General features: G+C 40.7%; 2 protein-coding genes across 2 annotated transcripts; one reads left to right on the top strand and one right to left on the bottom strand.

The window, feature by feature from the left end:
- Nucleotides 1-38410: 38410 nt before the first annotated feature.
- Nucleotides 38411-43019, bottom strand: LOC132351142 (protein pitchfork-like). Its single transcript, XM_059901045.1, has 6 exons — nt 43001-43019; nt 42621-42763; nt 41893-41991; nt 41031-41161; nt 39513-39630; nt 38411-38479 (listed from the first exon to the last, which is right to left on the bottom strand). The coding sequence occupies exons 1-6, from the start codon at nt 43017-43019 to the stop codon at nt 38411-38413; spliced, it is 579 nt and encodes a 192-aa protein (XP_059757028.1).
- Nucleotides 43020-43770: 751 nt separating this feature from the next.
- On the top strand, nt 43771-64947 carry LOC132362915 (oviduct-specific glycoprotein-like). The gene is given in 13 exon segments (XM_059918136.1): nt 43771-43777; nt 44353-44478; nt 45334-45405; nt 45962-46070; nt 57822-57987; nt 58446-58570; nt 59934-60042; nt 60143-60173; nt 60176-60286; nt 60289-60326; nt 61960-62076; nt 63329-63459; nt 64443-64947. Coding segments are annotated over 13 exon segments (1647 nt in total).
- Nucleotides 64948-72089: the final 7142 nt, after the last annotated feature.

Raw genomic sequence — 72089 nt, 5'->3', positions numbered from 1 at the left:
ATCAAAGAAACAAACACCCCAATCCAAAAATGGGCAGAAGGCCTAAATAGACATTTCTCCAAAGAAGACATACAGACGGCCACGAAGCACATGAAAAGATGCTCAACATCACTAATTATTAGAGAAATGCAAATCAAAACTACAATGAGGTATCACCTCACTCCTGTTAGAATGGGCATCATCAGAAAATCTACAAACAACAAATGCTGGAGAGGGTGTGGAGAAAAGGGAACCCTCTTGCACTGTTGGTGGGAATGTAAATTGATACAGCCACTATGGAGAACAATATGGAGGTTCCTTAAAAAACTAAAAATAGAATTACCATATGACCCAGCAATCCCACTACTGGGCATATACCCAGAGAAAACCATAATTCAAAAAGACACATGCACCCGAATGTTCATTGCAGCACTATTTACAATAGCCAGGTCATGGAAGCAACCTAAATGCCCATCAACAAACGAATGGATAAAGAAGATGTGGTACATATATACAATGGAATATTACTCAGCCATAAAAAGGAACGAAATTGAGTCATTTTTTGAGAAGTGGTTGGATCTAGAGACTGTCATACAGAGTGAAGTGAGTCAGAAAGAGAAAAACAAATATTGTATATTAATGCATGTATGTGGAACCTAAAAAAATGGTACAGATGAGCCAGTTTGCAGGGCAGAAGTTGAGACACAGATGTAGAGAATGGACATATGGACACCAAGGGGGGAAAACTGCAGTGAGGTGGGGATGGTGGTGTGCTGAATTGGGCGATTGGGATTGACATGTATACACTGATGTGTATAAAATTGATGCCTAATAAGAACCTGCAGTATAAAAAAACAAACAAAACAACTAATACTAAACTTTCATTGGGTTATTTGTATGGAAATATGTTAATATAAATGTTTCAGACATTACATGAAATTTCTAAAAATCTTATATTTGTATTTGTATGGAAATATGTATGGAAATATGTTAATATAAATGTTTCAGACATTACATGAAATTTCTAAAAATCTTATATTTGTATTTGTACGGAAATATGTATGGAAATATGTTAATATAAATGTTTCAGACATTACATGAAATTTCTTAAAATCTTATATGTTCTGGTATAATGTTATAAGTAATAATCCTAGTTATTACTTTAAAATGTATATCTCAGAAATAAATAATTTTCTTGTCAACTGCATTATTATGAACTTTCATCAAATCTTTAACCGTGGTCATTTTTAAGTCTTTTGTCATTTACAGACAGTTCTGGGTGTACTCTGATGCTTTTGCAAATATGTTCCTATAAAAGGGTTTCATCTTCAAGAAATTCATGGAAAAGACTCTGACAAGTACAGGTTTCTGGTAACTGACTGTACTGCTGAACTGAATGAATAAGCATTTTCAGAACTCTAATGAAAAACTGATGAACTCATAAAAGTGCTAACAAAAGATCAAGATAAAAAAAAAATGAATTACATGGGACTGAGTGAACTGATGAGGATGAGTATAATTTTTGTGACTTTCTGTCTGAATTAAAAAAAAAAAAATCCCACAAGGACTCAGAGGCAAAGAATATACAAATCAATTTTCACTGCAAAGTAAAGGAGCTGTTACAGTGGAGGATTACTGGACTGAATGTCAATATTATGACATAGTATGAGTGTGTTTCATGTTTGGTAATTGCAATCATTGTTGCTTTTGTTGTGGTCATCCATGTACAATGCTTGGTGTCAGTCTATTTATCTCTTGTAAAAATAAAATACAGTGTGTGTGTGTGAAAAAAAAAAAAAAAAAAAACCTCTGCTCAACAACAGACAAATATATGTTATAGGCTTAAAGAAAATAGTTGTATCTTTCAAGGAGCTTGTATCCAGAATATATTTTTTTAAAAAAAGCTCCTACAACTTGATTTTTTTTAAAAAAGACAACTCAATTTTAAAATGCACAAAGAACTTGACCAAATATTACACAGAAGAAGATACACAAATGACAAAAAAAGTTATTAAAAAGATTGCCAACGGCAGGCATTATCAAGAATGTGGGGCTTCCCTGGTGGCAGTGGTTAAGAAACCACCTGCCAGTGCAGGGACACGGGTTCAAGCCCTGGCCCGGGAAGGTCCCACATGCCACTGAGCAAGTAAGCCCATTCACCACAACTACTGAGCCTACACTCTATAGCCCGTGAGCCACAACTACTGAGCCCGTGTGCCACAACTACTGAAGCCCACATGCCTAGAGCCCGTACTCTGCAACAAGAGAAGCCACCGCAATGAGAAGACTGCGCACTGCAATGAGGAGTAGCCCCCGCTCCGCAATGAAGACCTACGGCAGCCAGAAAAAAAAAAAAAAGAAGAAGAAGGTGGAGCAACTCCTGTATATTTCTTGTGGGATTGTAAAATGGTACAAATAATCTGGAAAGGTATTTTGCAGTTTCTGAAAAAGTTATACATACATCTATTCAAAGACCCAATAATTCCATTTCTAGGTATTTACCTAAGAGAAATTAAAACATATATCCACAAAAAGAAACACAAAAATGGTCATAGCAGCTTTATTCATAATAGCTCAAAGATGTACAGGTGTCCATCAGTAGGTGAATGAATATACAAATTATTATGGTATGTTCATTAAAAGGAGTAGTACTCAGAAAAAAATGAACTACTTATATACATATCAATGTAGATGAATCTCAAAAACATTATGTTAAGTAAAAGAAGCCAGACACAAAAGAATACTTACTATACGAACCCACTTATATGATATACCAAAATAATTTATCTATAGTGATAGAAATCAGCTTAATGCCTGTCTGTAAGGGTGTACATTTTAACTGGAAAACAGCAGAAGGGAACTTTTGGGGTTGGTAAATATATTCTCTGTCTTGATTACAGTATTAGTTATACAGGTTTATACATTCTTAAATGTATCAAATTATGTAGTTAAAATATATGTATTTCATTATATGTAAATCTTACCTCATTAAAAAATTTCCTACTATATTTCTATTTCTTAGATACATTTAAAGAAGTGATCTACCACCAGTTTTGTTTTCAAAACATCAAAATTTACAGTACTCAGGGCTTCCCTGGTGGCGCAGTGGTTGGGAATCTGCCTGCCAATGCAGGGGACACGGGTTCGAGCCCTGGTCTGGGAAGATCCCACATGCCGCGGAGCAGCTGGGCCCGTGAGCCACAATTACTGAGCCTGCGCGTCTGGAGCCTGTGCTCCGCAACAAGAGAGGCCGCGATAATGAGAGGCCCACGCACCGCGATGAGGAGTGGCCCCCGCTTGCCACAACTAGAGAAAGCCCTCGCACAGAAACGAAGACCCAACACAGCCATAAATAAATAAATAAATAAATAAATAAATAAATAAATAAATAAATAAATAAATAAATTTACAGTACTCAGTAAAACTTTAATCTTATAACTCTAATTATGGGATGAAAAGTTTATATAAATGATAAAAATTTTAAAACATTAACCTAATATGAGATAAGAAACATAGTTTTTCAATATTCTTAGATGTAAGTAACCAAAAAGGTTTACATCCATTTGTCACACATGCAGTTTTGTAACCTAATTTTTTGATGTAGGCATATAGACGATCACTTTTGACTTGAAGGATCAAGAAAGATTTCATAAAGGAGTTTGCCCTAATCCATACTTGAAAGCTGGGAATTGAAATTGAAAAGTTGAATTAGATAATCTCTCAAATCCTTCAAAATATTTTGTGAATCTATGAGGTGGGATTTGTAGCAATAAGAGTATATAATTAAATTAGGGAGAGGTAATAAAAGCTAGAACCTGGAAAGTATAAATGGCAATGGAAAGGGGGGTTTGATTATGAGAGAATAATTCAATGAGGGAACAACGGAGAGGAAAGAGCCAAAGGTAAGTGTCTACACCTTTTTCTTTGGGGTTCCTGGTCTGGACTCTTGCTACTCACATGTTTAGTGCTGAAAACTATATAAAAATGTCTTCTGATCAGTGATAACTCAGTCTAGATATTGCATTTAGAAATAATAACATCATTCGATTTTTAAAATTATTTGAGCTTGACTAAAAGTGATCATTTTAAAATATCTTTTGTAAAGTATAAAATCTTTATTTCAAAACAACACCATGTTTTTTAAAAAAAGTTTTTTAGTGTTTTAGTATATAATGTATTAAATACCTTTTAAAACAGGAAGCTGACGACAAGCTGCAAGTTTTGGCTGAAATATATTTTCCATTATAACTCGTTCCATAAAAAAATAAGTCCTGTTGGAACTTATCAGATTTCAATACTGCCTCTGAGTTGTCTTCTTCTTCATCATGGACTTTAGCCAGAATTATATTTTCAATATCCATTAGAGAACTACCTTCACTAACTGTAAAATACAAATATGATGCAATGCTAAAATAACTCAAATAATATTAGCTGGTTTGTACATTCTAAAGATTTAAGAAATGACATTTTGACATCACTATTTGTTTTCCTCCAGTATTTAACAACTTCAATAGACATTTATTGAATGCCTTTTACAAACCAAGCACATACAAGATATACATAAATTATCTCATATTGGAATTCTTAACCACTCAAAAATGTCTGTTTTCCAGAAAATAAGCAATGATAACTCATAATTTGTATCTCTATATATTTTTATTCAAATTGAAATAAAATTATTATCAGTCTTCAAAAAAAAAAAAAAAAGAATAGGAACGGGACCTGCACCACTGGGAGGGAGCTGTGAAGGAGGAAAACTTTCCACACACTAGGAAGCCCCTTCACTGGCGGACACGGCAGGTGGCTGGGGGGAAGCTTCGGAGCCACGGAGGAAAGTGCAGCAACAGAGGTGCAGAGGGCAAAGTGGAGAGATTCCTGAACAGATGATCAGTGCCGACCAGCACTCACCAGCCTGAGAAGCTTGTCTGCTCACCCACCAGGGCTTGTGGGGGCTGGGAGCTGAGGCTCTGGCTTCAGAAGTCAGATCCCAGGGAGAGGACTGAGGTTGGCTGCGTGAGGACAGCCTGAAGGGGGCTAGTGCACCACTGCTAGCTGGGAGGGAGTCCGGGAAAAAGTCTGGACCTGCCTAAGAGGCAAGAGACCATTGTTTCGGGGTGCGTGAGGAGAGGGGATTCAGAGCACCGCCTAAACGAGCTTCAGAGACGGACACGAGCTGCGGGTATCAGCACGGACACTAGAGACAAACATGAAACGCTAAGGCTGCTACTGCAGCCACCAAGAAGCCTGTGTGCAAGCACAGGTCATGATCCACACCTCCCCTCCCAGGAGCCTGTGCAGCCTGCCACAGCCAGGGTCCGGTGATCCAGGGACTACTTCCCCAGGAAACACACAGCGCACCTCAGGCTGTTGCAATGACATGCTGGCCTCTGCTGCCACAGGCTTGCCCCGCATTCCATAACCGTCCCTACCCCCAGCCTGAGTGAGCCAGAGCCCCCTAATCAGCTGCTACTTTAACCCATCCTGTCTGAGTGAAGAACAGATGCCCTCAGGTGACCTACACGCAGAGGCAGGGTCAAAGCCAAGGCTGAACCCCGGAAGATGTGCAAACAAAAAAGAGAAAGGGAAATCTCTCCCAGCAGCCTCAGAAGCAGAGGATTAAATCTCCATAATCAACTTGATGTACCCTGCATCTGTGGAATAGCTGAATAGACGAGTCATCCCAAAATTGAGGCGGTGGACTTTGGGAGCAACGATATATATATATATATTATTCCTTTTTCTCTTTTTGTGAGTGTGTATGTGCATGCTTCTTTGTGTGATTTTGTCTGTATAGCTTTGCTTTTACCATTTGTCCTAAGGTTCTGTCTGTCCTTTTTTTTTTTTTAGTATAGTTTTTAGCGCTTGTTATCATTGGTGGATTTGTTTCTTGGTTTGGTTGCTCTCTTCTTTCTTTCTTTTTTAAATTACTCTTTAATTTTTTTAATTTTTAATAACTATTTTTTATTTTAATAACTTTATTTTATTTTATTTTTTCATTCTTTTTTTCTTTTTTTCTCCCTTTTCTTCTGAGCTGTTTGGCTGACAGTGTCCTGGTGCTCCGGCTGGGTATCAGGCCTGTGCCTCTGAGGTGGGAGAGCCAAGTTCAAGACACTGGTCCACCAGAGAACTCCCGGCTCCATCTAATATCAAATGGTGAAGGCTCTCCCAGAGATCTCCATCTCAACGCTAAGTCCCAGCTCCACAAAATAACCAACAAACTACAGTGCTGGACACCCTATGCCAAACAACTAGCAAGTCAGAAACACAACCCCACTCATTAGCAGAGAGGCCGCCTAAAATCATAAGGTCACAGACATCCCAAAGCACACCACCAGACATGGTCCTGCCCACCAGAAAGACAAGATCTAGCCTCATACACCAGAACACAGGCACTAGTCCCCTCCACCAGGAAACCTACACAACCCACTGAACCAACCTTAGCCACTGTGGGCAGACACTAAAAACAACAGGAACTACGAACATGCAGCCTGCAAAAAAGAGACCCCAAATACAGTAAGTTAACCAAAATGAGAAGACAGAGAAACACACAGAAGATGAAGGAACAAGGTAAAAAGCCACCAGAACAAACATATGAAAAGGAAATAGGCAGTCTACCTGAAAAAGAATTCAGAGTAATGATAGTAAAGATGATCCAAAATCTTGGAAATAGAATGGAGAAAATAAAAGAAACGTTTAACAAGGACCTAGAAGAACTAAAGAGGAAACAAACAATGATGAACAATACAATAAATGAACTTTAAAAATCTCTAGAAGGAATCAGTAGCAGAATAACTGAGGCAGAAGAATGGATAAGTGACCTGGAAGATAAAATAGGGGAAATAACTACCACAGAGCAGAATAAAGAAAACACAATGAAAAGAATTGACGACGGTCTCAGGGACCTCTGGGAAAACATTAAACTCACCAACATTTGAATTATAGGGGTCCCAGAAGAAGAAGAGAAAAAGAAAGGGACTGAGAAAATATTTGAAGAGATTATAGTTGAAAACTTCCTTAAGATGGGAAAGGAAATAGTCAATCAAGTTCAGGAAATGCAGAGAGTCCCATACAGGATAAATCCAAGGAGAAACACACCAAGACACATATTAATCAAACTATCAAAAATTAAATACAAACAAAAAAATATTAAAAGCAGCAAGGGAAAAACAAGAAATAACATACAAGGGAATTCCCATAAGGCTAACAGCTGATCTTTCAGCAGAAATTCTTCAAGCCAGAAGGGAGTGGCAGGACATATTTAAAGTGATGAAAGGGAAAAACCTACAACCAAGATTACTCTACCCAGCAAGGATCTCATTCAGATTTAACGGAGAAATTAAAACCTTTACAGACAAGCAAAAGCTAAGGGAATACAGCACCACCAAACTTGCTTTACAACAAATGCTAAAGGGACTTCCTTAGGCAGGAAACACAAGAGAAGGAAAACACCTACAATAACAAACCCAAAACAATTAAGAAAATGGGAATAGGAACATGTATAATGATAATTGCCTTAAACGTAAATGGATTAAATGCTCCAACCAAAAGACATAGACTGGCTGAATGGATACAAAAACAAGATGCATATATATGCTGTCTACAAGAGACCAACTTCAGACCTGGGGACACATACAGACTGAAAGTGAGGGAATGGAAAAAGATATTCCATGCAAATGGAAATCAAAAGAAAGCTGGAGTAGCAATTCTCATATCAGACAAAATAGACTATAAAATAAAGACAATTACAAGAGACAAAGAAGAAAACTACATAATAATCAAGGATCAATCTAAGAAGAAGATATAACAATTGTAAATATTTATGCACCCAACATAGGAGCTCCTCAACACATAATGCAAATCCTAACAGCCATAAAAGGGGAAATTGACAGTAACACAATCATAGTAGGCGACTTTAACTTCACACTTTCACCAATGGACAGATCATCCAAAATGAAAATAAATAAGGAAACACAAGCTTTAAATGATACATTAAACAAGATGAACTTAATTGATACTTATAGGATATTCCATCCAAAAACAACAAAATACACTTTCTTCTCAAGTGCTAATAGAATATTCTCCAGGATAGATCATATCTTCAGTCACAAATCAAGCCTTGTTAAATTTAAGAGAATTGAAATTGTATCAAGTATCTTTTCTGACCACAATGCTATGAGACTAGATATCAATTACAGGAAAATAATCTGTAAAAAATACAAACACATGGAGACTAAACAATACACTACTTAATAACCAAGAGATCACTGAAGAAATCAAAGAGGAAATCAAAAAATACCTAGAAACAAATGACAATGAAAACACAATGAACCAAAACCTATGGGATGCAGCAAAAGTAGCTCTAAGAGGGAAGTTTATAGCAATATTTTCCTACTTCAAGAAAGAAGAAACATCTCAAATAAACAACCGAACCTTACACCTAAAGTAATTAGAGAAAGAAGAAAAAACCCCCAAAGTTAGCAGAAGGAAAGGAATCATAAAGATCAGATCAGAAATAAATGAAAAAGAAATGAAAGAAACAGTAGCAAAGATCAATAAAACTAGAAGCTGGTTCTTTGAGAAGATAAAATTGATAAACCATTAGCCAGACTCATCAAGAAAAAAGGGAGAAGACTCAACTCAATAGAATTAGAAATGAAAAAGGAGAAGTAACAACTGAAACTGCAGAAATACGAAGGATCATGAGAGATTAACACAAGCAACCCTATGCCAATAAAATTGACAACCTGGAAGAAATGGACAAATTCTTAGAAAAGCAAAACCTTCTGAGACTGAACCAGGAAGAAATAGAAAATATAAACAGACCAATCACAGGCACTGAAATTGAGACTGTGATTAAAAATCTTCCAACAAACAAAAGCCTAGGACCAGATGGCTTCATAGGCAACTTCTATCAAACATTTAGAGAAGAGCTAACACCTATCCTTCTCAAACTCTTCCAAAATATAGCAGAGGGAGGAACACTACCAACCTCATTCTACGAGGCCACTGTCACCCTGATACCAAAACCAGACAAAGATGTCACAAAGAAAGAAAACTACAAGCCAATATCACTGATAAACATAGATGCAAAATGCCTCAACAAAACACTAGCAAACAGAATCCAACAGCACATTAAAAGGAACATACACCATGATCAAGTGGGGTTTATCCCAGGAATGCTAAGATTCTTCAATATATGCAAATTAGTCAACGTGATACACCATAGTAACAAATTGAAGGATAAAAACCATATTGATCATCTCAATAGATGCAGAAAACGCTTTCAACAAAATTCAACACCCATTTATGATAAAACCACTCCAGAAAGTAGGCACAGCGAGAACTTACCTCAATATAATAAAGGCCATATATGACAAACCCACAGCCAACATCATCCTCAATGGTGAAAAACGGAAACCATTTCCACTAAGATGAGGAACAAGACAAGGTTACCCACTCTCACCACTATTATTCAACATAGTTTTGGAAGTTTTAGCCAGGGCAATCAGAGAAGAAAAAGAAATAAAAGGAATCCAAATTGGAAAAGAGGACATAAAACTGTCACTGTTTGCAGATGACATGATAGTATATGTAGAGAATCCTAAAGATGCTACCAGAAAACTACTAGAGCTAATCAATGAATTTGGTAAAGTTGCAGGATACAAAATTAATGAACAGAAATCTCTTGCATTCCTATATACTAATGATGGAAAATCTGAAAGAGAAATTAAGGAAACAATTGCATTTACCATTGCAACAAAAAGAATAAAATACCTAGGAATAAACCTACCTAGGGAGACAAAAGACCTGTATGCAGAAAACTATAATACACTGATGAAAGTAATTAAAGATGATACAAAAAGATGGAGAGATATACCATGTTCATGGATTGGAAGAATCAACATTGTGAAAATGATTATACTACCCAAAGCAATCTACAGATTCAATGCAATCCCTATCAAACTACCAATGGCATTTTTCATAGAACTAGAACAAAAAATTTCACAAATTGTTAGGAAACATAAAAGCCCCCGAATAGCAAAAGCAATCTTGACAAAGAAAAACGGAGCTGGAGGAATCAGGCTCCCTGACTTCAGACTATACTACAAAGCTACAGTAATCAAGACAGTATGGTACTGGCCAAAAACAGAAATATAGATCAATGCAACAGGATAGAAACCCCAGAGATAAACCCACGGACATATGGTCACCTTATCTTTGATAAAGTGGGCAAGAATATACAGTGGAGAAAAGACAGCCTCTTCAATAAGTGGTGCTGGGAAAACTGGACTAAAAGAATGAAATTAGATCACTCCTTAACACCATACAGAAAAATAAACTCAAAATGGATTAAAGAGCTAAATGTAAGGCCAGACATTATAAAACTCTTAGAGGAAAACATAGGCAGAACACTCTATGACAAAAATCACAGCAAGATCCTTTTTGACCCACCTCCTAGAGAAATGGAAATAAAAACAAGAATAAACAAATGGGACCTAATGAAACTTCAAAGCTTTTGCACAGCAAAGGAAACCATAAACAAGACTAAAAGACAACCCTCAGAATGGGAGAAAATATTTTCAATGAAGCAACTGACAAAAGATTAATCTCTAACATTTACAAGCAGCTCATGCAGCTCAATAACAAAAAAACAAACAACCCAATCCAAAAATGGGCAGAAGACTTAAATAGACATTTCTCCAAAGAAAATATACAGATTTCCAGCAAACACATGAAAGAATGCTCAACATCATTAATCATTAGAGAAATGCAAATCAAAACTACAATATGATATCATCTCACACCGGTCAGAATAGCCATCATCAAAAATCCTACAATCAATAAATGCTGGAGAGGGTGTGGAGGAAAGGGAACCCTCTTGTACTGTTGGTGGGAATGTAAATTGATACAGCCACTATGGAGAACATTATGGAGGTTCCTTAGAAAACTAAAAATAGAACTACCATACGACCCAGCAATCCCACTACTGGGCATATACTCTGAGAATACCACTATTCAAAAGTGTCATGTACCACAATATTCATTGCAGCACTATTTACAATAGCCAGGACATGGAAGCAACCTAAGTGTCCATCGAGAGATGAATGGATAAAGAAGATGTGGCACATATATACAGTGGAATATTACTCAGCCATAAAAGGATACAAAATTGAGTTTTTTGTAGTGAGGTAGATGGAACTAGAGCCTGTCATACAGAGTGAAGTAAATCAGAGAGAGAAAAACAAATACCGTATATGCTAACACATACCTATGGAATCTAAAAAAAAAAACAAAGTTCTGAAGAACCTAGGGGCAGGACAGGAATAAAGACACAGACATAGAGAATGGACTTGAGGTCACAGGGAGGGGGAAGGGTAAGCTGGAACGAAATGAGAGAGTGGCATGGACATATATACACTACCAGATATAAAATAGATAGCTAGTGGGAAGCAGATGCATAGCACAGGGAGATCAGCTTGGTGCTTTGTGACCACCTAGAGGGGTGGGATATGGAGAGTGAGAGGGAGAGGCAAGAGAGAGGAGATATGGTGATATATGTATATGTATAGCTGATTCACTTTGTTATATAGCAGAAACTAACACACCCTTGTAAAGCAATTATACTCCAATAAAGATGTTAAGAAAAAAAAGCAACACACATTTATTTGATTCTCACTATAATGTCACTTCTGTAATGTTAGATAATGTCATTTCAGTTATCTAATCCTCACAGTATTTTTTCTTTTAATTTTATTTATTTATTTTTGGCTGCGTTGGGTCTTCGTTTCTGTGCGAGGGCTTTCTCTAGTTGTGGCAAGCGGGGGCCACTCTTCATCGCGGTTCGCGGGCCTCTCACTATCGCGGCCTCTCTTGTTGCGGAGCACAGGCTCCAGACGCGCAGGCTCAGCAATTGTGGCTCACGGCCCAGTTGCTCCGCGGCATGTAGGATTTTCCCAGACCAGGGCTCGAACCCGTGTCCCCTGCATTAGCAGGCAGACTCTCAACCACTGCGCCACCAGGGAAGCCCCTCACAGTATATTTTGAAGTGGGTTTTAATCTCCCCATTTCTGTCAGTAAGCAAATTGATATTAGGAGTCGTGTGACAAGGTATCCATCATCCTGCAGCTGGAAGGAGAAGAGCCAGGCTTCAAGCACAGCAGTATCTGCTCAGATCCCATGCTCTTTCCACTCACCACTCACTAGGTGGTGGGGAACCCAGCTCCAGGACCCCCTCCTCCCCAGGGTGGCTTAGGCACATGTTGTGAAGAAGAAGATCTGTGCAGGACTCACCAGTAGCTGACTGTTCATTGTTAGTTACCCAGCAGGGCAACAGGTCTGTACCTTCCCCGGGAAGCCCCGAGCTGAGTCATGTATTTCTTTATTGCCTTTTTACAGGTCTGGCTGTGTTGCTGCAGCTGCAGCTTGGTAAGCATCATGAGTGTCTTTCCTTTTGACAGAGGAGTTTCCACCATCGGCAAACTTACATATTTGAAAATCTGAGAGAGCTGGAATCTCCACCTCCTATAAGACACTTAAAATTGTTACAAAAAAGAACGAGAGAAAGGAAAGAAGGAAGGAAGGAAGGAAGGAAGGAAGAAAAAAAGAGAGAGCTTCCTCAACTCTACCTCCTACACCCCCGTATCCACATTTCTTTGGACTAGAGATGGGAATGAGAGTGCTGAGGATCACGGTGACCCTTGTCAGGGTAAAGAATTAAGATAGCAGTACAATGGGTTAGAGTGGACCAGTCTTTAACTCCATAGAAATTAGAACTCTTCAGGAAAGGTGGTCCACTTTATCCTGTATTTGCTCTGACTCCATTCCCAGGTCTCTGAGAGGGGAATTTTAGCTTGCAGTCTTACCTCAGCAATCTGAGCCTTTGTCATGTCTTCCTCACATCCCCAGTGTACAGAGCTCATCTATGTCTTCACCACTATGGGGTTGGGGCCCAGGGCAGGCCACCCCAAAACATGCCTCAATGGCATATTGACTATTTTGAATTAAATTTTCTTAAGAAATAGCTGCTGCAAGAGGAACACTTTGACCCTCCTTTCTGTCTCCCTGAAAGCAGGAAATAAATCTCTCATGTGAAAGGGGCACTCCCTGCATCTGGAGGTAGAAGGACAACCTTATCCCCAGAGACAGGGAATTCATGACCAAGAAGTCTGCATAAACAAATTTTGTTACTTCTTCATTAGTCTGCTACCCCAAGGGCTCACCCCTTTGTTTTGTTAAATCTTCACAAGTAAATGTTTCTTTGTTTAAAAATGATATATAAACAGTCTGATTTGGTCACTTTGGGGATCTGATTTCTTTGAAACCTCCATGTTTATGAATTAAATTTCTTTTTTTACTCCTGTTAATCTGTAGTGTGTTAATTTAATTATTAGACCAGCCAAAAGAATTCAAGAGGGGTAAAGGGGAAATTTCCCTTCTCCAAGAATGGTTCAAGATCAAGATGGCTCCCAGTGGAGTGATGATGCCATTTACCCCGGGTTCCAGGCCCTCAAGTAGCAGTGAGTACCTTGTCCTGGAATATCTGGGAGAGTCGTGGGACAGACGCTCTGGGTGGACTTGAAACTGAAAGCTAGTTTTGGGAGCTATCTCCCAACTCAGGGCTAAAGTACTCAATATGGAGAGGGTGGCTCTGGAGGAGACAGGAATGAAAATGACAAACCACCGTGACACAAATTAAAATGACTTCCCTTTCCTCAGCAGTAATTTTGCATGCTACAATAACTGGCTTCATTGCTCTAATCTTCTCTTTCCCTTTCCTTAACCTTACTTCTGTGAAAATTAATAAAGAGAAACTTCTTTTAAAATGGAATTGAGATGCCAGAAGGGGGAGTTCTCACACAGTACCCCTTAAGGTCAATAACAGGAAGGACAGTCGCTTAGAGACCCCAACAGGAAGAATCATCATCAGGAAAGAATCATCAGTTACAGGCCTCAACAGGAAAGATGTACTTGTATCTCCTACAGGAAATGGACTACCCCAGCTACTAGGCCTATGAGAAACCATCATCTCTCTGAACTCCCACTTTCCGCCTTTTGGTCAAAACAACCCCTCCCAACTTCCTTCTTTTTACTCTGTAAAATAACTTTCCTCTCCTTTGTTTGTTAGATTTCCCTTGGCTTTTGCTATAGCCTGCATGTCCAAAATTGTAATTCTTTGCTGTTCCTGAATAAACCCATTTTGCTTGAAAAGTAACTGGCTGTTTTATTTTTTAAGTTCACACTTGTAAATTGGAAGGCCCTATAGTGCTCCATCACATGTCCCTTTGAAGCTACTTAGCTGAAAGCAGTGAGCAAGGGAAAGTCCAGAATTTCCAGAGGAAATTAAAAGGAAAGTAATCTCAGAGACTGACTGAAATTAGCCTCAGTTAAAGAACTTTCTAGGTGAATTACCTTCCTACTGACATCAGGATGAGAGGAGTCAACCCAGTTTGGAAGATCCCCATTTTTTTCTGTTTTCAAATTGGTGAAGCAATTGATAATTTTGTGTGGTGATGTGGTGGTGGTGAGGATAACCTCTAGAGTCTCAGGGGTGCCTTTGCATAAATAGAGTTTATCCAGATCTAGGATAATAGGATGAAGAAAGGCAGAGAACTAGAGAAAGAGAACCAGCATGAGGGGTTACTCTGTGGAAGGAATCTGTCATATGACCTACATATAGTGTACGATAAGTTTATTTGCAGTGCTTCCATTTATTTCAGTAAGTATTTACTGAGTCCATTATTATGTGCTAAGTACCATGGTAGGTACTAAGGATAAGACAGATGCAAGATATACAAGGAAGAAGGAGCTATAAGAGAAGAGATCTTAATACAATGTCTTCTACTATGTCAACTAGAGCAAAGAAGATAAATAGGGGGATATTGCCAGCCTGGGGAATTCATGAAGGATATTAGATATTGTTGGGATAACCCAAGGATATTCGATATCTGTTAATTAGCATAGAGCCAGAGCCTTTCAAGACACTATAGGAGAGAAAAGGTGAATGAAAGAGTCCCAGGAATCTTTTTGTCTAGTGGAGAAACAAACATGTACACACCCAGCTGAAAACTGCAATGGAGCGCCATGATGGAATACGTAAAATGTCGTCAGAAAATGATGAGAAAGCAATGGTAAATTCTGCTTGGGTGAAGGATTTAACGGTAGGTAACATTTGAAAAAGGCAGTGAATAATAAGTAGAAGTTTGTCAGAGAATAATGGGAAGGACATTGTAAGAGAATGGAACTCCACGAGCAAAGGCATAGAAGTGTGAGTGTATAAAACGAGTGTTTGGGTGAACTCTGAGCAATCGAGTAGCTGTGAAACCATATCCTAAAGAGAGGAAAAGAGAAAGAGGGGAGGAAGAGTGATAATGAATATTTTGTGAAGGGAGATGTCATTTTTCTTTCCCTACTGCTGTATTATGATGCCCTTGCTGAAGGGATTTGGAAGTTAATGAAGGACATGGAGTGTGACTGGTAAGTGGCTTCAAGAAGACCCTAAAATAACAAAGGGATTGTTCATCTGCAAGCACCAAAAGGCCAGGTTAGCTATATTGACTGCCTTATAGGCTCTATAGGAAGATTTTTATGATATCAGACTACCAGGAGCAGATGCTGGAGATGAAGATGGATTGCTCAGGACAGGGCTGCATGGGCTGGTGATGATTCCTCTGATATTTCTTGGAGCTTGGACTAGATCATATCCATATGAGTGAAAGAAGGAAAGGGAACAGATGATGGCATCTGAGTACCACTCAAGATCATGCCTTCTCCAGGTTCACCTCCACGGTGGCCAAGGCTGGCAACTGTAAGGTATTCATTGACTCAGTGATCACATACATCTGGCTGGATGAGTTTGATGGCATTGACCTTGATTTTGAGTACTTGGGCCCCCAGAGCAGGGGAAAATATTCCAGACACTTTGGTCTCAAGCCTTAACTCACTCACATACACACACACACACAAACACATACACACACACATACCTGGTAAGCATACATTCCAGTCCATACAGGGAGATTTTTTTCCCTACCAAATATTTCTATATTTTATATATATAAAATTTTATTTTATATAAATTTATATTTATTTATGTATTTATATTTATATTTATTTATATTTGTATTTATATAAATTTATATTTAAATATAAAATTTTATATATTTAACTTAAAATTTGGGTCATATATGAATACTGTATTTTCCCTAAAATTATTACTAGTATAATCACCAATACTGTCCTATCTTGTCCAACAGGAAATGTTATCAGCTTTTTTTTTTTAACTTTATTGGAGTATAATTGCTTTACAATGGTGTGTTAGTTTCTGCTTTATAATAAAGTGAATCAACTATACATATACATATATCCCCATATCTCTTCCCTCTTGCGTCTCCCTCCCACCGTCCCTATCCCACCCATCTAGGTGGTCACAAAGCACCGAGCTGATCTCCCTGTGCTATGTGGCCGCTTCCTACTAGCTATTTTACATTTGGTAGTATATATAATACAATGGAATATTACTCAGCCATAAAAAGAAATGAAATTGAGATATTTGTAGCGAGGTGGATGGACCTAAAGTCTGTCATACAGAGTGAAGTAAGTCAGAAAGAGAAAAACAAATACTGTATGCTAACACATATATATGGAATCTTAAAAAAAAAACAAACTAAAAAAAGGTTCTGAAGAACCTAGGGGCAGGACAGGAATAAAGATGCAGACCTACTAGAGAATGGACTTGAGGACATGGGGAGGGGGAAGGGTAAGCTGGGACGAAGTGAGAGAGTGGCATGGACTTATATATACTGCCAAATGTTATCAGCTTTTGAGACTGAGGCCCAAGCCATCCCTGTCTAATGATCTTGGCAGTCATGTCTGCAGGCAAAGGAACTGTTGTTTTGTGTTATGAAATGGCCAAGATCAGAGCATGAGTCAGGCCGCAATACCCGAAGGCCTGAACAGCAAGTCTCATTGCAGGGCGAAATTTAAACCTGAGGGACCCATGGAGCTGCAGTCAGACTAAACTTAACATAGTCTGTACATCTTTGCCTGATGTTTGTGGGGTTCCTCTCCCCTTTCTCTTCCTCAAGTCTCTTGCCTGACAGCTGCTGTATGCTAACCACTCTTGTCTCCTGCTTAGGACCTAGAGAGTGTTCCTTGTGTCCTACATGACTTGAGGCTCTCCATGGGCTTGCATGAATGCACGTGGTCCAGCCACTGTACCAATCCAGGGAGAGGAAGGCTTGTTGCATCCACTGAAGGCATGCCACTAGTGACAGCAGAAGAGGAGAGTTAGAGAAAGTTCTTTATTCTGAGTGTAATCAAGCCTACTGTCAATGCCCGCCTGAACAGTGATGGGGCAAGCTAGGTGTGTTGATAATTTCTCTGCTTGTATTTTCCCTAGGACTGTTCTGGGGGAATTTTTTTACATTATAGCCTGACACTAGGCATGAAGAGGTGAAAGGGGTCTGGCTCCAGGGTATTCTTCCCAAGACTCCAGCAATAGCTAGTTCATCAGCCCCCTGAGCTATCCACTGCATGAGAAACCAGAGGGGTCTCTGAGGTCATGGAGCATCATTATCCAGAGCTGAAGGAAGCCTATTTGGAATGGACCTGAATGGCACACTAGTTCATTGGAGATTTAAAGGAATAGAGAAGTTGTTTTCCTGGAAGAAATTCTGAGATCCAAGTTGACAGATAATCAAAGTGCTTTGCAGAGTGACTGTAGTTAATACAGTGGTGCATATTTTTAAAAGTTGCTAAGAGAGTAGATCTTAAAAATTCTCATGAGACTTCCCTGGTGGAGCAGTGATTAAGAATCCGCTGCTGGGGCTTCCCTGGTCGTGCAGTGGTTGGGAGTCTGCCTGCTAATGCAGGGGACACGGGTTCGAGCCCTGGTCTGGGAAAATCCTACATGCCGCGGAGCAACTAAGCCCGTGAGCCACAATTACTGAGCCTGCGCGTCTGGAGCCTGTGCTTCGCAGCAAGAGAGGCCGCGATAATGAGAGGCCCGCGCACCGCGATGAAGAGTGGCCCCCACTTGCCGCAACTAGAGAAAGCCCTCGCACAGAAACGAAGACCCAACACAGCCATAAATAAATAAATAAATATCAAAAGTGATTGTTTAAAAAAAAAAAAAAAGAATGCTGTCCTGAGATCCTTAACTTAATTACATCTGAAAAGATCCTATAAAAAAAAAAAAAAAGTGTACAGCAAAGGCTAAATGAACCTTTTTAATGCTCTGGTGGAAACTTACATCAAACCAGTGGCTTTTAAACTTTTGAAAAAGCATTGTAACTCCTTCTCAAATGAAATATTTGTCAGATCTCTAATCAGAAAAGAGATAGAAGTGAAGGGATTCTGGTTGACATGGTTCATGCATCCTTGTCCAGGTTTCTAGGATACTGTGGATCACCACTGGAAAACAAAACAGAAACCCACACCAGCAGATAATCCATTGGGTCCCTGAGAAATGTCTCAGCTGCAGGCATAGGCATGGCCATGGTTCCTGTCTCAGCCATCATGACAATGACAGCTTCAGCTGCTGTTCACCCTCCTGTGCCATTTCTCTCCTAGGCTCCTGGGCTTCATCATGTGATGACCTATGATGTTCATGGAGGTTGGGACACTGGCACAGGACAAAACAGCCCCCTGCACCAGGATTCCACTGACCATGGAAATTTTGTCTACTTCAACACTGTAAAGTAGGAGCCATTGGTTAGGCCTGGGAAGCAGAAATGGGGAGGAAGGTAGAAAGGAACTGGATTTGAGCCTTAAGCTGAATATTCCCCCAGGAACTTGCCACAAGAATATTGGTGAGATGATGGAGTTCCTGATGAGAAGCTCATCATGTGGATCCCCACGTATGGACAGATCAAACACCTTACTTCTTCAAATGGTGGGCAGCACCCACCTCAGGACAGTGTCTGTTGGGACCCACACCCAGGAGGCTGGCTTCCGATCTACCATGAGGTAACTCCTCCCAGGAGAGACTGCAGTGGAAACTCTGGTCAGTTAGGGAGTGAGATTAGATAAACTTTGGGTTCCTTTCAATTATAAAATAACTCTTGTTGCATAATTGCTTATGTCTCTCTATATACCCCAATTGGAGATGAAATACATTCCCCAGGAAGAGATAAATCACCTTGGAAATTGAAGTGGTCTTCCTATGTATAAGATGACCTTAGTTTGACTTGTAGGAGAGGTAAGCTCCTTTTAATATTACGAGTTTAAACCCAAGGAAAAATACAAAGTTTTAAAATCTCTGCTTTTTAATTTTTAGAATAAAAAAGCTTTTGGGGAAATAACTCTTTTGTGAGCTCAGTGTAATACTCAAGCTACTTCTGTTTAATAAGTATGTCTAAGATAACTTATTGGGCACTTACATATGTCAGGCAGTGTGCTGCACATTGGGAATATAGTTAAGTTAAGACATAGTTTCTGCTCTCATGGAGCTCATAGCCCAAGTGTAGGAAGCAAAAACACAAAGGAATAACTACAATAAAGTGTGATTTGTGCAACAGTAGAATTCTTTGCATGTGAGCATCTAAGAAAAATATTCACCTTTCCTACTGACAGCCCCATCATCATGATTTTGCTCACTTGGGTCCCTCTGATTAGATATGCACATTTTTTTTTTACCTCAAGCCACCATCTCATGGATTAAAGACCAGAAGCCCCCTTAAGACTACAAAGAAATGCATGGATTGGGTTTGACAATACCAAAAGTTATGAGCATAAGGTTAGTTTCAGCTCGTGGACTTTAAGACTATTTACATTATCTCTGCCCTTGAAAAATTCGCTAAGTGGGAAGAGCCCTAGTTAAGATGACAAGAAATAACAATTATAGTCACAGCTTTGTTATGGTCTCACTGTGATTTTAAGCCAATAATTCCCATTATTAATCCTGTTTCCTACTTTTTAAAACAAGGCCACTGGAATTGATGATTTCTGAGCTGCCTTTCCTATGTTCTTGTGAGACATAGGAAAGGCAGCTCAGAAATCAATGATTGAGATAGCCTCATACACCAGAGGGCAGACAGCAGAAACAAGAAGAACTACAATCCTGCAGCCTGTGGAACAAAAACCACATTCACAGAAAGATAGACAAGATGAAAAGGCAGAGGGCTATGTACCAGATGAAGGAACAAGATAAACCCCCAGAAAAACAACTGAATGAAGTGGAGATAGGCAACATTCCAGAAAAAGAATTCAGAATAATGATAGTGAAGATGATCCAGGTCCTGGGAAAGAGAATGGAGGCAAAGATTGAGAAGATGCAAGAAATGCTTAACAAAGACCTAGAAGAATTAAAGAACAAACACCTAGAAGATTTAAAGAACAAACAAACAGAGATGAACAATAAAATAACTGAAATGAAAACTACACTAGAAGGAATCAATAGCAGAATAACTGAGGCAGAAGAACGGATAAGTGACCTAGAAGAAAGAATGGTGGAATTCACTGCTGCAAAACAGAATAAAGAAAAAAGAATGAAAAGAAATGAAGACAGCCTAAGAGACCTCAGGGACAACATTAAATGCAACAACATTTGCATTTTAGGGGTCCCAGAAGGAGAAGAGAGAGAGAAAGGACAGAGAAAATATTTGAAGAGATTATAGTCGAAAACTTCCCTAATATGGGAAAGGAAATAGCCACCCAAGTCAAGGAAGCACAGAGAATCCCATACAGGATAAACCCAGGGAGAAACATGCCGAGACACATAGTATAGTAATCAAATTGGCAAAACTTAAAGACAATGAAAAATTATTGAAAGCAGCAAGGGAAAAACGACAAATAACATACAAGGGAATACCCATAAGGTTAACCGCTGATTTCTCAGCAGAAACTCTACAAGCCAGAAGGGAGTGGCATGATATACTTAAAGTGATGAAAGGGAAGAACCTACAACCAAGATTACCCAGCAAGGATCTCATTCAGATTCGATGGAGAAATCAAAAGTTTTACAGACAAGTAAAAGCTAAGAGAATTCAGCATTACCAAAACAGCTCTAAACAGCTCTAAAATGCTAAGGGAACTTCTCTAAGTGGGAAACACAAGAGAAGAAAAGGACCTACAAAAACAAACCCAAAACAATTAAGAAAATGGTCATAGGAACATACATATCGATAATTACCTTAAACGTGAATGGATTAAATGCTCCAACCAAAAGACACGGGCTTGCTGAATGGATACAAAAACAAGACCCATATATATGCTGTCTACAAGAGACCCACTTCAGACCTAGGGACACATACAAACTGAAAGTGAGGGGATGGAAAATGATATTCCATGCAAATTGAAATCAAAAGAAAGCTGGAGTAGCAATACTCATATCAGATAAAATAGACTTTAAAATAAAGAATGTTACAAGAGACAAGGAAGGACACTACATAATGATCCAGGGATCAATCCAAGAAGAAGATATAACAATTATAAATATATATGCACCCAACTTGGAGCACCTCAGTACATAAGGCAACTGCTAACAGCTATAAAAGAGGAAATTGACAGTAACACAATAATAGTGGGGGACTTTAACACCTCACTTACACCAATGGACAGATTATCCAAAACGAAAATAAATAAGGAAACAGAAGCTTTAAATGACACAACAGACCAGATAGATTTAATTGATATTTATAGGACATTCCATCCAAAAACAACAGATTACATGTTCTTCTCAAGTGCGCATGGAACATTCTCCACGATAGATCACATCTTGGATCACAACTCAAGCCTCAGTAAATTTAAGAAAATTGAAATCATATCAAGCATCTTTTCTGACCACAATGCTGTGAGATTAGAAATTAATTACAGGGAAAAAAACGTAAAAAACACAAACACATGAAAGCTAAACAATACGTTACTAAATAACCAGGAGATCACTGAAGAAATCAAAGAGGAAATGAAAAAATACCTAGAAACAAAAGACAATGAAAACATGATGATCCAAAACCTATGGGATGCAGCAAGAGCAGTTCTAAGAGGGAAGTTTAAAGCTCTAGAAGCCTACCTCAAGAAACAAGAAAAATCTCAAGTAAACAATCTAACCTTACACCTAAAGGAACTAGAGAAAGAAGAACAAACAGAACCCAAAGTTAGCAGAAGGAAAGAAATCATAAAAATCAGAGTAGAAATAAATGAAATAGAAACAAAGGAAACAATAGCAAAGATCAATAAAACTAAAAGCTGGTTTTTTGAGAAGATAAACAAAATTGATAAGCCATTAGCCAGACTCATCAAGAAAAAGAGGGAGAGGACTCAAATCCATAAAATTAGAAATGAAAAAGGAGAAGTTACAGCAGACACCGCAAAAATACAAAGCATCCTAAGAGACTACTACAAGGAACTCTATGCCAATAAAATGGACAACCTGGAAGAAATGGACAAATTCTTAGAAAGGGATAACCTTCCAAGGCTGAACCAGGAAGAAATAGAAAATATGAAGACACCAATGACGAGGAATGAAATTGAAACTGTGATTAAAAATCCTCCAATGAACAAAAGTTCAGGACCAGATGGCTTCACAGGTGAATTCTATCAAACATTTAGAGAAGAGCTAACACCCATCCTTCTCAAACTCTTCCAAAACATTGCAGAGGAAGGAACACTCCCAAACACATTCTATGAGGCCACCATCACCCTGATAGCAAAACCAGACAAAGATACTACAAAAAAAAAAGAAAATTACAGACCAGTATCACTGATGAACACAGATGCAAAAATCCTCAACAAAATACTAGCAAACAGAATCCAACAACATATTAAAAGGATCATACACCATGATCAAGTGGGATTTATCCCAGGGATGCAAGGATTCTTCAATATACGCAAAGCAATCAATGTGATACACCATATTAATAAATTGAAGAATAAAAACGATTTGATCAACTCAATAGATGCAGAAAAACTTTTGACAAAATTCAACACCCATTTATATAAAAACTCTCCAGAAAGTGGGCATAGAGGGAACCTACCTCAACATAATAAAGGCCATATACGACAAACCCACAGCAAACATCATTCTCAATGGTGAAAAACTGAAAGCATTTCCTCTAAGATCAGGAACAAGACAAGGATGTCCACTCTCACCACTATTATTCAACATAGTTCTGGAAGTCCTAGCCACGGCAATCAGAGAAGAAAAAGAAATAAAAGGAATACAAATTGGAAAAGAAGAAGTAAAACTGTCACTGTTTGCAGATGACATGATACTGTACATAGAGAATCCTAAAACTGCCACCAGAAAACTACTAGAGCTAATCAATGAATTTGGTAAAGTTGCAGGATACAAAATTAATGTGCAGAAATCTCTTGCATTCCTATACACTAATGATGAAAAATCTGAAAGAGAAATTATGGAAACACTCCCATTTACCATTGCAACAAAATGAATAAAATACCTAGGAATAAACCTATCTAGGGAGACAAAAGACCTGTATGCAGAAAACTATAAGACACTGATGAAAGAAATTAAAGACGATACCAACAGATGGAGAGATATACCATGTTCTTGGATTGGAAGAATCAATATTGTGAAAATGACTATACTACCCAAAGCAATCTACAGATTCAATGCAATCCCTATCAAATTACCAATGGCATTTTTTATGCAACTAGAGCAAAAAAATCTTAAAATTTGCATGGAGACACAAAAGAGACCCCGAATAGCCAAAGCAGTGTTGAGGGAATAAAATGGATTGAGAGGAATCAGACTCCTTGACTTCAGACTATACTACAAAGCTACAGTAATCAAGACAATACGGTACTGGCACAAAAACAGAAACATAGATCAATGGAACAAGATAGAAAGCCTAGAGATAAACCCACGCACCTATGGTCAACTAATCTATGACAAAGGAGGCAAGGATACACAGTGGAGAAAGGACAGTCTCTTCAATAAGTGGTGCTGGGAAAACTGAACAGCTACATGTAAAAGAATGAAATTAGAACACTCCCTAACACCATACGCAAAAATAAACTCCAAATGGATTCGAGGGCTTCCCCGGTGTCGCAGTGGTTGAGAGTCTGCCTGCCAGTGCAGGGGACGCGGGTTCGGGCCCTGGTCTGGGGGGATCCCGCGTGCCGCGGAGCAACTGGGCCTGTGGGCCACGGCTGCTTAGCCTGCGCGTCTGTAGCCTGTGCCCTGCAGCGAGGGGGGCCGCGGCAGTGGGAGGCCCACGCACCGCGATGGGGGGTGGCCCCTGCTTGCCACGGCTGGAGAGAGCCCTCGTGCAGGGGCGGATGCCCAGCACAGCCAAAAATAAATAAATAAATAAATAAATAAATTTATTAAAAAAAAAAAAAAGGTGCCAACTACATTTAAAAAAAAAAAAAATGGATTCGAGACCTAAATGTAAGACCGGACACTATAAAACTCTTAGAGGAAAACATAGGAAGAACACTCTTTGACATAAATGTCAGCAATATCTTTTTTGATCCACCTCCTAGAGTAATGGAAATGAAAACAAAATAAACAAATGGGACCTAATGGAACTTCAAACCTTTTGCACAGCAAAGGAAACCATAAAGAAGACGAAAAGACAACCCTCAGAATGGGAGAAAATATTTGCAAATGAATCAATGGACAAAGGGTTAATCTCCAAAATATATAAACAGTTCATGCAGCTCAATATTAAAGAAACAAACAACTCAATCCAAAAATGAGCGGAAGACCTAAATAGACATTTCTCCAAAGAAGACATACAGATGGCCAAGAAGCACATGATAAGCTGCTCAACATCACTAATTATTAGAGAAATGCAAATCAAAACTTCAATGAGTGAAGTAAGTCAGAAAGAGAAAAACAAATATCGTATATTAACACATGTATGTGGAACCTAGAAAAATGGTACAGATGAACCGGTTTGCAGGGCAGAAGTCGAGACACAGATGTAGAGAACAAGCGTATGGACACCAAGGGGGGTAAGCCACGGGGTGGTGGGGATGGTGGTGTGATGAATTGGGTGATTCGGATTGACATGTATGCACTGATGTGTATAAAATTGATGACTAATAACCTGCTGTATAAAAAAATAAATAAAATAAAATTTAAAAATTAAAAAAAATCAATGATTTACATATATGTCAGGATTCATGTTTATGTATTATATATAATTTATATAACACATATATAATATATATAAAATACATGAACATGAATCACTGACATTTACCTTCTTAGACATGTACACAGACACACATATACACTAATACCCAAAAGACTTTTACAAATAAACACGCTAACTTCTGGTTCTTTGTAATCAAATCCGGGGGTTGTGGTAGAGAAGAAATTGAAACTGGAATATTTGTTTTTTCTTCACCAACCCCGACCAACTCTTTTATCTCTAACTGCATGTTCGGCCTTGCCTTTCTATCTCTGTCCTCCCTCCTTTGATAAGTTTAGAGAAGAGTAAACAAAGGTAAGACAAAGGAAGATGAGATTGGTCTGGGGCAGCAGGAAGGAGGTTCTGAGTGTTCATACCCCTTTGTTCATAAGAGAGGAGATAGAATTAAAGCTGCCCAAGAGGAGGAACATTACCCCTTATATTGATGAGCAGGGTAACAAAAGTGCCAAACTTTTGCCATGGCGGGGGCGGGGGGGTCACAGAGGGCCCAATAATTTTGCTGGCATAACTTTTAAGAAGGAGACGGTAAAGCTAACCATAATCAACCCTATTACCACTAATGCAAGTGTGTGAGAAGCGGGTAGCCTCAGTCTCTCAGACCTTGACGATTCATTGGCGACTAAAAGGGGACTTGATGGTGCCTGTAAGTGCACTTGACAATAAAATCCTGGCCTCAGGACCATGTCTGCATGCTTGGTGGAGGCTGCTGGCACTCCATAAGCATAACTGAAGACAAAGCTCTCTCTGCTTAGAGAGTTCTTTTTTGAGATTATGACAAAATTTATTCTTATTCCATGGAAAGAGAAGGAAATCTACGTTATTGATTATCTACAATGTGCTAGCTTTTTTACATATGATATTCCATTTAATTCTTATAATAAGCCTAGAGGCTGGATTACATGAAGAGTGCATGATGAATGTATGCTCAACAAATGGAAGTGTTATTATTATGAAATATGTATTATAATTTTCATTTTCTAATAAGGAAATTGATGCAAAGAGAGGTTAATTTACTTTTGGAGGACATATAGTAAATGGTGTACTGGGATTTGGTTTACAGGTCTGAATAATTCCAAACTTATGCTCTATTCACCACACCTTAACAGACTCCCAGCTTGTAAGAACACTTGTCATTCCAAGAGCCTCTTGTATAGGGTTCGGTTGGCTTCCTCTTTTGGAAAACAATATGGCTGTATATAACAGGAATTGTGTAAATATGTATACTCTTTAGCCTCCAATTTCAATTCTTGGGTATTTTTGGAAAGACAATATGATCAAAGCATTTATGTATTAAGGTATTTCTCAGAGTCTTGCTTATGATTGTAAAACATCACAAGAATGAATAATGGTGTATTAAATTATATTTCATAAACATGAAAAAGTATTTTAAATCATTAAAAATAAGTATAAAGATTAAGCAGAAATATGAGAAATGTTTATTTGTCATCCAAAGTGAAAACAAAGATAAAAAACTGGATAGAGATGGTTTTTATGCGTGATGGTGACCTTGTAAATAATGATGGTGGGTGCATGAAGACTGTGATTAACATGCAAAAGTGATGAGTTATTTTACAGTGATATGATGATGTTTTTCTTTATATTTTCTTTTTACAAAGGTATTGCATAATGCTTTCAATAATTTTATAGTGTTTTAAGAGACTTTGTGCTAGGTTGATAGATGACACTCGTATCACAAATGAAGTTTCTGAAAGCCAATGGGTTTGATGGATGGTGCCATGGTTTGGGATCTTGGCTTAGATGACTTCTTGGGAAACTTCTGCAGTGAGGGTTTATACCCTCTGATCTTCAAGCTCAAGTCTCTGCTGGGGCTTTAGACACCAGGTAATTAGAGAAACACCTTGAACCAAAGAAACTATACTTCCATACACATTGGTGCACTTACTGATTCTCTAGGAAGCAGAGGCACGAGGCATGATTCCTGCTGTGGGGATTTAAATTTATTTTTGCAGAGAAAAATTAAAAATTCTAGCAAGGGTGACCATATGTTTTACTTCCCAACCTGGGATACTTTTTTCCCCTTCTCTAAAAACAACTTTATTGAGGTATAGTTTACATACCATGAACTTTACTCATTTTAACAATACAATTTTACAATTTCACTCATATTACGATTCAAAGATTTTTGTAAAATTTATAGACCTGTTACCACAAATCAATTTTAGAACATTTTCATCATCCTAGAAAGATCTCTCAGGGAACTTTCCTGATGGTCCAGTGGGTAAGACTCCACGCTTCCACTGCAGGGGGCGTGGGTTTGATCCCTGGTAGGGGAACTGAGATCCCACATCCTGCGCAGTGTGGCCAAAAAAAAAAAAAAAAAAATTCCTCAAACAACCCATTTGCAGTCACTCCCCATTCCTGCTCAGCCCCAGGAAACACTAATCTGCTTTCTGTGTCTACACATTTGTCTCTTCAGGATATTCATATGCACAGAATTGTAGTATTCATGTTGTAAATGTATCAGTACTGGGACATTTTTGAGTGAATAATAGTATAACCCTATAGAGTCCACAGAAACGTGGGATGGATGGTCATCCTATTTAGAGCAGGCCAGGGCCCATGAACCATTTCACCTAGGCATAGGATATTACAATTTAAATGATGTACCATGAGAGTCAGTACCTTGAACATCAAGACAACTTATGGTTTCTAACGTTCAATAATTTCTCATCTGAGAATTTGAGATGGGCTTTTGAGGTAAATTACTGAACAAAACCCTAGAAAATATGCACTTTTCCATCTGTCAGTATGTTATATACAAAATTACTGCCTTGCTATGGTGAACTTGAGACTAATTCATTTTGCCCATCAAGAAACAGCTATTGCTGTGTAACTCAGCAAAGAAACTAAATACCAAATATTTCAAGACTATATATTTTTTCCAGTCTATCTAGTGAAAAGAATAAAACTAGCATTCTTTTCACTTTGAGCAAAGAATCCTGTAGTAATCTGCAACTCTGCTCTAATCTTTGGTGAAAAGCGTCCTCCTACCTCTAATCTGGCTTGATTTGGCTTTAAGAAGAGAAGACTTTTCTAATTTTGTATGTTTAGGGTATTGATCCCTCTACTATTCTAGTGAAGAGCTCACTTTAGACTTATCTGAATGTGGAATCAGTACGTTGTTTTCTTTCCAGAGATTACCATTGATAAAAAGATGATTCAAATAATAATAAACTAAAAGATCTAGATGAATAAGTTGTAGGGAAACATGAACTAATCAAATTGACATAAAAAGAGGTAGAAAACTTAAACAAACCAATAACCTTGGAAGATGTTGAAAGTGCTATTAAAAATTACCCCCAAAGCTACCAGGCCCAGACAGCCCTCAAACATTTAAGAAAGAATTAAGAACTTCCAAAGCCTAGAAAAATCTTTTCAATTTATTTACATTTCAACTAAACCTGACAGAGATAAAGAATAAGCATATATGTATTGAGCATCTATTATTTCCCAGGATTCTGCTAGGCCCTGGGGATCAGAAGCAAATAAGATATATAAATTTCTTTTCTTCATGGCTTTTCTAATCCATCAGAATTAATCATATACCTATATGGGAAAACTCAACATTATAAATTTGTCAATTTTCACATAGTAATTTCAAAATGTATCACAATGTAAAAATCCCAGAGCTGTGTGTGTGTGTTTTTTAATTGGATAAACTGATTATCAGGTTAATCAAGAAAAATACACTAGGGCTTCCCTGGTGGCGCAGTGGTTGAGAATCTGCCTGCCAATGCAGGGGACACGGGTTCGAGCCCTGGTCTGGGAAGATCCCACATGCCGCGGAGCAACTAGGTCCGTGAGCCACAACTACTGAGCCTGCGCGTCTGGAGCCTGTGCTCCACAACAAGAGAGGCCGCGATAGTGAGAGGCCCGCGCACCGCGATGAGGAGTGGCCCCCGCTTGCCGCAACTAGAGAAAGCCCTCGCACAGAAACGAAGACCCAACACAGCCAAAAATAAATAAATAAATAAATAAATAAAAATATTTAAAAAAAAAAAAAAAAAAAAAGAAAAATACACTAGTGAAAGTGGTCATGAAAATATTTCTTTAAAAATTTGGAATAAGGCTTCCAAATTGCCTTTCAGTGATTCTTGCCTCCTGTCTTCATGCCCTTGTATCATCCCCTCCCACACTGATAAGACTGGCCTGTGTAACCAATAAGGACACTGTGGATACGTTGGAGTGGGACTTCCGTCATGCTCTTTCTTGGTTCATTTACCTGGGAGAATCAGCTGATATTCCCCCAGCCCTAAAGAGAGGCCCACAAGGAGGTAATGAGACCTCCTGCCAACAGCCAGCGCCAGCTTGCCAGCCATGTGAGTGAGTCATTTTAGGAATGGATCCTTCAGACGCAGTCAAGCCTTCAGTAACTGCTCCAGTCAACATCTTGACTGCAGCCTGCAGTCCTCAAGAAAGAACCCAATCCAGAACCACTCAGCCAAGCTGCTCCTGAATTATAGACTCTATATGAAATAATACATATTTCTTATTGTTTTAAGTGGCTAAGTTTGGAGATAATTTGTTATACAGCAATAGATAACGAATAGAGTCAGGAATAGCTTGGTTGTTGATATTTGGCCATGAGATTGCCCAACACCAGAACTGTTGAAGAAGAGACATCCATTTATTCAACCAACTTGTATCAAATGCCTAGTCTGTGTCAACTTCCAGGGATCCAAAGATGAACTCGAGAAAACTTAAAGGAGGCTAGATACACTGAAGAAATCCTTGGCTCAACCTGAGGACCTGCTTTAAGGCCAAGGCTGGCAGCTGCCCCTCCACCTGTGCCCACTCTTATCTGCCCGGTTGGCTTAGGCCCAGGTTTGAGGGATGTGGATGCTGGCAGTGGCAAATCTATGGCCTTGGGACATCAGGTGAGATAAAACAGGCCTTGACCTCTGCAACTCCTGCCTGCCTTGTAGCACTGACTACTCTCCCAGGCACACCTCTCCCTCCTTCCCCCACACCTCTAAACCTCATCTGTTTTTCCTAAGGAGTCAAGCTCTAGCAAAAATAGGACACAATGTTCCTTATACCCTAATACCACCATCCCTCCAAGAATGAGGAGGAGGGGTTGGAGATACAAGGTCCATGTTTCTCTGGCAGCAGCTGCTTTCTTTCCATCTTTTCCCTGGGCTGGAATAAGGGGGGAGAGCTGGCAGCTGCAGCATCCTATGTCTGCCCCTGTCCTTTCCCTCCAGAACCATGGCAGTAAAATCACTAGGGAACAAGAGGGAGAAGATGAGCAGAGCTAATCCTTCCCTGAACCAGGTTCCTTCCAGAACCCTTGCCACTGGCCTTAAATGTCCCTATAGGAGGAAAATTACATGCCTTAAATGAATACTCAATATTGCAAATAACCGCCCCCTGCAATGTGTTTTCCTGGTTCTCGGCCTTTACCTTGGGACCCTCACTCCAGTATTGTGCCCTTAATTCCTTCCCTGGGCTTCCACATCCCCAGGGAGACTTGGCCTCAGTGCTAAGCTAAGGCTTCCAATTGTAAGCAGTTCTTTCAAAGTAGCCAGGCCTGGGCTAGTGAGGGAACTCTCCTGGGATTCTCTTCCCCTTAGATTCTCATGAATCTGGGATGAGATGGGATGGGTGGAGATATGAATGTGACAGCCTCGGGCATCTGTGATCATAAGGTGGCAGCTGTGCTGTTCTCAGAATGATAAAAGGGGTCTCCTCTTTACATAAGGACTGTGCCAAGAGGCTGCCCAAGGTGGCCAGTGTGTAGGCATGGTGGGGAGGATGCTGCTCTGGGCCTGTGAGTCTCCTACTCTTTTTGCCCTTTTTCCTTCCCACAGGTAATGGGGTGTCTCTGGGAATGGAGAGGAGGGCAGGCTTCTGTTTCAGTGAGGCTTCTACATACCACCCCCCCCACCCCAATGCCTTGGGCTCTGAAAGGCCACTGATAAATCCAAAGGCCTTTGGGCCCTTGACATCCTGGAAGTCTCCTGGGTAGCAGCAGGTCCTAATTGGGAAGCCCATTTGAGGACTCCTTGTTTTTGTATTTTGTTTCTTTGTTTGTTTCAGACTTGGCTCTTCTGCTGCAGGTACAATTAGGTAAGGAGTAACACAGCCTCCTATCCACACTCCAGTTTTCCTGATCATTACTCCTTTTTCCCTCTTTCTTTCCAAGTCTTCATTTCCTTCTCCTTTCGTGATGTCAGGACTAGAACCCCAGTGTGGGTTGGGGCGCAGGCTGCTGTGGTCCCAGCATCAGTCAGCATCCCAGACTGATCCTGATCCACTGCCTCCTTAGGCTCCAGCAATGGTTGCCCTTGACCTGTTGAGATGCCTTCTGGGTCCAAGCCAGCCACCTCCCTCACAACTACACGGTCCGCTGGGCCATAGCAGCTCTGGCCCTACTGTGGAACTGCACTACAGAGACAGAGGAGCCAGAGCGGGTGCTCTACTGAAGCTGGGGCACGCACTGGGGCAGTGCTGGGAAACCGGTCAGAGTCCCAGGCAGTTTCAATCTGCTTCCTCCGCCTTGTTTTGAGGATTAGCAAGTGTGTGTACACTCTTCAAGAGTGGAGTCTAGGTTTCTTATAGCTCCTTGCCAGTCCCACTAGTTTTCAAAGCACCTAAGGGGACTTATCCTCCTGGTGTTGGACCCCAGGGCTGGGACGTCCAATATGTGACCCACCAGGGAGGATCTCTGAGCCCACACAATCCTCCTCCTCTTCTGTGTCCCCTCCCAGGGGTGCAGGTCCTGACCTGATCACTTCTCTTCCCTTCCTACCTGATTACATGTGGATCTTTCTTACAGCCTTGGTTGTATAAGAGTCATTCTGCCAGTCTCCAGTTTGTTTTCAGTGAGAATTGCTCCACATGTAGATGTGTTTTTGATATGTTCATGGTGGGAGGTGAGCTCCACGTCCTCTCACTCCGTCATCTTGATCTCCCCTCTGAGGGTGTATAAACATGTGTTTATAGACTATAAAACTGCTGACTATGGCAGAGGAGCTAAATTTTCTAGAAATTAAGGCACCTTCAAATACAGGATTCAGAAAATATTTAATAGCATATTCTTTGTGGTGTCAGAAGTGTCTCATTAAATGTATTCACAGATTGTAAATCACATCTTAATTTGGGAACAGTAAATATAAAAAACAAACATCATAGAATCAAAGAAATATAGTTATCTAAACCACTGCCCCTGAAAGAGCTCACTAAACAAGAAAATGTACATGTACCTTTGATCTTATGAATAAGTAGAAAAATACTATTCAATGGGTACACCAAAGAAAAAAAAGTTTAAATTAAAAATATTCATCCATTAATTAACATTAACATTTTTGAGTTCATCTTAAATGTAAAAATCCAACAGGGGTTATTATAAAATGCAAATTAAAAATTAATATTAGGATGGTGTGGGGAGGATTCCTGGATCTGTAATGTTAATACAGACAAACTCTCTGCCTAGATTCACCATCATGGTCTCCACAGCTGTCAAAAGCAAAATCTTCATCTGTTCTGTCATTGACTTCCTTCGTCAACATGGATTTGATGGCACTGACTTGGATATAGAATATCCAGGGGATATAGAATATCCCAGGGAATATCCCTCCCACCTGAGGACAAACAGCGATTTACCATCTTGATTAAGGTGGGAATGAAGCACTAGCTCTGTGTCTTCTTGTAGAGAGGCTGGTACCTTAGTAGATTTTCTGTGAGAGTTGCATTTCCTGGAGATAGCAAAGGATGCTGCCCTCGGAAGTACACTAGTGAAGGTGTTTGTGGTTTGCAGGCAACAGAAACAGACTCTAGCTAACTCAAGCCAAAAGAGGATTTATTGAAAGGATACTGGTATCTGAAGGAACCCAAGGAGGACATTCTTTAGTTGAGGAGGTGGAACCATTTGTTATATCATTTGTTCAGTAAGTATTTATTAAGCATCTACTGTGATCCAGACATTGTGCTTTTCACTAGAGATAGAGCAGTGAACAAGACAAGCATGATCCCTGCTCTTGGGGGGTTACAGCATAGTGGAGGATACAGAGGGGGAAAAAAAAGAAAAGAAAGACAAATAAAATGAAAAAAGAAAAAATCAAATAATTGCAAATGGTGATAACAGCAGTGATAGCAGCAAATTGGATGGTCGGGGCGGGGGGCCTTCTCAGAGGAAGTGATATTTCAGCTGCAATATGAAGAGTTAAAAGGAGCCAGGCATACAAAAGATAGGAAGAAGAATTTTCTAAGGAAGTGGTAACAGAAAAGGACTGAAGGCAGGAAAGAGGCATGACTATTAAAAATTGAGAGACTAGAGCTTTAAAAGGGAAAGTGAAGTCACAGCAGGCAAGATAGCTCCTAGACCCTCTGCCAGGAGTTCCTGGGCTTTTTCTTTAGAATTGTCATTAAATGTGACTTGGATTCAAGGACTGTTAGTGTCCTTGTATCTCTTTGGTCTAAGTTACACCTTGCCAGAACCTATCCCTATATTTCAGGGGTTATTTCCAGAAATAAGGGAATTGCTATAAGCTGGAAAGCAGCCCCAAATGTACATACTATTGGACAGAGATAATGAAGACAACCGCAAAAATTCACCCTTTGTTCTCTCCAGGAAATGCTACAGGCTTTTGAAGAAGAGGCTAAGGAAACAGGATACCCAAGACTACTGATCACAGCAGCTGTATCTGCTGGCAAAGGGACCATTGACACAGGATATGAAATTGCAGAGGTTGGGAAGTGAGTGTGATGAACTTCCCAGGGCCCCCAAATCCTAGAGCAGAGATTCATAAACTTTTTGGTGGAGAGCATCCCAAGTAGTTATGTAAACATAATGTTGAGAAAGCTGGTACCTTCAATTGCCAAAGAAGTTTGGGGAATTAATGCAAAGAGCTGACTCCTTTAAATTGCCACTGTGATGGGTGTTGGGGAAAAGAGGAACAAGATTCAAGACCTTGGCAAATCCTTATATGTAATAGAAATTCTAATTAGCAGTTCCTTTTGGAAAAGGTTGTAAAATCAGGAAAACTATTATTGACAAAGCTACTCACTTGTGCTTACCATGGCCCTGGAGATGTGTGTTTCTAAAACACACTCTTCTAACAACATATCCTTCCCTCTTCTCTGGGTTTGCCCTTAATCTTTCAAGGAAGTAAAGGAGACTTTCTGTCTAGCCCTATGGGAGTCACAGAAGATAATCTGCTCCCTGGAGACACCAAGGAAGCCACATTAGTGGGGCCATATGGACATCTACTTGACATCATGAATTTCCACAGCTACCATTTCTTGCTCTTAAATTGTCTATAAGAAAATGCTCCCAGGATCTTGATGGCTCAAAATCTCTTGCTCCAAGCTCCTTGATCCCATCAGGGTGATGACCTATGACTTCCATGGTGGCTGGGGCACATGTACAGGACACAATATTTTCCTGCATGTAGGAAACAAGGATGGAGGTGACATGTGTTATTGCAACTGTGTAAGAAAGAAAAGACACAAATCATATGCAGAAGGGAGATGGGGAAGGGATTGGGAGCCTTGGTTTTTGGAAAACAGGGTTTCTCTTTGGGGGACAATTAGCTAGACTTTGTTAATCATATGGAACAAACACTGGTGAAGAATAATGTACGTGTTGCCTTCTGCAGGAATATGCCATGAAGCCCTGGAGAGACAGTGGGGTCCCTTCGGAGAAGCTCATCATGGGTTTCCCCACCTATGGGAGGACTTTCCGGCTCAGCACTTCTGACACCTCAGTCTGTGCCCAGTCTCTGGAGCAGGGTCATCTGGTTCTTACACAGGTGAGGCTGGATTCTGGACTTACTATGATATAACTAACACAGCTAATTCAGGCTAAAATGCCCTGGGGAAAATTCTTCCACTCTCCAAGTCATCTTGCTACCCTTCTGCTCTTGAGATCCTATATCCATCCCGGCTTTCACAGATCTGACAGCTCTGAGCATAGCAGCCTGTGGAAGGGCAGGTTGATGACTGTGGAATACTTTTCACTTAAAAAAACCAAGCTGAATTTCCTTTTTGGGTTTTGAAGTATATGGCACCATCTTTCCCACAGCCCAAAGCGATACTGAATTTTAGTACATCCATGTAAATAGGTGGAAAAGGACTTCAACAGACTAGCCTGGGGATGGCAAATATTTTGATCTCCCTGCCAATCTGAATTGATTGATTTTACTTAAATTCTATGCTGAAAATCCAGAGAATGATTAGCAGTGTTTGCCAAAGACTAGAGTGTTTGTGGAAGAATGATCTCAGCACATATGGTCATGCTTACCATTTCTCAACCTCTGGGTACAGAATTAGAATTTCACTTGTTTGTAGCCTGTTTCATAGAAATTTGTGTTCATTTTATGAAACAAAATCACTTTTGAGAGAAATATGTGAAATTAATGTGGATATTTCACAACGTCCCTTTTTCCATCCCCCTCCCATTTCTTACTATTTTTCTCCCATTTAAGTCCTTTCTCTTCCAATACATGACATAATCTGTGACGTGTTCAATGTTGCCTTCTTCATTCCCCACATAGATCTGCATATTCCTAAATAAAGCCACAAATGCCTGGACTGAAAACCAAAAAGTCCTATATGCTTATAAAAACACTGAATGATTTGGTTATGACAATATTGAGAGCTATGGATATAAGGTATGAACAGTGTAAAAAATTTACAATTCTAACTTTGAATCTTAAGCTCATCAGGAGCCCATTTCACTAAGATCTATGGTTTCAAAGTTTTAAATATGCACAAGGTGGGGTAGACACCAGGCAATGTCTAGATAAGTACTTTGAATGTGGTTCCTATGAGGTCTGACCTTGACACACCTAGAGTAACTTGTGAGACTTCAGGGCATCATTAAAACTGGGAGTGGGGGACAGATACAATCCACTAGCCTCCCTGGGGAGTCCTTCTCATACTTCAGCCAGGCCCAAGGAGCCAGTAGATGAGTTTATTTTGATTCCTGCTGTATCCCCAGTGCTTGCCACTACCTGATCCATGGTAGGAACTCAATATGATGATGACTGACAGACTAAATAGATGATGTAATGGGAAAGGGGGATTTTTGATTTATATATATATATATATATATATATATATATTTATTTATTTATTTATTTGGCTGCGTGGGGTCTTAGTGGTGGCAGGCAGGCTCCTTAGTTGCAGCTCCAGGGCTCCTTAGTTGCAGCTCACCGGCTCCTTAGTTGGAGCACGTGGGCTCCTTAGTTGCGGCTCGCCAGCTCCCTAGTTGTGGCACGTGGGCTCCTCAGTTGTGGCAGGCAAACTCTTAGTTGCGGCATGCATGTGGGATCTAGTTCCCTGACCAGGGATCGAACCCAGTCCCCCTGCACTGGGAGTGCGGAGTCCTATCCACTGTGCCACCAGGGAAGTCCCTGAAAGGGGCGATTTTTGACTCTGTGAGTTTTACATGAATCCGGGAAAGGCAATCAAATCAGGACATTCCCACTCCATGACAGGGAACTCAGACACTTGGAAGAGCTCCTTTTCAGTTATTGTATTCTTCAACTCTGTTTGGTTGTTCTTTATATTTTCTAACTCTTTGTTAAAAACTTCTTGTAACTTCTCACTCTGTGCATCCATTCTTTTCTCAAGTTCTTGGATCATCTTTACAATCATTACTTTGAACTCTTTCTCAGGTAGATTGGCTCTCTCCACTTCATTTTGCTGTTCTTCTGGGGTTTTATCTTGTTCTTTCATCTGAAACATATTCCTCTGCCATCTCATTTTGTCTAAACTTCTATTTGTATTTTTATGTATGTGGAAGGTTAGTTATATTTCTCAGCCTTGGAGAAGTGGCCCTCTGTAGGGGATGTCTTATGTATCCCAGGAGCACACTCCCCTCTCATCTCCCAGGGACCAGGGACCAGCTGGTCCCAGGGTAGGTTCCGAACTGTGTTTGAAGACTCAGTTCCACAGGCTGCAGGACTGTTGTTTCCTTGTTTCTGGTGTCTGCCCCCTGGTGGGTGAGGCTGATCTAGAGGTTTGTGCAGTCTTCCTGGTGGGAGGGGTCAGTGCCTGCCCACTGGTGGGTGAAGCTGGGAGTCTTGGCCCTCTGGTGGGTAGGGCCATGTCAAGAGGCATGTCTAGAGGTCGCTGTGGGCTCAGGAAGTCTTTTGACAGCCTGTCTGCTGATGGGTGGGGCTGTATCCCCATACAGTTTGTTGTTTGGCCTGAGGCGTCCCAGCACTGGAGCCTAGAGGCTGTTGGATGGGGCCAGGTCTTGGTGCTAATGACCCAAGCAAGATGTCAGTTTCCAGCAAGAGTTCATGCAGATGAACACTCCCCAGTATTTTCACCACTGGTGTCTATGTCCCCAGGATGAGCAGCCCCCGCCTCCCCAGGAGAACCTCAAATACCAGCAGGTAGGTCATGCCCAGGCTCCTATGAAGTTACTGCCTTTGCTCTGAGACCTGGTGTGTGTGATATTTTGTTTGCACCCTTTAAGTGAAGTCTCTGTTTCCCCCAGTCCTGTGGAGCTCCTGCAATTAAGCCCCACTGGCCTTCAAAGCCAAATGCTCTGGGGGCTCTTCTTGATGTTGGACCTGCAGACTGGGAGCCTGATGTGTGGTTCAGAACTCTCACACCTGTGGAGGAACTTCTGTGATATTATTCTTCAGTTTGTGGGTCACCCACCCAGGGTGTATGGGATTTGATTATATCATGAGTGTGCCCCTCCTACTGTCTTGTTGTGGTTGCTTCTTTATGTCTTTGGATGTAGAATATTTTTTGGTAGTTTCTAGTCTTTTTATCGATGGTTGTTCAGGAGTTAGTTGTGGTTTTGGTGTGCTTATGAGAAGAGGTGAGCTCAAGGTCCTTCTACTCTGCCATCTTGTCCAGGAATTGGAAGAGCTCCTAAAACATTTATTCTGCCTTAAGAATCCTCTGCATCCAGCAAGCCCAAATACAAGGCCAAGCAAGCCATCCAAATCCTTGATATGTGTAGACCAACAGTCTCCTATCACCAGGGCTAGTGGTAGAAAACATAAAACTCGTGCCTGGGAATTAGAGCTAGAGGGCAGGGACCCACAAATATTTCAGTAAAGTGAAGCCACCCCACTGAACACTCAGTAGAAACCCCCTTGACCCATCTACATGTATACACAACAAACCAGCACATGGAGAGAGAGCCCTCTGAACTAGTCTTTATGCTGTCATATAGTAGTTATGAGACCCTTGCCCCTCCCTGTGCCCCATGCTGGCAGACAGGTGGGCCAGAGCAATGCAGAAGGACAAAAGCAGCTGTGTCCTCAATCCTGGAGAGTCTGTGGTCAGGAGGAACACGTGAAGGTAGTCACAGCTTTTCAGTTGTAATACAGGCTTAGGTAGGCCACACGGTTCCGATGCTTTCTAAAGTCTTTGTCTGTGGATAGCTGCAATGGAAGAATGTTGTCTAGGTTAATATTAGAATGAGAACCCTCTGCCTCTGGTCTTCTTGGCTGTGCAAAATAGAACTGTATGTTAGAGCTGTTGTGGCCTAGCTGAACCCCAACCCATAGGAGCCTAGCCTTAGTGAGTCTCTCAACATTGCTATGTACATCTACTCTTTGTCATCTTACTCTAGGATATATCATAGGAATTATTTTCTCTTGGTAAATACTCAAGTATAGCTGGTAAATTTCTTGAAAACAAAGATTATGTGTTTAATTCTTGAATGTTACCCATAGGCCCTATCACAATTATGTTAATTCATTTGGTATTTAATAAATACTTGTAGAATTAATCCAAAGTTCCACTAGGGGGAAAAAGGGCACCTCTGGAATTATGATAGCTGACACGGATTGAGCATTTAGTATGTTACAGGTATGGTGCTAAATACTTTTCTACGATCTCTCAATCTTCATAACTTTATCAGATTGAGTCTATTATTACATCCATTTTAAAGATAAGCAAACTAAAAAAAAAAAAAAAAGATAAGCAAACTGAACTTAGAAAAGTTAGAGGACACACAGCAAGCAAATATGGAATTAGTATTTGAACCCACGCAGTCTGTCCCTGGTATCCATGTTCTTGCCAGAATGATCTACAGCCGCTTGATGATCTAATACTCAAGTGTTGTGATGGAAAGAGCACTGGCTTAGGAGTCACAGCCACAAGCTGCTTAATCCGTCTGAGCTTTAGTTTATTCCTCAATCATAGAGGATAATTATCTTGGACTACCACAAAAGATTGTTTGAGGTTTAAGTAAGAAAATGTGACTTTTGTTCAGCACACACACCTTTAAAAGTCAAGTGAAATTGTGTAACTCTCTAAAAAGATCCCTATATCCATATACACACAAAATTGTGCAAGTAATTTCAGGGGAACAAGGACTTCTTGTAGCTTATTCATAGACTCCTGGTTAAGAATCACTGATACACGTGGAAGTATTAAATACAGGGCTCCACAGAAGTCCAATCTTATTACCTCAGCTTTCAAGGTTCTTTTCTGTAGACATGGAACCTGGGCCCAGTCTGGAGATCCAAATTTCATTGGCCAGATGATTTTTTTGGGTGCCTTTATCTCTGGGTTATATGTGCCAGGGCTAGAAATAAAAATATAAAATATTATGTTGAATGAGTTAGTGACCATATACAAACCTCATCAGTACCACATGTGCACCTGAACTAGTCCTCACTCCTTTGGAAAAGGCAACAGACTGATTAGATTTTAATGTCAGGCAAGCATAGTGTTCCTTTGCCTGTTAGTGTATTTCTAAATAGGTGTTGTTAGTGTTCAAGATTTCTAGTCTTGACATGCAGTGAGGGTAAAAATCGACTCTAGTTTAAAATATTTCTGAACCTCAGTATTCTTAGCTGAGAGACCAAAAGATCCCAGAAATGGTGGATGATAAAAGAAATCTTCCACAGTGATGCTTAAGTTCTGCCCATGATGTGAAATTTCCTGACAATGGGATATTTTGTATTGCCTTTGTTCATAACACTTTGTCTTTTGGTGTAGACTCTTTGCTGTGGAAATAACACGTAGAATGGTCATGGGAATCAAGATTTAACACTTCTACTCCTTTACTGAAACCTTGAGAGAGTTACACTCACTCTCTGATCCTTGGAATTCTCACCAGTAAAAGAAAGACCTTGACCCTGTGCCCTACAATTGCGCATACTCTGAATGGCTTCCTAAAGCACTTAGAATGCCTTCCTTGGTCTACTAGGCCTATATACTCTAGCCCCTCCTCCTCCTCTGTTCTCATTTCCTCCTTGCCCACTACACTGTAGCCATACTAACCTTTTTTCTTTTTTCCTCACACCAAATTCTTCCCAATTTACAGCCTTTGTACTTGCAGTTCCTCCTGCCTGGGAAGCTCTAGGCCTAGATCTTCACAGGGCCATTTTAGTCTTATCACTGTGATTTCAGATCAGGTGTCATTTCCATAGAAAGACCTATCTTGACAGTCCTTGCCAAAGTAGATTCCAGTCATCACTCCATATCATATCATCTTGTTTGGTTTTATTAAGCACATCACTAGGTCACTATACTACCTGGTGTGCTCATGACAGCCCTAGCTTATGGCTACAGTCTTGGTATAATTATTAATAAGATCCCCTTTCACTCTCAGAAGTGACACACTAGCTAATAAATTATATGGTCACTCTCCTTATTACCACTGATATTTTCTTGTTTATTTGCTTCTCACCTGTCTGGACTCTATAGAGTGTAAGCTCCAAGAAATCAGGAACCTTGCATGGTGGGTTTAGTGCAAAATCTTCAGAACCTACAAGACTGCTTGGCCATTTATAGATATTTATTGAATGAATCACTATCCTCTATAATAATTTTGTAATTCTAGAGACCTGGAAGGCAAGAGGTTGAATCTTTAAAGATAGATAGTTTCTTATTTAGAGGACATAGTTGGGATGTAACCCCTTTTTGTACTTCCTTTCCTATTGCTCTTTGTTGAAGTGCACCAGAAAGAAGGGCACTTACCCAGGATAACAAGTGTCCTTAGAGTATGTCCTAAATCGAGGCAACAAGGCATTAAATGGAGCAAAATTTTGTTTGTGTGTTTGCTCCTGAGGACCGACTGTCTGGTACATGCCTGGGTAAGGTGTCATATCCTATTTCCAAGAAAAAGATCAATATGTTAGAGGGCAATATATATACATGTAAAGCCTTCTAAGTAGAAAAAACAAAATCATCCTCTCCCTGCTCATGTATCAGCTATGATTTAACCACCTCAAGCTATAGAAATAGGCCTACAATAGGTAGAAAACCAAGATAAGGGTATGGTTCAGCTACCTAAAGGTACCTAATGCTTAGGTTGTAGAAATAAACTTATGGTGGGTAGAGAGCCAAGGTAACTATTGCAGCTACTACCCCCACCATCCCACCATCCCACTCAGAGATTCTTTTACAGCCAGTATCCCTCTCAAGCTTAAGCATCAAGAAAATGTCCAACAAGAGATTAGGAGCCTATACTGAAGACTTGAAGGAATCACACAAAAGGGTGAAGAAGTTGGAATTTGTTTTTTAACTGACAAGATAATATGATGCATCTAAACAAAGCTTCCGGTATTTTAACACCAGGTATCTCAGGACTGAAGCCTTGCCTTTGTACCATTCCTTCTGAGAATTATTTTCCACTCTCCCAGGACACTCACACATACACATTTGCAATGTTAACATCTAAGCTTTTCATATAGGCTTCTTAGTAGCTTTCGTCTAAATGACTTTTTTTCTTGAATTTCAGGGCATGTCCTTTAGGTAACCTCTAGCTTTGTTCCCCAATGCAAATACATGCAGCATCATGGATCACACTAAAATCTAAGTACATTCAGCCATTTCTAACCTTGCTGATTGGCTTAAACCTCACAGCTGTTCTGGCTCCAAAAGCATATCCTTTTATACTGGTCGGGATCTTAGAGAGGTTGTATGCCAAGCCATACCTCTTCCGGTAGTATATAAAAAACAAACAAAGAAAGAAAAAACACACATAGAGAACATTATAGTTATTAAAACAGAATGAACTTAGAGTATTCCTGAATCGTCTCTGCCAAAGTTGCTCTTTCTTTCTTGATTCCTCTGCATCAAGACCATACAAGCAATTACATAAGTAACCCAGGCAACTCTACAAAGGAACGTGGCTGTATAGGTAGAGTGAATGACATTTCTATGCATTCCAATGAATCCAGTTTTCTAAGGCCCACAGAGCTGAATCTGCTGTAATGCAACTGTCAGTCTGATTATATGATTTCATAAACTGACCTACCAGCACAGCCACAGTCCAGGTTTGGACTAAGGGGAGCTATTGATTCCTTTGTAGGTGGGAATGGTGTGGGAACTATACTGGGGGCCACATAAGGCCAAGGCTTGCATTTGGTGGGGATTCAAAGGGGAGCAATGCAAGCAATGCAATTTCTGATATTGGCCCTGACAGCTGGTTGCAGAGGACCAGGGCACTTTCTCATGTTGGGACCCTGAATGTCACAAATCTCACAGGGCTTTTCTTCCAGGAAACTTAGGTACCCTTAGATAGTCTGCGAACTGAGACCTACTTAAAGGAAAGTGAATACTCACATCTTCTGCTATGTAACATCCAGGCCCTCTGTGGGGCACTCCCCTAAGAGGGAGAAACTTGTTCCCCAACAAGTTTGGGGGGTGGAAGTGAGGAAAGAGCTTCCTCTGTTGACATGTTCCAAAAGAGTAGTTAACCAGCGTCTCTGGAGAGCAAGAAAGAGGAGAAACTCCACATGAGGGAAGGCCCCATGGTCTAAGTGAGAGCTTGGGGACAGGTGGGGTGTGGGGAGGGGGAGCAGAGACCTGGGCAGACAGAACTCTGAACAAAACCGTGACCAATCCAAGGAGGAGGGTGAACACATTTCCCTCCTTTCCCCCTTGATCTTTCCCAGTCTCCTCACTCTTCTTCCTGCCTCTACTCTTGACTCAGCCCTCCTCACCTGCTTTGTTGAAGAACATTGTGCCAGTGCCACTAGGGTCAGCGTTTGTGTATTGCGTTGCCTAGGAAACAGAGGCTGGCCGGCAACCCCAGCTCTGGTGTTCCTTGAGGGGAGTGGCTCCTAGCACACATGCGCAGCAAGCGGAGCTGCCCCGGAGCCACGTTGGGTGGGAACCTGCACCTCCAGGGCCAGGAGCCCAGGAGAGTGTGAACTAGCAAAAACAAAGTGACTTTATGTGTACCAAGGATATGAGGGACATAAAAAGGCTGAGGAATTACTTCAGACTGAGGGATATTGATGAAACATAAAAATCTAATGCAACACGTATTCCTGAATGAAATAAGAAAGATGTGTTGTTGTGACAATTGCCAAATTTGAATAGGGTCTGTGGATTTAATGATAGTGTTTATCAATGTTGATTTTCACGTTGGTAGGGGTGTATGGTCATAATGTTTGAGAGAATCTCTGGGAGAGTAACAGTAGAGTTTTTAGGGTGGTTAGGGAATCATCAGAAAAATTATCTATACGTGGGGCGGGGGTGGGGGCGGGGGGAAGGGAGAGAGAAGTAACATTAAACGGTAAGAAATAGAACCTAATTTTAAAAATGGGTAAAAATTTGAATGAGCACCTCAGAGAAAAGAATGTCCAATCTGTACTACCTGTATCTTTCCGTTTCTTCCCATTTTGCTTTCTTTGTTTTGAATGTCAGGCTCAGCAATGGAGACTCTGGAATTAAAAAAAAACATCATTTGGGTGTTGGCAGACATTGCATGGAAGGTAAATGTGGGACATTAAAGGTTGAGCCTCTCTGGCAGTTGAGCTTGAACACTACTTATTCAGGACAGCTATGTGGAGGGTTTTTGAACTTAGCCAGTCACTGAGAAGACACTGAATTATTCAACATATTTTTTATGACTCTGTAAGATATTTATTCAAATTGTTCAACAAATATTTATTAGTGTCCAAATAACAGAGAAGATTTAATCATACTGGACTGTGTGCTACACAGATCATTGTGGAGATTCATCTTTGTCTCCTAAGAACTTATTTTGCAATGTTTTCTTACTGGAAGCAGGATAATGGATTTTACTAGCCATTCCATCTTTCCCTGTCTTTTTCTAGAAGCTTTCCCCACCTAATTTTCTGGACTGTTAGTAGGACATCAGTAATGCCAGAATAAAGCCAAATGGCTTGAGAGTTAGTTAAACCTTCTAAAGATGCAGACTTTGCTTTTATAGGAATAACTTAATTTGTTAGTTTATTGACAATGGACTACTTGAATCCTAGAAGTGAATTGCTGTCTTGGCATAATCCAAGCTTGTTTTCCTCACCCTCTTCCCCACTTCCAACAGGTGCTGTTGAATTGTGGGAGCTGGATGAGAATTCGACACTCATTGTCAGCAAGTTCTGCAAGTATAAGCATGATGACATCATGTCTACAGTCAGTGCCCTGAGCTCTGGCACACAAGCCGTCAGTGGTAGCAAAGACTTCTGGTGGGTCCCTGCTCCCATCGAGTCTCTAGGCCTCCTTTGTGTGTCTTTAGCGTCATACTGGCCTCATTAAGTAATGTTTTGGACCTATTATAAGAACCCAGTGACTAATTATGACATGTCTATAAGGTTTCCTTAGAGATTTTGCAGTCTACTGTAAAAATAGGCTGTATCAGATGTCCAGTAGGCAAAGACATAGGATGTGTCTGTTAAAGGAATTTCTTGTTTGAACACATGTTTTTATGTAGACAGTGTAGGTCAACATTAAGTTTCTGTTTCCTTTTGCTTCTTAGCATCAAGATTTGGGACCTTGCTCAGCAAATGGTTCTGAATTCATACCGAGATGAGTGCATGCTCTTTCCTTTTCAGTCCTAGCCTTGGCTGTTTTGTTTTAGATGGTACTAGGAATCCACCTGGAAGAGGCTTTCCTTGGCCAGAGTCAAAGGTGAAGGTGCCAGATGCCCAGTCACTTTGACACCAGTGACAAAATTGTTTTCTTCCCACTAAAGTTCTGCTGACCCCATTTCATGCAGTGGGTCCCAAGAGGAAGGGCTGGTTCCTGGGTGGGTCATTTACATTTCCTGGATGGGTGAACAAAGGGGCCAGAGTTGTTATCTTCATGCTTTGTTTTGAAACTTGCCTGTGACTCATGTCTGGAAAGGGCAGGAGGCTGATGGGTTGATGTAGGTTGTGAGGGTCAAGGATGAGGACAGGACTGCCTTAGCAGGACTTGGGAAACTGAATAAAGGTGCTCCTGGGATTTCGAGTGACTTCACCTGAGAAGCTTCGGCTCAGAGCTGGGCTCGGAGTCTTGTTCCAGACCCCTCTTCTCCCCTTTGCAGGCTGCAGTGCCTCTGGCTACCTTCCCGCCTCCCTGGCTTGGCATCCTCAGCAGAGTGAAGTCTTTGTCTTTGGTAAGGCAGCATGTCGAACTGTGTGTTGACTCTGGGAAGGGGAGGATGAGCGAGAGAGCTGACTCCATAATTCGAGACTCTGGCTGCTCAGCCTCATCAGCACACTCGGGCGCAAGGTGAATTATATTCATGGGGGTGCAGGGAGGTGGGATGATCCAAAAGTGGCTTTAGTTTAGCTTTGGAGAACATGATGATTGTTGTCCTAGTAGATTTGATTCCTGACTGTTTGCTGTGGCTCTTGTATTCATGGCTAGAAGTCAGTGGGCCACAAAGCAAGTAGATTGTTACATAGGGAATACTGTTGTATAGTAGAGACAGTTGTGTTAACGTGGTGATATGGCTGGATATATGGTGACATAGTTTGTGATAACAATTATGTCATCCATTAATTTAATTTCCACAACCCCCAAATGACCAATTATTCCTACTTTACCAAAGAGGAAACTGATGCTCAGAGTGGTTAACTTGTTCAAGATGGAGGGCATTCAAATCCAGATCTGGTTGAGTCCAAAGCCCATGCTCGTAACCTCTGTGATGTACTCTCTCTTTCCTTCAGGTGATGAGAATGAGACTGTCTCCCTTGTGGACACCAAGAGTGCAAGCTGTGCCCTCAGCTCAGCTGTGCACTCCCAGTGTGTCACTGGGCTGGTGTTCTTCCCACACAGGTACTGTTCTTTGTCATCAAGGGCCTGGTGGGTATGAATAGGAAGAATGAGGCGGGGGTGCTTGTGTTGGCATAGCATTAGCTGATTGGGTAGCTCCTTAAAGCAGGCACTGTTGTAGCTGAGGTTTGGAATGTGAAAGATCTCTTAAGACTGTAGTCCATTTTTTGGGTTGTATGGTCTCTGACTGCAAATGGCTAAAATATGGTCTTGTTCCTGCTCAACATCCAAAATGGTTAATATTGTGGGCTTGTAGGGCTGTGTGGTTGGAAAGCCTGTGTTTCTGGGTTATTGCGAAAGTTACAGGGAGGAACTAGATGGGATGGTTAGTTGCCAGGATGGCTGTCAACCCTGGCTTTCCTCCATTTCCTTTATCTTTCCTTGGAACTTGTACTGTAGACTTGAGTGGTAGCCAGACTTTAACCCAAAGTGGGGATCAGGCCACCTTCTCTGATCATTTTAGAGTGGGCTTTGGGGATTGCCCAGTCAGGTTTTGTCTTGAGACCCATGGGCTTTACCTTTCTCAACCTTCTTCTTCTCTCCTAATGCTCCCTTCCTGGTCTCTGTTAGTGAAGACTGCTCACTTGCTGTGCTGGACTCAGGCTTTTCTGAGCTGTAAGTGTGTTGTAGAACCCTGTGATCAGGAATCAGGGAGAGAAGCAGCAGATTGCTGGGTCCTTTTTCTCTTCTGAAAAGTATTGTCTCTTTCAAGGGGACTGGGTGATTGAAGCATGCTAACTGTTGACTGTCTCCCTGTTCTGGGGAGCTGACTCACAACCAGCTCTGTCCCTGGTAGAGGAGGAATGTGGTGGTGGGTGTGAATTCTAAGTCTGATATTCCAGGGGTCAGTCCTGTCCAGAAGTGTGCTTTCAATGTTGCAGCTGTACCCTGAGTCAGCTCCCCAGAGCCAGCTCTGCCCACCAGTACACCTACAACAGCTGTGGCTAAGCTTCACTTTCAGCCAGCTTGGAGCCTAGTCCCACCTACCAGCACACCCACAACTGTCATAGAACCACCACAACAGGAAGGCCCATGCAGGGTACACCTCTAGAGTGCCTGGCTTTGGTGACCAGAAGTGATTGCTCTCTGGTCCCCATAGGAATTCTTCTACATAAAGCCACTCCTTCAAGACTGGGAGATGTACCTGATCTATCTAATATATAGAAACAAACAGAGAGTTAGAAAAAATGAGGAGACACAGGAATATGTTCCACTGAAAGAACAAGACTAAACCTCAAAAAAATAACTGAACAAAAAGGAGATATGTAATCTACTGATAAGGAGTTCAAAGTAATGATCATAGAGTAATGTTCATAGAGTATGAAAGGGTGAACACAGTGAAAGTTTCAACAAAGAGATAGAAAATATACAAAAGAACAAATTGGGAAGAATACAATAACTGAAGTAAAAAATACACTAGATGGAATCAACATCAGATTAGATGACAGAGAAGAAGAGATCAGTAATCTGGAAGACATAGCAGTGGAAACCATACAATTGGAACAGCAAAAAGAAAAAATAATTTTTAAAATGAGGAGAGTTTAACAAACTTTGGGGACAACATCACATTGTAGTAACATTCATATTATAGGAGTCTAAGAAGGAAGAGAGAGAGAAAGGGACAGAAAGCTTATTTGAAGAAATAATGGCAGAAAACTTCCCTAACCTGGTGAAGAAAACAGACATCCAAGACTAGGAAGCACAAAGAGTCCCAAGCAAGATGAACTAGAAGAGACCCACACCAAGACATAATTAAAATGTCTAAAAGTTAAAGATAAAATTAATCTTAAAAGAAGCAAGAGAAAATCAACTAGTTACATGCAAGGGAACCCCCATAAGACTATCAGCTGATTTTTCAGCAGAAAGTTTACAGGCCAGAAGGGAGTGGCATGATATATTAAAGGTGCTGAAAGAAAAAAAAAAAAAGCAAGAATACTCTACCCAGCAAAGTTATCATTCATAACTGAGGGAGAGAAAAGAGTTTCCTAGAGAAGCAACTGTAAAAGAAGTTCATCACCAGTAAATTGGCCCTGTAAGGAATGTTAGGGGACTTCTTCAAATGGAAAAGAAAAGGCCACAACTAGATACAAAAAATTATGAAAGAAAATTCTCACTGATAAATGCAAACATAAAGAAAAAGGCAGTGGATCAACCACCTATAGCTAGTATGAAAGCTAAAGGACAAAAGTAGTAAAATAATCTACATCTAAAATGATTAGTTAAGGGTATGCAAAATAAAAATATGTAAAATATGACATCAAAACTCTGATACTCCCACAAAAACAGACACATAGATCAATGGACCAGAATAGAGAGCTGAGAAATAAATCCATGCTCATATGATCAATTAAGCTATGACAAAGGAGGCAAGAACACAGAACGGGGGAGAAAAGAGAGTCTCCTCAATAAATAGTGTTAGGAATGTTGCACAGCTATATGTGAAAGAATGAATTGGGCCACACTATCTTATTGCATATACAAAGCTAAATTCAAATTGGTTTTAAACACTTGAATGTAAGAATGTAAGACCTGAAACCATAAAACTCCTAGAAGAAAGCATAGGCAGTCAGATCTTTGACTTAGATCTTAGCAATAATATTTTGGATCGGCCTCCTCCGGCAAGGACAACAAAATGGGGGGTGGGGGAGGAAGAAAGAAAGAAAGAGAGAAAAAAGAAAGAGAGAAAGAAAGAAAGAAAAATGGAGCTATAGCAAATTAAAAAGCTTTTGCAAGGGGAAAGAAACCAGCAACAAAACAGAAAGGCAACCTACTGAATGGGAGAAGACACTTGCAAATCATATATTCAATAAGGGGTTAATATCTAGAATAATAAAGCACTCATATAATGTAATATCAAAAAACCCAAACAACTTGATTAAAAATGAACAGAAGACTTAAAATACATTATTCCAAATATAAATAAATAAATAAATGAATAAGTAAATAAATATGGCCACCAGACACCTGAAAAAATGCTCAACATCACTAATCATCAGGAAAAAGCAAATCAAAACTACAATGAAATAACACCTCACACCTGTCAGAATGACTATTATCAAAAACCAAAACATAAACGGGACAGCTACATGTAAAAGAATGAAATCAGAACACTCCCTAACACCATACACAAAACTAAACTCAAAATGGATTAAAGACCTAAATGTAAGGCCAAACTCTTAGAGGAAAACATAGGCAGAACACTCTATGACATAAATCACAGCAAGATCCTTTTTGACCCACCTCCTAGAGAAATGGAAACAAAAACAAAAATAAACAAATGGAACCTAATGAAACTTAAAAGCTTTTGCACAGCAAAGGAAAGCATAAACAAGACGAAAAGACAACCCTCAGAATGGGAGAAAGTATTTGCAAACGAAGCAACTGACAACGGATTAATCTCCAAAATTTACAAGCAGCTCATGCAGCTCAATATCAAAAAAACAAACAACTCAATCCAAAAATGGGCAGAAAACCTAAACAGACATTTCTCCAAAGAAGATACACAGATTGGCAACAAACACATGAAAGGATGCTCAACATCACTAATCATTAGAGAAATGCAAATCAAAACTACAATGCGATAACACCTCACACTGGTCAGAATGGTCATCATCAAAAATCTACAAACAATAAACGCTGGAGAGGGTGTGGAGAAAAGGGAACCCTCTTGCACTGTTGGTGGGAATATAAATTGATACAGCCACTATGGAGAACTGTATGGAGGTTCCTTAAAAAACTAAAAATAGAACTACCATACGACCCAGCAATCCCACTACTGCATATACCCTGAGAAAACCATAATTCAAAGAGTCATGTACCACAATGTTCATTGCAGCTCTATTTACAATAGCCAGGACATGGAAGCAACCTAAGTGTCCATCGCCAGATGAATGGATAAAGAAGATGTGGCACATATATACAACGAAATTTTACACAGCCATAAAAAGAAATGAAATTGAGTTATTTGTAGTGAAGTGGATGGACCTAGAGTCTGTCCTACAGAGTGAAGTAAGTCAGAAAGAGAAAAACAAATACTGTATGCTAACACATATATGGAATCTAAAAAAAAAAAAAAAAAGTGGTCATGAAGAACCTAAGGGCAAGACGGGAATAAAGACACAGACCTACTAGACAATGGACATATATACACTGCCTGCGTTTCAAGACTATTCTACAACATGCCCATTGATTCTAAGTTGCCTTACAGGCTTTCCTTTGAATTCCTGTTTTGATTGATTTAGCCAGAGCTGGTGTCTGTTGTTTGCAACCCCACAACTCCAACAATTACTGTCTTGATCAGTGGGGAAAATACTGCATATTCTGTGAGGTTGGAAGTGAATGGAAGCTGTTGTCAGAGTTATGGGAATCTTTCTGCGAAGTCATCACTGTCATCAGGAATAACAGCCCCTCTTCGTTGATTTCTATGAAGGGTATTTTCTGTCTTGTTCTGACCCTGCTCTGCTGACTCCACCCCTGCCCCCTTCCCCAAGAGTCTCTATGGGCCATCCACTCTCATGTGCCACCAAAGGTTGGGCAGCTGCTCATTAACATACACTTTAATAACAGTGTAGCATGCGCAGTTGGCTGTCTAATAACTATTCTCCCTCCTTCCTCCATATTTACCAACAGGACTTTGATTTTGTTCAGGTATGAGTGGCCATGTCCTTTAGAGAAGAAACACATCAAGAACTTGGGTCTTGGATGATTGTGCTGAACACCTGAATTAAGCAGTGCTGATTAAGCCACTTCTTCTGGATTTCTTTTAGTGAGTGTTAATATGTTTTCATTTTGGTTAAATTGCTTCTAGTTGAGTTTTCTGTTGCACCTAAAAAATGCAAATAGTTAATAGTCATTATATTTTTGAGTACTTACCCTTTAAACACTCTATTTAAAGTAAGACTTTTAATAATCTGAACACTCAGAAAGATAATTATTAATATTTTAATGTTATAGGTGGGAAAACAGGTTCATAAAGATTAAGCAACATGATCCAAGATTATATGGTCTGTCAGTCAGGGTCCTAAGGAAAACAGATGGTATACTCAAATTAAGATAATTTGAGGAGGGTTTATTTACAAAGAGACTAACTACAGAGTTTTGGGAGTGGTGTAGGGGAATCATAGAGCTAGTATAGGAAGCCAGGGCTAGAAGAGTGGAGCTGTTACAGGGAGAGGTTACCTGAAACTGGAAGAAGAGATAGTCAGGTCGAGCAGTCTTCCTTGAGAGGAACAGTGAACCTCGAAGGAGGGTTATGGTCATCTTGATGTGACTTCATAGGGAGTGATCCCTAGGGGAATAAACACCCTGACCTCACTCTCCTTCCTCCCTGTACTCTTCTGTCAGGCAGAGCCCACTGAGCTATTGGATGTAGTCCAAACAGACTAACTTGCAGGGGCAGAGAGCAAGGTGGAGAAGGATGGGGAGGTAGAGGGACAATTGGAAAATATCTGTTGTGGTCCAGGCTGTTTGCCCCTTACTGTCCTCTCTTGTCCAAAATGCAGGTTGCCTGCATATCATGGAATAAAAACAATAAGTATAAACAATGGTATAGAACGTTTAAGGCAAGGATATGTCACTGAAACTTGGGAAAGCCTGGGGAATACCCCATCCAACAGAGGCTGTGGCTCCATTTGTTCAGCCCTCTTTGCCTTCCTTTATGTCCTCAATGAATATTCATTGAGCACGGGCCAGGCCCTGATAGCCACCCTATGTTTGTGGTGATGAAGACACAGTTTCTGCTCAAGGAGCTTCTAGTCTAGTGAGCACGTGGATCACATCCTCCAGAGCCAGTGTGTGTCTCTCTCTTGTATCTCTTGGATGAGTGCAGAGGGAAGCACATAAGTTTTGTTTCTAAACAGGATTGAGATCCAGTTCCTGCTCTGCACTATCATTAGGTCCCACCTGCATGTTCAATGCCACCCTCCATACCTTCAGCTAATATTAACCTGAATCAGGAGATAATTAAGTCCCTGAATGCAACGCTAGATCAGATTTGGCAACATCTCACACCATTGGTAGATTACCCCTGGTGCGCTTTCTAACTCTAACGACTCTAATGAAATGCAGGTCAAATGTCATGACCTCAATACAAGAGATGCCCAAAGTTCCATCAGCTATTTATCATAATGGGATGATGTTCATTTGTTCATATTTTCACCTTAAACTTAAACAATTAGCCATCAACAGTGTCCTCATATAAAGTAACAGGAGGGAAATGGAAAGATAAAAACAAGTAATATAAAATATAGCTGTTACAATCCCTGCTTCTATAACTGGACCCAATGCCAGTTTCCTCTTTCTAAGCCAGAGTGTGCTCCTTGGCTGTGCTTTTTCTTAGCTCATTCATTCCAAAGGCAGACCATTTAATTGCTGGTTCTGGAGCTACAAAGATAAATCAGTCACATATCCTGACTAAAAGAGCTCACATTGCAATAGATGAAATAGTTATTTAATTTTAAATCTAGGCTAATAAGGGGTAAGTAGATACCTGATCTCTGGTTTGTGATGAAATTAAAAGAACAAGAACAACAATGAAAGCAACTCTGCTTTAACTGGGGTTTTTTTCACCCTTGGGATTATTAATTATCAATACTGGATAATTCTTTGCTGTGGGAGGCTGTCTTGTGCCTTGTAGGGTATTTAGCACCATCCCTGTCTTCTACCCACTAGGTACTAGTAGCACCCCTGCCCCCATCGTGACAAGCAAAAATGTCTCCAGACATTGCCAAGTGTCCCATGGGGGTGATGTATTGCCCAGTAGAAAACCACTGGCTTAAAAGGTAAAGAAAGAGGTCATTGCATGGATGTGCAATAACATTTTTATCTGTCTCCAAGTAATGGTCATTTAGTTAGTTGGGAATTCTCTTTTTTGTTGTTGTTACAAATAAACCTGCAATGAACATACTTTCTTTGTGTACTTGGGCAGATATGTCTGCATGGTAAATTTCTAAAAGTGAAGTTGCTGGGTTATAAGATGCGTTTAGGATTGTGGTGTTCTCAAAATGTCTTCTAAGGAGATTGAATGAATAGTGTTACCTTTACTACTTTATTAAAATATTCTTTTTTGAATTGCCTCAAGTTTTACACTTAAATAATATCTAAGAAATCATGGGTTTTGGGATAATTACATTTTCTAACACACATTAAAAAATAAGCACATAAATATTAAAATTAAAAAATCCTAATGTACAACCCAAAATTATCTTTTATATTAAATATTGGGAAACAATGCTCTAGTCTATCTCCTTCATTTTAGAGATGTGGTAAAGCTGTTTCAGGTTTACACTGATCTGGAGTCAACACTCTTTGTGTTCTTATGTTATTCAACGAATTGCTTTTGTTCGAGTCATACTTCTCCAATTCTTCCACATGAGAATCATGAAAAATTTGGTCAAATGCTTTGTTAAACCCACAGCCCTTCACGTCTGTGATCTTGCCTTCATCTAGTTGAGTGTTGTAGAATGTGGAATAGGTTGTGCTGCAGTGGGGATTTTTTCAGCAAGCCAACTAAAAGGTATTGTATGTGCCTTTTCTCATTTCATGAGAACAGGCTGAGCATTAGGAAGGAGTGTTTTCTAAGTATCTGGGTGGGTGTGTAAAAATACAAAGCAACGGTTGTACTTTTGACAGCAGGAACCCAAGGAGGAGGATTGGGAGTGAACAGTGCGACGTGGCACAGTGATTTTCAACCTGACCCTCACTCAGCATTTCACTATTCATCATCTCCTACACACAGAGGCTTAGTTGCCAATTCTTTGGCACAGTCATCCCTGAATGAAGCAGAGGTCACTCCTGGGCATCCATTGTTATATCTTGCCGTTCTTCTCAGCATCATTAGTCACTTTTGAATGGATGGAAGAGGGAGGTCTGGGATCCAGCCTTGCCCACTGCAGCAGACTAGGAGCCCAGAACACTGAGCCAGGTGCAGATAAAGGAGGTTCAGTTGGCAGGCAGATTTGGCCCTGTGATGGGTACAGCATGAACAGCTAGTGCCCCTGGAAGGAGTCTGGGTGGAAAGGCGCAAACCTCGTGGGAAATCTCAGTGATGTGGTATCTGGGGAGCAGGAGGTGGGGTGAAGGGAGGCTTAGAAGCAGAGAGAAGCAGGCATTGACATCAGGGTTATCTTAAAAGACAGGCAGTATGGCACCAGAAGCCTGGCAAGAATGAGTCAGGACCCAGGCCCTAGGAACCAACTGTGGTGCCTACAATTTATAAACCAGGAGAAATCAAAGTGGAGACCCAGAAACAAGAATTAGGGCACAAGGGCTAGGAACTGGGAAACAAGTAAGAGCTTGGTCAGTAGAGTTAGAAACTGCACCAGGGGTAATCTACCAATGGTGCGAGATGTTGCCAAATCTGATCTAGTGTTGCATTCAGGGACTTAATTATCTCCTGATTCAGGTTAATATTATCTGAAGGTATGCAGGGTGGCATTGAACATGCAGGTGAGACCTAATGATAGTACAGAGCAGGAATTGGATCTCAAGTTTGTTTGGAAACAAAACTCATGTGATTTCCACTGCACTCATCCAAGAGATAAAAGAGAGGGACACACACTGGCTCTGAGGAGTGTGATCCATGTGTTCACTAAACTAGAAGCTCCTTGAGCAGAAACTGTCTTCATCACCACATACCTAGGGTGTCTATCAGGGCCTGGCCTGTGCTGAGTGAATATTCATTGAATACATAAAGGAAGGCAAAGAGGGCTGAACAAATGGAGATACAGCCTCTGTTGGGTGGGGTATTCTCTGGCTTTTCCAAGTTTCAGTGAAATATCCTTGCCCTAAACATTCTATACCAACTTATTGTTCTTACTGCATGATATCCAAGCAACCTGCTGATACAAATTAAACTTTCCTAGTTTCTTCATATTGGAAATGAAGTGAATTCAACCACTAGCCATTGTTATTTGCCAGTGTCATTTATTATATTGATATCTGGTTAGCACCTCAGTGGCGTGTGGATTAGGTCAGCTGTGTGACTCTCCAAGAGGACGGGCATAGTGGATACACTGAGAACATCCAGTTTCTGGTCCCCCATGATTGAGGTTCACACCCTGAAATATGGGACCTTCTCATGGTCTGAGAGCCTCTGTAGCAGAAAAGAAAGCTGATGGATCATTGGAGTATAGACCTATGTTATTTATCCTTCATAAATTGTTGTATCCTTCATATTATTGCTGTATTATTGTTGTATATTTTAAAAATCCTGGTGTCCAGAATTGGATTCATTATATTCCTTAGGTTCATGACACTTCTCATGACAGTGTCACCATTGGCTCATATACTGGCTCAAACACTGTTGGCTCATACAAAAATTCAGATTTTTGTCTTCTCTTGAGAAATTGAAGAATCCTCCAAAAGATTGGTTCTATTTCACTGCAAGGCAGAAATTAGTGGCTACTCAGGGTGCTGTCCCTGTTCATACCAATCTCTGCTGTCTCCTGACCAAGAGGCTTCATGTTAGTTGAAATGTATCACTGAGCTTGAACTGTTATTCTTCCAATTAAGTGGAAAGTGAACTATTCTACTGTGTCCACTACACTGATTTACATTACCTGCCTGTCAGCATTTGAGTTTGAGAACCCTGCTCTCGGGGAAACACTTATGGTATCACTAATACCTGCTACCATTGACCTTACTATACCTTACTATATGAAAAGCACTGAACTAACAGTTTTTCACACATTATCTCTTTTTTTTTTTTAACGTCTTTATTGGAGTATGATTGGTTTACAATGTTGTGTTAGTTTCTGCTGTATAACAAAGTGAATCAGCTATATGTATGCATATGTCCCCATATCCTCTCCCTCTTGCGTCTCCCTCCCACCCTCCTTATCCCACCCCTCTAGGTGGTCACAAAGCACTGAGCTGATCTACCCTTGTGATGCGTCTGCTTCCCACTAGCTATCTATTTTACATTTGGTAGTGTGTATATGTCAATGCTGGGACGAAGTGACACATTATCTCTTTAATACGTATAAAACCCTGTGAGGTAAGTTCAAGTGTTATCTCCATTTTACAAATGTGGAAGCTGAAGCTCAAAGGGCTAAGTAACTGTCTAAGATGATAAAACTTCTAATTTTTGACACTAGGATTCAGACTTTGGCCTGCCTGAGTCCATGTCTTGTGCTTTTTAACTTTACATTACACAGCTTTCCTAAACCACTAATCTTAAAACAATAGAATTACTGCTGCCCTTCAGTGTTTCTTCCTCATACTCAGTCCACTGAATTCCAGGAAGAGTGGCTGAGTACCACCCTGCCCTCGCCAGGGCCCATGGTGGACACCCACTCTGTGCCAGTGTCAGAGGGATTTGTTGCTTTGTTGGATCTGAGAGCTATAGCTCTGCTGGGCGGGAGGACAGGAGATGCTGGGGTCACTGTGACTCTGGGGCAGCTGCCCATTAATCACTGTCCCTGGTTTTGTGTGTGTTTAGCTGGGCTATCCCAGTGCTGTCCCAGGGTCATACCTGGGGAAGCGCATGTAAAGGGGTTCCATGTCTAGACCTACAGCTCTCAGAACATGGAGATGGGGAAGCTGTTGCTGTGGGTTGTTGAGTGTGGTGGGTCCCAGCCCTGCAATGTCTCTCAGTCCAGGGGTGCCAGGCTTCATAAGCTTGTTGGTGCCTAAGAAGCATCCTGGGACTCAGGGGCCTGGATTAGGTAGAGGTGAGACAGGACACAGTGAAGGGCCAGAGGGGCCCAGGGAGGAGAGATTAGAGCAGTGGTTGTGCTCTGGCAGCACATGAAACATTTTTATGCCTGACATCCACCTCAGACCAATTCAATCAGAATCTCTGGGAGAGGACCCAAGATAACACGACTTTTATTTTATTTATTTATTTTTTAAAACATCTTTATTGGAGTATAATTGCTTTACAATGGTGTGTTAGTTTCTGCTTTATAACAAAGTGAATCAGCTATACATATACATATGTTCCCATATCTCTTCTCTCTTGCGTCTCCCTCCCTCCCACCCTCCCTATCCCACCCCTCTATGTGGTCACAAAGAACCGAGCTGATCTCCCTGTGCTATGCGGCTGCTTCCCTTTAGCTATCTATTTTACGTTTGATAGTGTATATATGTCCATGCTACTCTCTCACTTTGTCCCAGCTTACCCTTCCCCCTCCCCGTATCCTCAAGTCCATTCTGTAGTACGTCTGTGTCTTTATTTCCGTCTTGCCCCTAGGTTCTTCATAACCATTTTTTTTTTTTAGATGCCATATATATGTGTTGAACAAAAGAGCAAAGAGTCCAGAACTCCTAGTCTGAGCATGGGCCTCTTGTGCCATGTTAGCTCAGAGATCTTTCTGGAAGTGCTGGCCCTTGGCTCATGTTCCCTCCCCTAATCTGTTCAGGCAGAGAAAGTCAGTGCCAGGACAGGGTGTCAGGACTGAGCTGTTACCCACGAGGAAACAGCAGAGGGACAGTGCCTGGCCAGGGGCGGACCATGTTTTCAGAGGCCAAGCTGGCCTGAGCCTGCTCTCTCCACCCCAGGCTGTGTGCTTGTTTCCCTCTGGCAGGGGAAGTTGTGGTTTGCAAATCCTCCCTGGAGCCTGAAGTCCCTGTTCCTGGGTATTGGAGCCCCGTGCTGGGAGGGACTTTAAGAGGCTCTGAGAGTTTCAAAGACCTGCCTTCCTTTCCTCAGTCACATCCACTGTGCCCTCCACAGGGTGCAAAACAAGGGGTCTTGTAAGGGAGGCTGAGGTTGTGCAGAAAACACTCCTGGCCTCACCCCTGGTCTCCCTGCAGGTTCACCACGATGCTGTCCACATTCGCCAACCGGGAGAAGTTTGTCAATTCAGTGATAGCCCTCCTGAGGACACATGGCTTTGATGGTCTGGACCTCTTCTTCTTGTACCCTGGACTCAGAGGCAGCCCCAGCCGTGACCGCTGGACCTTTGTCTTCTTACTTGAAGTAAGGCCAGCCTGGCAGCTCCCGAATGCAGAAATGATTCTACTTTGATCATATCTGGGCTCAGGGCACAGGGGAAGCCTAAGGCCGGGGACAAGGGCAAGACAGCAGTAACAGAAGGTTGTTTACTGCCATCACCTGCAGGTCTTGGACAAAGAGCTGCCTAGCAAGAGCCCTATGGTGGCTCTTTCTCTCTGTCACATCCGGGCCTTGGCCCAGCCCTCCAGCCTGAGTGATGCCTTCTCCTTGCAGCTCCTGGACTCCCTCAGGTGGGCTGTCTGAACTCTGCTCCTGGGCCTGCTGCCAGCCTTCTGTTCAATGACTTACCACATTGACTCACGTCCGCCTTTCTCACGAGCCTGTGGGCAGGGCCTGTGTCTGACTCTCCTGGCTCAAAGGGCTCCGTAAATAAAGGTTTCTTGGATGAGTCTTGTTTTCCCAGACTCTGCTTTGTCTGGTTCTCGCGTCTGCTTGCTTTCAGGAAGGAGGCGCAGCTCACCATGCGTCCAAGGCTGCTGCTCTCTGCTGCTGTCTCTGGGGACCCCCATGTCATCCAAAAAGCGTATGATGTGCACCTTCTGGGAAGGTGAGTGGGTGCTGCCTTGGTGGGCAGGACATTGGAGGGAAGGAGGCATCTCAAGCTCAGAACCCCAGAGGTGCCCAAGCACTGTCCTTGAGCTTTCCAAGTTCCTGCCCTGCTGTGAGTGCACCTTTGGGAGGTGGGCTGATCAGGAGCATGGGTGGGGACAAGGATTATTCCAGTATATTCTGGGCTTTGCTTAGGAGATCAGCGGGAGGTGATGTAGTACCAGTCCTCACCACAGCATCCTCTTGGGTAGAGATCTATAGCACCCATCGCTGGGTCTCTAGGAGAGAATCCAGTGGTCTGGCCTCTGCTGTCCCAGAGTCCCCTGTAGGCATTCACTGGGTGCCAGATAGCTCGTATCACATAGACGGATTAGTTGCCAACTACTGCCTGTGGGCAGGGCCTGTGTCTGACTGAGTGCCAGATAACTGGTATCACATAGATGGATTAGTTGCCAACTACTGCCACTGCAACAAAAATAGGAATGCCCAGTGAGGCCCAGTTTTCAGAGCACAGGACACATCTTCATGCAAATGTTACAAAGCCAGGCAGAGAGTCATAACTCTCTGGACATGCCAGCTCTGCACTAATTTTCCCAAAGCTCAAGAATCAAGTATTTACAGATGTGAAAACTGAGGCAGATTCAGAACACAAGAGCTCTTGGGTGTTCCTCTGTGTGATTACAATTAGGGAGAGTGGTTTCAATGTGGCAGGAAAGGTGAGAACCCAGTGGGGTGAGTTGGCTAGTGTTGGTCTTACAGCCAGGCAGGACTGAGTCCAACTTCACCCAGCTGGGTCACCTTAGACAAATTAGATAACCATCTGAGTTTCAATTTCTTCATTTTAAAACGGAAACAATTGTGGTACTTAGGGCATTGGCCAGATTAAAATTAAATTAGATAATTCATGTTAACTTCTACACCTGTGACCTGGTAAGGCTCAATTACACTTTGTCATTTGGAAAGCTTTCTGGAAGAGATGGGTTTCAATGGTTCGTTGAATGGTAGAAGGACAGAAGCTCTTTTATGCTGTGGGTCAGAACTGCTTACACATGACGATTTATGCAGACCTCTCTTGCACTTGTATCAGACTGAATGCCTTTGTTTTCTGTTCTGACCCCTGCTCAATCCCTTGGATACTCTCAGCATGGCATAGGTCCTGATGCACCGCCGTCCCTAACCAGCTGTGTGTTCCAGGGGCAGCCTCTCAAGTGGAGGGCACAGCTTGGGCAGTCCCCACAGGCAGAAATGGCAGGGAAGTTGGGTGCCCAATGTTCAGCTAGTTAGCTAGTTAGTCCTGTGATGATTGGACTTGGAAATCTCGCTAGCACGATCTTCATATTTCCTCTTCCTGCCCCATACAGACACCTGGATTTCATCAGCGTCTTGTCTTATGACTTACATGGAAGCTGGGAAAAGTTCACAGGACACAATAGCCTGCTGTTCTCTATGCCCAAGGACCCCAAATCTTCAGTAAGATAAAGAAAGCTCTCATGTGTCCCAGAAATCTGTCCCTGAGTCAGGCCATTGGCTCTTGGTAAGTAGGGGGCTTTTGTATTCTTCTTACCTGCAGGCATATGCCATGAACTACTGGTGAAACCTTGGACACCCCCTGAGAAGCTCCTTATGGGGCTCCCCACCTATGGATGTACTTTTTGCCTCCTCAAAGCCTCTAAGAATGACTTGTGGGCAGAAGCTGTGGGACCAGCATCTCCAGGGAATACACCAAGCAAGCTGGATTCTTGGCTTATTATGAGGTGACAGGAATGGGGACCTCTGTCTGTTAGTTAGGGCTCCCACACCCCAGCCCAGGGCAAGAGCAAGGACAGGGAGAAAGGCAAGAGTGAGGGCTAGAGACAGGACAAGGAGGTGGTTTACTGGGGCAAGGGAAACCCACTCTCTGGGATATCCTCTGTTTCTTCAGGGGAAGTTATTTGAGTCCTTTGTAAGGGATGAGGGACTGTGTGGAGTCTGAATGGAAGGGGACAGATATTTTACCCCTTAGAAGAATCTTAAATGGTATTTAAGTAAATCCTGACTTTCTATAGGCCTATTTAAACATAATTAATATTTGCAATATATAAATGTGTGTCTGTATATATATATATATATATATATGTGTATATATATATATATATATATATTCATATATATAATTTCAAACATTTGCAAAAGTAAAAGAATAGTAAAACTTCCTCTCACTCACCCTGATTCACAAATACCCCTCACCCAGCTTCGAGAAATAACCACTCATGGCCACTTTTGTTTATTCTCTGCTCCTTGACTCCTTCCTTCTCACTAGTAGATTATTTTGAAACAATTCCAAGACTCCCCCATCACAGATTCTTTCTCCTCTAGCTCGATTCCACTCCCTAATCCCCATCTCAACAAAACTTGCTCTTGAATGGAGGAAAGAGACATGGATCTAACAGAATGTGAAACACAAGAGAAGATAGTAAGAGGCACTGAGTGTGTGGCCATGGTACCTGGGAATGTCTTATGGCACAGGTAGAATCCTGATGAGCAGGAATGACAAGATGGGAAGGACCTCTTAGGCAGAGAACAACAGGCACATAGACACAGGTGTGTAAGGGCACCAGAGGGAGAGCTGTGTCTTTGCCTGTGGTAGTAGTGGAGGTGCTGGTGTCCCTCCAAAATGCTCTGTGCTGGCTGCCGGGAGATGTTTCCCTGTTAATCCAATGAAGCATGGTTATGAGTGATGACATAGTTGAGGGAATGTCCTTGAAGGACATTACGGGTCAAAGAGATTTTGATAACACATTTAATGAACCCTCCCAAAAAATCACTTACATATTAACTTCTGCAACCCAAGTTGAACATGTCTATATCTTTACAGCATATGGTCTCCAACTCAGTGCTGTATACCCAATCCACATGCAGTGCTTCTTTAATTGTAATAACCTAGTTCTCCCTGCCTTCCAGACCTTTACATTTATTATAGATTCAAAAGTTAGTTTACCTAGATGGGGCAGTTTATATTGGTTTTAATAAGCAGAGGAGATACTTGTTAATGGAAAGTCTTTGAAAAAGATACAGGTTTGGTCCAGAGTCAGGTTTGTTACTGTAGTTTAGTATTGACATTATTTACCACACCCCGGTTTGGTTTCTTAAGGATGCCACCCACTCCTTGATTCTCTCCCTGTTTTTCCATCACAGATATTAGGGGAAGGGATGTGCAATAGCAGAAATTTTGAAGAATAGTGAGGAGGTCCTTTGTGAGTGGTTGCCCTACCCACTCTTCAGTCTACCTTCTCCTCACTCCCTTGTGATTCTTGGATTCTTTAACACTGGGGGAGGAATGGTATGTCTGTCGGCATTTCTCTCCATGGCACGTCACAGAACTGACCTCTGTTCTGATGTTCCTGGCAGATTTGCTCCTTCATCTGGAGAGTGAAGAAGCACTGGATTGATGATCAGTATGTCCCATATGCCTACAAAGGGAAGGAGTGGGTTGGCTATGATGATGCCATCAGCTTCAGTTACAAGGTGAGACCTTGTTCCTTTCTTGCTCCAGCATAGAGTTTCCCTCTGCTTCCATGAGGCCTTTGTCTGTACAGTGTGTGAGTGTGTGTGTGTGTGTGTGTGTGTGTGTGTATGTGAGTGTATGTGTGTGTGTATAACTATAAAACTGGCAGGTTAACTTGTTAGCCTGTAAGTAGAAAAAAATCTCGGAATCTTCATTTTCAAACTTAACAATTATGGGGTTCATTCTTATTTAACGTTTGGGGAAAGTAAATCCCAGAAAGAGCCAATTGATTTGGCCAAGTCATGGAGCTGCTTGGATATGACAGATTGTATCTTTTCCATCAGCCTTACAGAAAACACTCATAAAGTAATAATAAAACCTTGATTCAAGGCTAAACATCTGCCTTTTAGTTATATCTGAGGTTTAAAAAATCATGGATAAAAGCCTTTATTTTCTTATACGTGTAAAGTGTACAATATTATCTGCTCTTCTCCTCCTTTCTAGCATCACTACGGTATACGGTATGTTGATGTGATTTTTAAAAAATGAAGCAATATCTGTCATTTAATATGATGATAATGGTGATTAGCAGGCTGGGGAGCCAGACAGTGTTTAACATTTATGAACATTTATTATGTGCAAAGCATTGCTCCAAATATTTTACATGTAGGAATTAAAAAAAATTTTTTTCATATCGTGGCAAAATATACACAACATAAAAGTCACCATTTAACCCATTTTGTTACAGTTCAGTAGCATTAAGTACATTCACATTGTTGTGTAACTATCACCCTTATCCATCTCAGAACTTTCTTGTCTTCCCAAACTGAAACTCCACACCCATTAAACAACTCCCCATTCCTCCCTCACGCAGCTCCTGCTAATCCCAACTCTACCTTCCATCTCTATGAATTTAACTACTCTAAGTACTTCTATGAGTGGAATCATAGTATTTGTCTTTTTGTATCTGGCTTATTTCACTTACATAATGTCTTCCAATTCCACCCATGTTCTAACATGTGCATGTAGGAATTCTTTGGATCCTAAAAATGTTGGAAATGTTATTATCCATTTTTTTTTTTTTACACATGAGGCAACTAAGAGACATAGCTTTATGTAACTTTTTTCAAGATCCCATAGCTGATAAGCAGTAGAGGCTAGATTCAAATACAGACTACATGCCTAACCATCCTGCCATATTGCCTTCTGAGAGCCCATCTGTTTTTGCCATTGTACCTAGTACAGTGGGTTGACTGACTACTGTTTTTTCAGGCATTTTCCATAAAGAGAGAGCATTTTGGGGGGACCATGGTGTGGACATTGGACCTGGATGACGTCAGGGGCACTTTCTGTGGCACTGGCCCTTTCTCCCTTGTCTACACATTGAATAATCTCCTGGTGAAGGCTGTTGAGTAGCTATGACCTGGAAACGGGTTGGCTGTTGCACACCCAGCTACTGGTGCGTGCTTTCTGTTAGATCTAAAGGCTTTGGTGAGGCAACATGACACTGAAAGAGGAGAATAAGCTTTGATGACACGTTAGTCTGCTTTCTAATCTTGGTTTGAATGCATGCTCTATTAGATCTCTCTGAGCTTTGTTTTCTCCATCTACAAAATGGGAGTAATCCTTATACTCAGGACATGATACAAACTAAATGAGATATGGAATGAAAACATGCTGGCTCATAGTGAACACAATATATGTTAGTTTATGTCTCTATTTCTTTTTCCTGTTTTCATGGGACAAGAGCCAGAAAAGGAAATTAGGTTTCTTTTTGATATCTCTTTGATAGTAGAGACTGCCTTGGCAGTTAGGAGATGGAACCTGGCATGCTAGAGCTGCAACAATCTTGGAGATGGTCTATAACCCTCATTTTGTGAGGAGACTAGGGCTCAGAAAGATAATACAGCAAGTCAGAGGTGGAAATGGGAATCCAACCCAATTCTTTACGAAATGCTGTCTAGAGCAGCTTCCTTGCCCTCAGCCTTGTTCCTGGTGCCTCCCACAATGGGGGACACAAAAGGGTTCTCCTTGAGGATTCCACAAGTAAGAAATAGGCTTTGGGGGCAAGGTCTTGCTCAAGGTGCAAAGGTCAAATCAAGGGCTTAAGCATAGAGAACTGGCAGACTCGTCCTTGAGGTTACTCACCAGAAATGTAGCCGACCCACCGAGTGCCCATGGGCCCCTGGGATCATGTTACCATGATGAGGTAGGGGAGCAGCGTTTCTATGTATTGAGATTTTATCTATTTCCTCAAGTGGGTGCATTAGGAAATCCTCCAATTCTGGTGTGGGAGCAAGTACTTCAGCCCTGGAGTGGGTCTAGTCCTGCCAGTGGTAGGATGGGAAAGAAGGGGTAGGAATCTCAACCTTTTCTGATGATTTCCTCTAGAGTTCAGCTCAACTCCTTCACCAAAATTTTGGCTCTCAACTACTGTGAATTCTTCAAGAATTGGCCCTGAAAGGCTGACTGTGATCAAGGATTTGACCACTGATTTGGGGATCTTGCCCCCCGGAGGAGAGGCTGTGGCCACGGAGATCCACAGAAAGTCTGAAACTTTGACCACAGTCCCCAGAGGTGGGCTTGTGACCCCTACAAGGGAAACTCTGTCCTTTGGAAAGCACCCTGTAACTCCAGAATGGAAGACTGTGACCCCTGGAGAGGAGACCATGACCTCTGTGGGCCACCAGGCTGTGACCCCTGGAGGGATAACTGTGGCTCCTGTGCATCTTCAGACTGGAGAGAAAATCATGCCCCCAAGAAGGAAGGCTGAAGCCCCTGAGAAGATGACCGTCCCCTCAGAAAAGATGACAGTCACCCCTGCTGGGCAGACTGAGACATTGAAGAACTTGGTGGTTTTTATGGTCTTAACTGGTCTTGGCTGGTTTTGACTGAAATGGCTCAGGCATCTTCAGTCAGCTAGTGGGTTGGGTTGGGGTGGGCTGGTTTATCGTGGTCTCACCTGGGCTGACTGAGGTCTCTTTCCATGAGAACTTGCATTCTTCAACTGACTAGTTTACATGGTTGTGGTCTCATTGTTACTAGAAAGCAAGTGAGAAATCTCCAATAGACAATTAATTTTTAAGTCTCTGCTTGAATCGTGTTTACTATTGTTCCATTGGCCAAAGCAAGTCAAATGACCAAACCCAGAGTTAGAATGGCAGGGAATTATCCAAGTGGATACAGGGAAGCATAAATAAATTGGAGGTTATTACTGTAATAATCTGCTTTACAAACTTAATGTTCTAGTATTTAAGAGAAGCTGAAATTAGGGTGTGTGTGTGTGTGTGTGTGTGTGTGTTTTATAGGAGTCTATTGACTTCAAAGCATTGGCTAAACTGTCTGCGGCTGGATATGTCTATGGGTAGTAGTCATGCCCCCTGGACCAGGGTGCTTTGATCCGGCAATTGGATCAAAGGGTTCCATGTTTGTATTAAGGTCTGATGGAATAGAAATGGGTTGACATTTCATTCTGGACACTGGATTGTCAGATTTCTTCTCCTACTTGTTGTATAAATCTTACCTTCATCTCGTTAAAGGTTAGGGATTATATATTTAATTGGTCATTCTTAGCGTACAGAAAAGAGATAGAGGTGTAGCTTTTCCCACCCGTTCCTATATGGACAATAAATATTTCTGATGAATCTTTATGATTTTTTTTCTGTCCCCTTCTCTACATGTGCTTTATTCAAGGATGATGTGCCTGACAGTTTATATTTATCTATGTATTTTTAAAATCTAACTTATAAGCTTCCTGGAATTTATCTTTTAGCTGTAAATTGGTTGGGACTTCTAACTTCACCATCTCTCTCACAACATAGATCAATGGGGAGTCAAGGTCCTAACCTGGGGACTTCCCTGGTGGCGCAGTGGTTAAGAATCCACCTGCCAATGCAGGAGACACGGGTTCGAGTCCTGGTCCAGGAAGATCCCACATGCTGCAGAGCAACTAAGTCTGTGTGCCACAGCTACTGAGCCTGCGTGCCTAGAGCCATGCTCTGCAACAAGAGAAGCCACTGCAATGAGAAACCCTCACACCGCAACGAAGAGTAGCCCCTGCTCGCTGCAACTAGAGAAAGCCCACGCACAGTAACAAAGACCCAATGCAGCCAAAAAAATAAATAAAATAAAAAATAAATAAATTAAAAAAAAAAGGTTCTACCTTATATTAGTCACAAGAGGAGGGGAAGAGAGGAGTTCAATATTGAGGTCACACCTTCTCTTGTGAATTTATTCCGAAAGTGAACTCATTCTGCAATGAAACCTGAGAAGTGTTGGTTTTATTCTGGGGGGCCATGGACCCAGGTAAATATTAGGATTTTTACACTATGAAATATAAATAAGGACAGATATTGGGGGCAAATAGCAGACTTTGCCATACATCTGCCCTTTGGCCATTCAAATATCTGTGCAAACCCTTTGTTCATGTTTAGAAACCACATATTATCTTCCTGGACGATGACTCCAAAGTTTCTTCAGTTACTGCAACCAGCTCAAAGGCCAGGGTTTTTGGGTGGTACACAGTCTTTGTGATTAGGTCCAGATATGACCCCTCCCATGGCCCGATAACTTACAAACTATAAAGCAAATTGTTTTCATCTCTCCCAATAAAAATTCCCTTTGGAAAAATAAAAGAATGGAACATTGCAAAGATCATATCCTGTTGGCTATGAATTACAAAGACTCCCTCCTTGGCAGGGCATGAGTTCCGTAGTTAGTCCACCTGTCAGTCCCTAGTTCTCTCTGAGAAGAATCTCTTGTCCATTTTAGAGAGGAAGTAGAGCATGTGGTTAATGTGTGTATCCAGAAACAGACTGTGTTTCTTCTGATCTTGGCTTTTATGTGACCTTGGATACGTTACTTACTTTCTTCATGTTTCAGTTTCCTTGTTGGTAAATTTGAGAACTAAATGTGTTAATTAATACACTTAAAACACTTAGAAGAGTGCCTGGCACATGATGTGCATCCCATATTCCTGACTGCTTTCTTGGAACCTTCTCTTGCCCATTTTCTCCATGACCACATCTGAAGTAGGCATTGGAGAGTCTACACTTCCAATGGGCAGTTTTTGTAGCTTGTTTTTTTTTTTAAATGTGTACAACATTATATTTCTACTTCTGTATACACTACAGTGTGCTTACCACCAAAATTTTAGTTTTTATCCATCACCATGTAGCTTGCTTCTTGATGGTGCAGTTTTAGGGGTGGCAGGGAGTTGTTTTAGGATTTAAACAATCACAGACTTTTCAGGCTAAGCTAGAGTGCTTTGGAAATACAAATTTCCCAAGGCATGGCAGGCTTTTAGTCAATTTACATCTATACTTGACCCTTGAAAAACATGGAGGTTAAGAGCGCTGACCCCTGTGCAGTTGAAAATCCACATATAACTTTTGATTCCCCCCAAACTTAACTACTAATAGCTTACTGTTGACCAGGAGCCTTACTGATAACATAAACATTGATTAACACATATTTTGTGTATGTATTATATATTGTATTCTTACAATAAAGTAAGCTGGAGAAAAGAAAATGTTATTAAGAAAATCATAAGGAAGAAAAGTACATTTTCAGTACTGTACTGCATTTATCAATATTATAAGTTTACATTGTCTGTTTACAAGTTGAATTGGCTGTCAGTTTCTACATTAATATTGTCTTACATGACACAATATACTGTAGATGTTACATGTGTTACTAACACTGGACATCAAAAATGAAAAGATAATGTGAAAAAATTCATATTTATTTACAGGTATAACAATTTATGCACTGATAAAGAAACAGCAATTTGTTTGCTGTATGTTAGCCTAGTGCTACTGATGTGACCACTTCATGGCAACCTAGCCTATCCACTAAAAAATGAATCATAAATCATAAAATTTTTATGGCATACAGTATTATAGTCATATTCATAATACAGTATTGGAAACATGGTTACATTTTTTTTTAAAAGCCACTGAATTGTGATGATAGGTTGATACACAGTCTCTCCTATTGTGAGAGAGAGCGAGAGAGAGGGGTATACTGTATGGTAATGTAATTCCTTGAATGCAAAGTTATGAAACAGTAAGAAAGCTAACACATTATTAATTTATATTAAATATCACTCACCTTATGCCTATGTAAGGATAGGGCTATCCACTTCAATACAAGTCTTGAACACGATGTTCTACATGATGAATATTTAGGCAATGATGATGATGATGATGAAGACACAAAAACATCTCATACAGTTCTTGCCATACAGTTATTAGATTTTTTCACATGAAGACACACATGCATACACCATAGGCAAGCTTATTAACTGTATAGCATGATGATTATTTACTGTTCATTAAGTGAAAGTGGATTGTCAAAAAGGTCTTCATCTTCATCATCTTCATGTTAAGTAAGCTGAGGAGGAGGAAGAAGAGGAGGGGTTGGTCTTGCTGTCTTAGGGGTGGCAGAGGCGGAAGAGGTGGTGGAGGTAGAAGGGGAGGCAGGAGAGACAGACATACTCAATATAACTTTACAGAAATACATAGTAATTTCTGTCTGACTTTTTGCTTTTTCATTTCTCTAAAAATGTTTCTATATGTTACCAAACCTCCTTCCACCATTTGCTTTAATTTCGGTGCCCATATAATAGAAGTGTCCATGTTGTGAAAGAAATCAAAAGCAGTCTTGAGTAAACGGAATAGTTCTGCCAAACTGTCTAATGTCAATTTGTTTACTGGTACTGCTTCTTCTGCATGTTCCTCCTCATTGTCTGGCACTGGTTCGGAAGCACTCATCTCCATCAAGTCATCTTCTGTTAATTCTATTAGCTTCATTGCAGCTCTATTTACAATAGCCAGGACATGGAAACAACCTAAGTGTCCATCAACAGATGAATGGATAAAGAAGATGTGGCACATATATACAATGGAATATTACTCAGCCATAAAAAGAAACGAAATTGAGTTATTTGTAGTGAGGTGGATGGACCTAGAGTCTGTTCTACAGAGTGAAGTAAGTCAGAAAGAGAAGAACAAATACCATATGCTAACACATATATATGGAATCTAAAAAAAAAAAAAAAAGGTCATGAAGAACCTAGGGGTAAGATGGGAATAAAGACACAGACCTACTAGAGAATGGACTTGAGGATATGGGGAAGGGGAAGGGGAAGCTGTGACAAAGTGAGAGAGTGGCATGGACATATATACACTACCAAATGTAAAATAGATAGCTAGTGGGAAGCAGCCGCATAGAACAGGGAGATCAGCTCGGTGGTCTGTGACCACCTAGAGGGGTGGGATAGGGAGGGTGGGAGGGAGGGAGACGCAAGAGGGAAGAGACATGGGAACATATGTATATGTATAACTGATTCACTTTGTTATAAAGCAGAAACTAACACACCATTGTAAAGCAATTGTACTCCAATAAAGATGGTAAAAAAAGAAAAAATTCTATTAGCTCTTGAATTTCTCCAAGATCCATATCTTGAAACCGTTCATCCCCCCTCTTTTTTGCCATATCCATAATATCTTTCATGATTTCCTTGACTGGCTCTGTTGTAAATCCTGTTAAGTCATGCACAACATCTGGACACAGTTTTCTCCAGCAGGAATTTATTGTTTCAGACTTGATGGCTTTCATGGCTTTCTCTGCAACAACACTGATGACATCTTCAATGGTTTAATCCTTCCAGACTTTCATGATGTTCTCTCTATTGGGGGTTCTCTTCCACAGCATTGATAGAGTTTCCATAGAGTACTGTGTGTAATGAGCCTTAAAGGTCCTTATGACCCCATGATCTAGCGGTTGAATGACAGACACTGTGTTTGGAGGCAACTAGATCACTTCAATGTCTTCAGTGTTGAACTTGTGGGCATCTGGGTGGCCAGGGTAATTGTTCAATATCAAAAAAAAACCTTAAAAGGCAGTCCCCTATTGGCAAAGTACTTCCTGACCTCAGGGACAAAGCACTGATGGAACCAATCCAGAAAAAGTGTTCTCAATGTCCAGGCCTTCTTGTTGTACAAAGACTGGCAGTTGGTGTTTATATTTTCCCTTCAAGATTCAGGAGTTAGCAGATTTGTAGATAAGAGCAGTCCTGATCATAATTCTAACTGCATTTGCACAAAACAGTAGAGTTAACCTATCCCTTCCTGCTTTAAATTCCAATGCTTGCTCTCCTCCTTACTAATAAATGTCCTTTGTGGAATTATTTTTTTTTCCAGAATAGGGCACTTTTGTCTGCATTAAAAACCTGTTCAGGCTGATATTCTTTCTCCTCAATTATTTTCTTAATGGCATCTTGGAATGAGTCTGTTGCCTCTTGGTTGGCAAAAGCTGCTTCTCCTGTTATCTTGACATTACTCAAGTAAGCCAAGCCTCTTTCTAAAATTATAATCCTTTATTGGCATTAAATTCTCCAGGTTTAGATCCTTCACCTTCCTTTTGTTTTAAGTTGTCATGTAATAACTTCATATTTTCTGGAATTATATTAGAGTTTAGATGTATGCCTTTCTTTTTTATTGAATATAGTTAATTGACAATGTTGTGTTAGTTTCAAGTGTACAGCAAAGTGATATATATATATATATATATATATATATATATATATATATATATATATATATATATTCTTTTTCAGATTCTTTTCGAATACAGGGTATTATAAGATACTGAATATAGTTCCCTGTACTATGCAGTGGGTCCTTTTTGTTTATCTAGAGGTATGCCTTTCTTATATCAGTCCTGCACCCACATAAAAGTTGCATTTTCAATATGAGATAAAAAGGTTATTTCACAAAGTGTGCAGGTTTTTGTGCCTGCTGGCCTAGCTGCAGAGATGGCTTCACAAATTTCCTTTCTTTTCTTTTCTTTTTTCTTTTCTTTTCTTTCCTTTTCTTTCTCTCTCTCTCTCTCTCTCTCTCTTTTTAATGGTTCTTACACTGGATCATTTATCTTGAAATGGAGGGCAAATGCAGCTGCAGACCTCAATCTTCAGAACACATCAAGCAATTCAAGCTTTTCTTGTAATGTCATGACTTTTCTCTGCTTCTTGGAAGAAGTTCCAGCATCACTAGCAGCACTTTGTATGAGTCCCATGGCATTATTCAAAGTTTACAGTATTGCAATAAACACAATGAAAAATACAGGAGAACTGCAAAAGATCACTTTTTACTCAATACAAAATTTACCACAGAGACAACTTCTAATGTGGAGATGATTAGCATTACACAGTATTGTAAGAAGGTACTCACAGCACTTGAGCTCACCACAATAGCAACTGGAGGTGGCTACGAGATTATTACAGTAGTACAGTATGTACTGCAGTTAATTTTATGCAGTTATGATTTAATACTGCATCTTTACATTTGTTTACATTTCTCTTGACTGCGAATGGCACCATATACAGTCTGTGTGTGCATAAGTTTTGATAAATTTTAACTTTCAATGATAGATTTATGTGTGTATTATTTTAGTAAATGATACATATATTTTAAACATTCATGACAGACCTAGTTTTTTTTTAGTTTTTTCAATATTTTTAGGCTAGGTGAATCGTCTGTGAGTTTTTTCAAATTGTCACAAATCTCCAAAAAATTTCCAATACATTTATTGAAAAAAATCCACATATACGTGGACATGTGCAGTTCAAACCTACATTGTTCAAGGTCAACTATAGTTAGTTCCAACTCTGAGTAACCACAGTCAATGATTTCCTCTGGATACAGTTTTAATCCTGGAAATTGTGGTCTTTTGATTTCTTGGCTGTGTACTCTACCTATCTTTCCCCACCCCTTAACTTAAAGGTGACTATCTATAGGTTACTGAAACATAGATTTAATTGAGGAAGTCAACATACTGGATCTGATCTGTGCTCCTGGCTTGGGTTCCATTGTCTGGCCAAGAACTTATTTGGGAGATTCTTTTTTTTTTTTTAATTTTGATTTCTGAGTTTCCTGGTACCTCCTTTCTTTTTATTTTATTTTTTTGGGATTTTTGAATTTTATTTAATTTATTTATTATACAGCAGGCACTTATTAGTTATCCATTTTAT

Source organism: Balaenoptera ricei, chromosome 1 (assembly GCF_028023285.1).
Source record: "Balaenoptera ricei isolate mBalRic1 chromosome 1, mBalRic1.hap2, whole genome shotgun sequence".
NCBI lineage: Eukaryota > Metazoa > Chordata > Mammalia > Artiodactyla > Balaenopteridae > Balaenoptera > Balaenoptera ricei.
This window is presented reverse-complemented; position numbering and strand designations above follow the sequence as displayed.

Bases quoted from the DNA above. Each gene is read 5' to 3' on its own strand.
- LOC132351142 (XM_059901045.1), bottom strand. The intron at 41,992-42,620 runs GTGAGTATTCAC...TACTACCGGAAG, and splicing joins GATGTTACATAGCAGAAGAT to AGGTATGGCTTGGCATACAA. The intron at 41,162-41,892 runs GTTAGAAATGGC...TCTTGGAAATAG, and splicing joins GGTTTAAGCCAATCAGCAAG to GATATGACACCTTACCCAGG.